The sequence below is a fragment of the Malania oleifera genome, chromosome 1 (assembly GCF_029873635.1).
Source record: "Malania oleifera isolate guangnan ecotype guangnan chromosome 1, ASM2987363v1, whole genome shotgun sequence".
Lineage (NCBI taxonomy): Eukaryota > Viridiplantae > Streptophyta > Magnoliopsida > Santalales > Ximeniaceae > Malania > Malania oleifera.
The window spans coordinates 109232489-109304577 of NC_080417.1; the positions used below are offsets into that span (position 1 = coordinate 109232489).

Sequence of the window (72089 nt, forward strand, 5' to 3'; positions counted from 1 at the left end):
CCGTATTTCACGAAAAATGAATAGCTTCTGTAAGCAGAATTCAATTCAATACTTCTTGTTATTATGTACATCCCAATCTTACATTATATAATATAATCAACTATTCTAAACAAGGAAATAATCCCTCTACAGAATAATATATAATCTTCTACATTTACCCACTTTCCTAATTTAATCATTATTCACAAAGATATTTGGGATTTTAACACTCGCCCTCAAGTTGGATCTTAGATGTTAGTCATCTCCAACTTGCTAATGAGATCATCAAAGTTAATAGGTGAAATTAAAACTTTATTTCTACGTACATGCATCTTTGACTCCAACTACTCCCTAAAATACATCACTAAAATCTCCTTACACCTACTACTTGAGTCCAAAACTCAAACAACCATAAGTTCTGTACATCCACTTTTCTTGACCCAATTAGACGCCTTATACAATAGGCCAATTCTGACTTAATTGACATCCAAAACTTAAACAAAAGTTTTCAAATATTTTCCCAGTACAATTGATTGATCTGCAGAATGACTCTTAACTAAGACTTTATTATCGACTTCCAATTCAACTTCAAAACTAGTGTATCCTAGACTTCTAAAGATTTGCCCCTAATGAAATCACCCTAAATAAATAACCAAATATATTGTTAACATTAGGAAGTTAATAATAATTTCTTGATAACAAACTGCATTATTTTCCACTATCAGAAAGAATTCAACCTCAAACTTTAAAACGCAAATGATAAATAATGAAGACCACAACTATTTTTCTTCTTCAACTAACTCAACATGTTATGAGTTGAGTCCCAAATGTAGTGGTTTAACAATTTCACTAGCAACCTCCTCAACTACCTTTTCTTACTGGTCGGCCTCTTTTGAATGAATCCAAAAGGAAGGCTTCTCTTCAAATTAACATTGTTTCAGCCTATAGAACAATACTCATTCAGAACCATCAAAATTTCTACTTTGCCTCCCATCCTTCACTAAATTTAAACAACTGGATAGGACCTCCTTCCAACCTCAAAATATTCGTTTTGTGAATTGAGGCAGAACTACACTCATCTTCTCCAAACCCACCATTGCCTGCTACTCTTGCAAGAACATTTACTATTCATTTGTATACCCAATTCTATAAGTTTATCATTCTAATTTTCTTTTGTTCCCATCTAAGTCTTTATCTCGCTAACTTTTTTTTAATGAGTCTTTTTATTTAATTTTCAAAAGCAAAGGCAAACATTCCCAAATCCATCTAATCACCAAATAAGGGAATCTAACAACCCCCCCCCCCCCCCAACACAAACCCCATTAGCTGCAAATCTAGGACTCCTCCTCTAAGCAAACAAAACATCATATCCAAACTTTTCCACTTGCAAATAAAAAGGTTCTCTTTCAATCTGACACTATTATTAACCAAAAATTTTGGGTAAAAGATACTAATTTTTCACGAGATTTCAAAAATAATGTGAATTTTTTCTTAGGCTTCAAAAGTGAAACAAACTTCCCATAACATTTGATTTTTAGAACACTAACATCCGTTAAAAGGTTTGTTTATTTGAAAAATATAAGGGGAGGTTTGTATTCTTTTAAAAAACCTCAAAAAATATTTGTGATATTCTTGAAATCTCAAGAAAGTTCCCTGAAATTCCTCCTAAACAAATCACAAGTAATATGTGTTGACACGTAAAAACTAGTTTGAACAAATCCTTTCAAGATAGACCTAAAGCCCAAAGTATGAAAACAAAAATATACATAGTCACAGTTGAAAAATATGTGCATGATTAGCAACCATCTTTTGCACATGCACAATATGGTGGCATACGACTCACTATAGACTCATTATTGAACAAAGACTAAGAGGGAATGGGACAAATTACATTGCCTAAATTTCCTTACTGATAATAATGGGACAAATTACATTGCTTAAATTTCCACACTGATTATAATGGTTCATTAGATGACCAAGAGACACGACAAATTGTCCTATGTAAGGCTACTCCCACTGAGTTTTAGAATAAGAATTGGAAAGCAAAAGAGATCTGGAAAATTGAAGTATAAGTTAACTCATTACAGATTGCCCAAACTTGTCTTCCATGTTGATGCATTAAATAATGCATGGCTGGGTGTTGTGTTTGTTGTTGGCCAAGCATAGCAAATCAATTTGCATTGCCGTTGGTCTTTGGGTCAACTCTGATGCTACCCTTGCCCCTACTTATTTTTCCAAGAGGAGAAAATGACACGCTTCTTACTTTCCTAGAAACCAATTTGCACTCAAAGCTGTAGTTTCCACTGGACATTTGAACACCGGGCGCTTGCTTCTACTACTTGTGAACTCACATGGCTCAAAACTCTTTTAAATGATCTCGGTGTACCGCATTCTCAGCCTATGCTCTTATATTGTGACAACCAAGCGGCTCTTCACATTACCCAAAATCCTGTTTTCCACGAACATACAAAACATATAGAAATCGATTGTCATATTGTTCATGAAAAGTTACGGACTGACCTCTTCTTCACTAAGCATATTCCTACCCAAAGTCAGCTTGCTGATATCTTTACCAAAACTTTAGGGCGTGAACATTTCCTAAACTTATCACGCAAGTTAGGCATTACAGATCTCCATGCTCGAACTTAAGGGGGAGTATTAGAGATACATATACACTTTCCATTTTTCATTTATTGTGTATTTATTATAGAGCAAATATTTAGGAATAATTTGGGATCCTTGACTCATGTATAAATATATCCTTATATTGTTGAATAATAAACATAAAAAAATCCCCTTTATTCAATTTTAACAAATTTCTATTTTTAATTTTTTTTGCAATTCAATCAAAAGTTTAATTCTAGGCTTGTGAGCATCAGCTGAAAACAAGAGACCAATGGAGGATAGTGCATGAGAGTTGGGTTGAGCTACAATCTCAGAATTCAATTTTTGTAGTTTATATCACGGACTGCAACTTATTCTCTTTGATGATTAATTTGCATTCTAGATCAAATTGTAGAAACACTAGCTTCTAATTCCAATTATAAAAGTTTGGGAAGCTTTTAAAGCTTTTCAATTTCTTTAGAATCTATTCGTAAAGCTTTCAATCTCTAAACGCACATCTGTATATCTAGTTTCTGATTTTGATTCTAGAAAGAATATTATGGAGGAGTAGAACTAGGATTTGAAAAATATTTTATAATAACCTTCAATTCCAATTTCCAAGCATCCCTCACCATCCCAAAAAAAGAAAATAAAAAAGAAAAAAAAGAACCAAAATGGTTAATTAGCTGGATTGTTTCAGATATTGTGTTTGAAGCTTTGTGGTGTAGTTGTAAGTGGTGCTGCCAGTTTGAACATGCTTAATATGTGGTGCTTTGTGTTGGGAATAAAGAACAAATTCCCGAAACCTATGAGAAACAAAATAGAAGAAAAAATAACGCCAAAGAAAAATCAATCACACGCACAAGATAGTATTTACGTGGTTTGGCAATTTTGCCTACGTCCACGGAGTTGCAGGGATTTTAATATTATCAGGAAGAAAACACAGAGAGTGCAGCGATACAATGCTCTCCCTCTCTCTCTCTCTCGTAAGTACAACCACGTCAACCCTAATGTAGACACCCCAATTTTAACCAGCCCTTTCCGATGAGACCTCATGTCAAAAGCTTCCCACGCTGGCTATAGACCTCACACATTCTTGTAGGTCCCACACTGGTTGTGGATCTCACACATCCTTGTAGGTCCCACATTGCTTGTGGACCCCAGACATCCTTGTAGGTCCCACACTACTCGTGGACCCCACACATCCTTGTAGGGCCCACACTGCTTGTGGACCCCACACATCCTTATAGGTCACACATTGCTTGTGGATCCCACACATCTTTGTAGGTCCTACATTGGTTATGGACCCTGCACATCCTTGTAGGTCCCACACTACTTGTGGACCCCACACATCCGTGTAGGTCCCACACTGCTTATGGACCCCACACATCTTTGTAGGTCCCACATGGCTTGTGGGCCCCACATATATTGTGGGCCCCACATCTCCTGGTACTCTAGCTCGGATTCCTACATCCGATGCACATTACTCCCTGGTTCGCTAGCTCGGATTCTTACATCCGATGCACGTTACCCCATCTGGTACACTAGTTCGGATTCCTACATCCGATGCACGTTACCCTCTTTGGTACGCTAGTTCGGATTCTTACATCCGATGCACATTACCCCCTCTGGTACGCTAGCTCGGATTTCTACATCCGATGCACGTTACCCCTTCTGGTACGCTAACTCGGATCCCTACGTTCGATGCACGTTACCTCTTTTGGCATGCTTGCACCTGCTGGCTCGGGTTCCTATAACCCCAAATGGCTTGTGGGCCCCCCACATATCTTCATTGGGCCCCACATGTTTGGTGGGCCCCACCTCTCTTGGTACGCTAGCTCGGATTCCTACATCCGATGCACGTTACCCTCTGGTACGCTAGCTTGGATTCTTACGTCCGATGCACGTTACCCCCTCTGGTACGCTAGCTCGGATTCCTACATCCGATGCACGTTACCTCTTTTGGCGCGCTTGCACCTGCTAGCTCGGGTTCCTATAACCCTTAAATGGCTCGTGGACCCCACGTGGCTTGTGGGCCCCACATATTTTCATTGGGCCCCACATGTTTGGTGGGCCCCACCTCTCTTGGAACGCTAGCTCGGATTCCTACATCTGATGCACGTTACCCCCTTTGGTACGCTAGCTCGGATCCACATATCCGATACCTTGCTAGCTCGGGTTCCTGTAACCGTCAAACGGCTTGTGGACCCCACATGGTGCGTGGGCCCCACACATTTCCGATGGGCTTTGCACAGCTTCTAGAACCCTCATATTATTATTATTATTATTATTATTATTATTATTATTATTATTATTATTATTATTTATTTATTTTAATATGTCAAATGCAAGCATACTTTGTCCCCCCATCATCATTCACCACATGTCATGTTTTTTTCCCTTTCTCATTCTTCCCATACTATATTCTCTTCATAATTCTTCATCCCATACTTTGTTCCCTCCATCATCACTCACCATATGTCATGTTTCTTCCCTTTATCATTCTTCCCATACTATATTCCATTCATAATTCTTCATCCCATACTTTGTTACCTCCATCATCACTCACCATATGTCATGTTTCTTCCCTTTATCATTCTTCCCATACTATATTCCCTTCATAATTCTTCATCCCATACTTTGTTCCCTCCATCATCACTCACCATATGTCATGTTTCTTCCCTTTATCATTCGTCCCATACTATATTCCCTTCATAATTCTTCATCCCATACTTTGTTCCCTCCATCATCACTCACCACATGTCATGTTTCTTCCTTTTATCATTCTTCCCATGCTAATTTCCCTTCATCATTCTTCCCCCCATACTTGGTTCCCCCCATCATGACTCCCCTATGTCTTCTTTCCTATGCTTGCCCCAAGCTAAGCCTATAAATAGTCCTCTCATTCCGAGCACAAGGGGAGGAGAGCTCTTAGTGGGGGTAAGGAGAAGATTTCAAATATTGAAGTTTTCTATCATGAGTTTGTGAAGCTAATTTTTTTTGAGTAAACATCAAGAGGTCGACTGATCCCGTTTCCTATTGGTGCTAAGTCACCCCATTTGAAGAAGGCACCCCGTAGTGCGTCAAATCAAAGCTCAAGAACAACACGTTTTAGAGCGGCCCTAGTAGACTTATCAACAGGAAAAGAAGACCGGAGCAGAGGAAAACAAAAGAAGATCAAGCGATCAATTGATCCCTTTTCCTATCGGTGCCGGGTCACTCCATGTGAAGAAGGTACTCCCTAGTGCCTCGAGTTGGAGCTCAAGAACAACCCTCAGGAAGGCGCTGTAGACTAACCCTTGCGGATTCACAGATAGGAGAAGAAGACCGGAGGAGAAGAAGACGATAGGTAAGACCAATGAACTTTCCCTTCCTATGTTACATCTCCGCCCCCATTTTCCCGAACCAACCTTTGCTGGTTTATTTGATTCTATTTCATTTCTTATTTTATTTTAAATGGCTTCTTTTTAACTCATAAAAAAAAATTTCATAAAAGACACAAAAATTCAAAAAAAATTGTCAAAGAAAATTCAAAATTTTTTGAGGCTTTGAAACTTATTTACATTTGAAAATTTTTGAAGAAAATCCAAGAAAGTTTCCAACATGTTTGGCAAAGGTTAGATCTATTTCCCTACATTCAAGATTTTCAAAAATACATTCTAAAGTCATATCTTTAAAACTATGACTTTCATGATTGTTGTCTAAAATTCTGTTGTATTCGGAAGAACATTGGAAAACCCTGAAAAATCAACGGTCTCGACCAAGACCTTAAACTGGTTTTTCCCCCAAACTGGTCAACGTTTGACCGGCTCACCATTCCCGAACTGGTTCACCCCGGTTTTCTCCATTTCGCTTGTATATTATTGTTGTATCCATAAAATTCACAAAAATCACGAAATTTTCAAAAATTCCAAAAATATTTTCACATTTTGATTTCAATTGATTTCATTTGTATTATTTTGAAATTTTGGGAAGAATCACAAAAATCATTTTCACACTTAGGAAAAATCACAAAAATATCTTTTTAGGCACAAGAAAAAATCATTCCAATCCTGAACAAATTTCAAAAACCTCCCGAAATAGTATTTTTGATACTTAAAAAAAAACAAAAACCTATAGATTTCAAAATCCTCGGGAGCGTATTTTGTATCATATTTTCGATTTTCCTTCCTGATGATTGCGACCAAGAGCATTGGCTCTTTGGGGTATTGGATTGCCCCGGTTCTGAGGGAATACCTATATAGTATTTTTTTTTTTTTTTTTGACTTTTGAAAGGGAGTAATCTTTAAAGGCTTATTACATTTATTTCGAGAAAACTCTTTATTAATCTGGTACCGTTCATAAGAACGGGCATGTAGGGGGTGCTAATACCTTCCCCTTGCGTAACCATACTAACGAGCCCGACTTTGGTGATGCAGACCGATTCTACCCCTAACGGGGTAGCAATCAAGTGTTCTAACCACACTTCAAAAGGTTAGTGGCGACTCCACCACACATCGTTTTCCACGAAAATTCACATTTTCAAAATACACATTCATTTTTCCTAGTTCGCAAGCCGAACCCATTTTTAACCAGAGATTGGTTCTCTGGGCCGGGTTCGGGACGTCGCGACAGCTTGGCGACTCCGTTGGGGAAATTGAGAGTTGAGCCAGTGATTAATTAAGAATTATCCCGATCTCAAATCTAAATAAGCCTTTTTGATTACTCCCTTTCATTTTTGTACATATTTGGTTGCATATACGTGAATAATTGTGAATGCCTTGCTTGCTTCGATTCGTGAATAAGCATGTGTTTGGTTCTGTTTGTTTTCGCTAAGCATGTGATTAGCAGTACCTTGGATAAGCATGATGTTTTGTTTCCCTTGCTATTTTGTTAAGCATGTGTTCTGAATAATGGATGGATGTGGGGTAGGGGGTGTAGGTAGAAATGGTTAAACTCACACACTCTCACAGCTCTACACCCGGGCTTTCCCAGTTAGGATTAGAAAGGAGTGTAATAGTGCCAGTTCCCATGTGGCATGGCCTATGGGGACCCGCGAACCACTCTGTTCAGTGCGAGTTTTTTCCAGACCTCTGTGAGGGAGGATAAATTTTCGATCTGGGGACCTTTTTCGATAGGGGTTAGAACTTAACCACACATGATTGTCCATAATCTCTAGCCTAGGTTAGAGCCTCAGAGGACCCTATGTACATACCTTCCTCGGGGTCGGGACAGAACCCACATCCTTCTCCACATGTTGTAATCCATGTCTGTTGTATATATGAAATGCCTTGTGTTTTGTACATCCTGCCTCCATGTTAAACATCCATATCACTTGGCCAATGTTTCAAAAAAAGCCTAATTCACTTAAAAGTCAAACTTTATCTCTTAAAGCACCCTACCCAGGGGAAAATGGATCATCCTTGAGATCATTGAGTTTTTTTTCCAGAACCTTGGCCAAATGATTAATTAGGTTACATTCCATGCATACATGCATACATGTTCTTCTCCAAGGGGCCGATAATCACTCTCTGACTTCCCGATAGGCAAAGTTAAATCTAGAATCCCAACATTGAGCCCACTACTACGCACCCTTACAACACCCGCAGAAAAGCAAAATCTATGGCAGAACAGTTGGAAAGCCATGTTCTGGGGATCGAGCAGGGGCAGGAAGAGCTGAGCAATCAGCTAAAGAAGATATTGGACCTACTATTGAACAAAGGGAAGACAGTCCAAGATCAGGATCATGAAGAAGGAAATTACCCTATCCACCGCCCGGTTTTATGCCAATTCATGGGCAATCTACTGGTCTGCCCCCATTCACCTCGGAGAAACCGCCGCATGACACACCACCTTTTATCCCGACAGTGACAAGAATGGGGATGCCCTCATCAGCAATTGTGGGTGTAGGGACAAGCAAGACCGCGACGGAATACCTTTGTGACGAGTTGGAAGAGCGGCTAAGGGCCATAGAGGGGACTCGAACCGCCAGTATCACTAGACCCTCAGATTACTACCTCGTGCCTAATGTAGTCCTTCCTCCAAAGTTTAAGATGCCAGACTTCGAGAAGTTTGACAGGACCACATGCCCTCAGACCCACCTTCGAATGTATTGTCAGTCGATGGCCGCCTATACCGATAATGAAAAGTTGATGATGCATTGCTTCCGAAGTAGTCTTACCGGGACAGCGGCTAGATGGTATGTCTAGCAGAATAAGGCCCAGATCCGTACGTGAGGTGACTTGGCCAATGCCTTCAAAGCTCAATATCATCATATCTTGGAAATGGCTTCGGACAGGATCTCTCTTCCTGAAATGGAGAAGAAGCCAACAGAAACTTTCAGGGAGTATGCACACCATTGGAGAGACGCAGCCACTCAAGTGGACCCTCCGGTCAGCGACCGTGAGGTAATATCGATGTTCGTAGGGACTTTAAAAGATCCCTACCGTTCATATCTGGTAGGGTCCACCCCTCATAACTTCATGGACATTGTGGCGGCAGGGGCCAGAGTGGAAGCCGACGTCAAAGCTAGACGGATAAAGACTGGCACTATCGATAACGGCCCAAGTAAGAAGTGGGTCAAGGGTAAAAAGGAAGAAGAGACCCAAATGATACAGGGGTCTATCAGGAGCCTAAGGCAAAGAAGATGAAGTCAACAACCTAGGAGAAATTTCTACATGGAACCAGAAGTGAACCAAACACTACATATGGGCCCGAGGCCCCAGTTTGCAACCCCCCGACTAAGACCAGCACCAACAAACAATCAAGTTCGAGAAAGGGATGCACCGAGGAATGCTAGAAGGATTGACCCAATCCCAATGCCCTATGCCGACTTGTTTCCTCAACTGTGTGAGAGAGGAATGGTGATGACCATACCAGCCATTCCCGTCACCGATCCCCCACCACGATGGTTTGATCCCAATGCCCACTGTGCATACCACGCAAACTCTCCGGGCCACTCCATTGACCAGTGCTGGGCTTTCAAATATAAAGTTCAGTCATTGAAGGATGCGGGGTGGCTGGCCTTTGATGACAAGCCGACAGGCATTCAGGGAAACCCTTTACCCAATCATGAGGGAGACCAAATTGGTATGGTCGGGGTAGAACTCAGAAAGCCACAAAAAGCCAACCAAGATCGTTTGGCTTTGGATGCTGAAATCCCCTACAGAGTGGATTCGTCATCTCCAACCAGGAGTACAGCTTCAGAACTTGAGTTCTTTTGATTTACCAGATATCATCATGTAATGATCTTTTTTCAGGATTCGTTTAGTTATGTTTTTCTTTTATATTCCCCCGGCCACCTAAAAATCGGGGAAGCTCCTTAATGAAAATGAATCATGCATTCCTTGTCATTTATGTGCATTTTGGAAATCAACTGTCAAAATTTGTTTGTTAATTTCATACAGGAATAAAGAAAATAACAACACCAGAATCCCTCGCCGAGTAATTGACATTAACTTTGAAAATCTAATCCATGAAACCGAAGTTGAAGATCAAGAAATAAAGTTGTCCCTTGAAATGGAAAGAATGTTAAAGTCCGATGAAAAACCAACCTTGACCAACAGCGATCCCACCGTCGTGATTAATCTTGGAACCGAGGAAGAACCCAAGCAGATGAAAATCGGGGCACTACTAAAGGGAGAAGAAAAGAACCAGTTAAATTTGATCAAGGAGAAAAGGATGGCTGCCATGGCCCATCGACAATTGTACTAAAGAAGGATGATAAGAGCGTTTAACCGAAAAGTGCGGCCCCGACAGTTTCAGGAGGGGAACCTAGTACTGAAAAAGATTTTATCGATTTATACGAACCCTCGTGGCAAGTGGACACCAAACTATGAAGGGCCTTACGTGGTAAAGAAGGCATTCTCAGGAGGCGCCCAACTGTTAGCAAATATGGATGGAACCAACCTATTGCACCTCATTAACTCTGATGCTGTAAAGAAATATTATGCTTGATGGTTGTATACATCTCCAAAAGAAATTAATGAAAGGATCATTTCACGTGTTCCCTCTTTGCTCATTGTTTCGATTAAATGACAGATGGCCATTTTTGGACCACCAGTTCCCTTAAAGAACCCAATATTTTTAATCACTTGATGAACCTTTTTGAGCTTTAAAATCGAAACCATCTTCTTCAAAAAAGTCATTTCCCAAAATTTAAATCGGGTTGGGATTTTCAAAGGTCAAACAAATCATGCGAGGGAATAATGCAGTGCCAAAATAATGGCAGGCCATTTTTCTGCTACTTAAAAGTTAGAGAAAGAAAACACCCCTTGATACCCCCTATTGTGCCTAAAAATGTTTAATCTTTCGTTTAAACCCGCCCAAGGATCACACCGCACACTGGGGCAGTTTTGAAAAGACCGTTCTCAAACGAAGCCTAAATAAATAAATGGAGGCACGATTCCCCGTCAAAAAAAAAAAGGAAAATGAAAAAAAAAAAAAAACAAGGGGAAAATCAAAGCACAAGAAGGGCAGGAGATATGCGTCGTTTGTGATCTTTGGCCAATTCACCCTTTGGCAAAATTCATAAGTTCGAGCCTCATGCACCCTTTCTTCTTTAACCAATACCCACAACCTACATTATAACCTAAATGAAAAGACCTGACCAGATTGGCATATGTTGTTGCCTCAAATGATTTGTCAGACTTAATATTGAGTCTGAACTACGTAATGACCTGATCCTGAAAAGGTACGTAGGCAGCTTGTTCAAAAGGACGAGTTCGGTCAAACTCTTGCAAAAATGTCTCACCCCAAACTGGGGCAGGATTTGTTACCATGGGATGGGTTTTTGAGCCTTGGTTTCCTTATTCTTCTGAAAACCTAAATCCCCAAGCCTACGTTTCATCTCGAGTCTTAAAGACCATCCAGAGATCGAAATGTGAAGCAAAGCACCAAAATAAACCTTGAGCAAACAATGGACCTAAAGGAACTATTCAACCTTACAGTACCAAAAGGGCCAGTCTCCTTCTAGTTGAAACTGGGGCAGTTTTCGTAAGAACAAGAGATTTTAGTTTTCACAAATTAATGTCGATACCTTTTAAAACAAGGGATGCTATTGTAAAACTTATCTTTTTCCTGAATAAATTTTGAATGTAACAGAACAACTATTTCACACAGATTGACGTTTTGATTCAGCACATTAATGACATAAATGCATGATTATTCTCATTATTAGGGATCCCCCGTTTATTGAGGTCAAAAATCAGGAACCAAATACTCCAGGAGGGTGTTCAGGCACCAATGGGGAGCCTGAAGCATGTCAAACATCGGTAATGAAGGAATGTTGGGTCAGATTCGGCGTACTCCTTCGAGTTTTGGGAATCTCTGGAAGCGTTAGTGATTAATTGCCAGGTTAGATCTTGAACAATCCCTGAGTTTGGAAGATCATGAAAAGTACTGACAGCCAAACATTGGGGCAGATTTTGAGTATCTTTTGGAATCTGAAGTACCGATAGCCAGACGCTGGGGCAGAAATTGAGCCTCTTTGGATTTTAAGGAAAGTGTTGACAGAACAAATGTTGAGTATCTTCGGGAAAGTACCGACAGTCAAACACTGGGGCAGATTTTGAGTGCCTGTAGAAATTTGAAAATGGTCAGAGTCGTGACGAGAAAAGCACTGGGCCAGATTTCAAAACCCTTTTGGAATCCAAAACGCGGTAAAGACTAATAGCGTATGGATGAAACCAGGGCAGTTGTTAAGTTCCATTTAAGGCGAAGTCGGGTACCATCGTGCCATACTAGAACTTAAAAGTGTGGCCAAGATCCGGGATCGAGAAGAAGGGCCATGCATCCTCATACATTTCATGCATGCACTTCATGCATCCTCATGCATTTAGTGAAAGGCATTCCCATTTTAGGAAGCAACATACAGACATATCATGTAACAGGCATCATGTATATATAACAACATGCCCCTGCATTCAAGCATCGCAATTTAGTGACACGTATACATATAGCAGTAAAGCACCATTCATTCATACTTGCCTGATTGAATAAATTTTTGATTAATTCTGTTGCATCCATAGCCAACCAGCGTAGGGGTTTGGTCATTGTACCCCCGTGACCCAAATTTTTACATCCATAAAAAGCCATTCAGAGGATATTACAACCCGTTTCAGTGTACCAGCAACACTATTGTCCTCAGTAATAAAAAAAAATAAAAAAATAAAAAAAAATAAAAAAAAATAAATAAAATAAAAAAGGGAAAGAGAAAACACTCGAATTTTATTAATTGCCCTCACTTATGGCGGAGGAATACCGTGGTTACAGTCATGATCCTAGGAGATTACAACCAAAACTCTCCCAAAACCAAAAAAAAAAAAAAAATATTGATCTTTTCTAGGTTACGTACAGACGGATTTTCATTTCAGGCTGAAGAACGAGAAGTCGGACCTTTTCCATGCGCCATGATTTTGAGCCGTTTTTCCTCCCGCTGAATGTCCTCCCGGCTTTTCTCTAACTCAGCTATTCTAGGCCTAAGGTCGTCGGAGTAAACTGCTACCATTTTTCTCAAATCATCGACCTCCCGTTTTAACATATTATTTTCTTGCCTTAACTCCCTCGTTTTCTGCTGTTCCTCTTGGTATTTCGTCCGTAAGATGTAAGTTTCATTCCCGAGGAGGGTCATAGTTTCATTCTGTCTCTGTAGACGACAGGCTAGGTGAGATGTCGAGGACATTGCCTGGGCACTGTGATAAAGTGCCTGGTTGGCTATGCCGGGATCAGACATCGAGGCCAGTACTGTCTCATTCCTCAGCATTTCTTTTTGGAATTGAGGAGAGAGTTGGAAAGAGCCGAGAGCACTAGAACAGAATGGCACCTCTGGTGCCACATTCAAATTAGGAACCCGCTTGGAAGATGAAGCCTCAGCCATGAGAAACGTTTAAGAGTGTTGAGAGATTTGAAAATAGTTAAGGTGCGGTTTCTCGTAACAGAGGATGGCCAAAGATAGGTTACAGTCACGCGTGGAGTTTGCCTGTGGTGTTTAAGTGTGAGAGGAAGTCCGTTTAAATAGAATAAAAAGGATTGCCATGCTAAGTGTGTGTCTGACAGAAGGACGAGAGAGGCGACGTGCATCGAGAAGCCCCCAAAGTTTGTGAGCGAGGTAAGCTGTGGGAGTTGTGTATCCCCCTCAGTGGAGGATTATGTTCACAAGGCGGCGGAAAAATTCCCGAGGCAGATTTTGAGAGACGTGGAGCAGTCATAATATCTAAACCCGTGGAAAAAGAAAAAGAAAAAAGAGAAAAAGGGGGGGCGCATTTATTCTTGGGGCTTGTTTTTAAAAATAACAAAAAAAAAAGAAAAAAAAAAAAGAACCCGAAGCTGGTTTGTTTTGCACAAAGCCCAACTATTTAAATAAACTTGGGTTTTATTTTTGAAAAGGAAAAGTGGGCCAGTATGTTTTAAATGACCTGGGCTCTGTTTCTTTCAGAATTGGGCCGGCCCAGTTTTAAAACTCAATCCAAACCCAACCATTTTAATAGACATGGACTTTTATTTTAAAAAAGTGGGCCGACCTCTTTTAAAAATGACTTGGGCCCTATTTCTTTCTGAATTGGTTAGGCTCGGTTTTAAAACTCAATCCAAACCCAATCGTTTTAATAGACACGGGCTTTTGTTTTTTAAAAAAGTGGGCCGACCTCTTTTAAAAATGACTTGGGCCCTATTTCTTTCTGAATTCGTTCGGCCCAGTTTTAAAACTCAATCCAAGCCCAACCGTTTTAATAGACACGGGCTTTTGTTTTTTTTAAAAAAAAGTGGGCCGATCTCTTTTAAAAATGACTTGGGCCCTATTTCTTTCTGAATTGGTTCGGCCTGGTTTTGAAACTCAATCCAAGCCCAACCATTTAAATAAACACGGGGTTTATTTATTTATTTATTTATTTTTAAAAAGTGGGCCGGTCTATTTTAAATGACCTGAGTTTTGTTTCTTTCTGAATTGGGCCGGCCCATTTTAAAAATCAAAGCTCATTTTTCAAAAGCAAACTCAGGCCCAATTCCGTCCCAAAGACCACACGTGACCTGAACACGTGATAGAGCCCATGTGGCTGGCCCGTGATGCCCCAAATTCACTCAACTCACTCAACTCGAAGATGAGTTGACTCATCCTCGACCTCACCACCCCAACTGAAACCCTAATGAAACCCTAAACCTAACTTCCAAACCAGAAATACCTCAAGCCTTAAATTTCCACACAAATCAGTAATCAAACATACACAACATTGAAAAAAAAAATATATATATATATATATATATATATATAAAGGGAAGAAAGAAAGAACTTATCTCCTTTGGGAGTTTGAAAGAACTCCCCTTGCATCTGTGCGGATCTTCCCTACCAGGGCACTCCCGGTGATCATCATTTGTCTGGGCTTCACCAGATTTCTCTAGATCTGACCGCGAGAACAGAATAGGAGGCCAATCGGAGCTGGATCACCTCTAAAGGTGTTTGGGATCTTAAGTTTGCCAAGATCTAAGGTCTCTGAAGAACGGTATATAGAGAGAGAGCTTGGAGATAGGCAAGAGTAGGAAAGAAATCACAGAGGGGCTAGGGTTTTAAGTTTGCAGCAAATAAGAGTAGAGCACAGAGATTGAAAGAGGCAAATAGAGAGGGTGAAAGAAGAGAGAAGAGAGAAGAGAGAAAAGGGGGCGTTCGAGAGAATGAAACGCAGGGAAATGAAAAGAACAAAAAAAATTAGGTTTAAATATCTAAAGTCCTGGAGCCACAGGATTCAACCACGTGGCAATCCGCCGTCCGTTCGATCAAAAATTATGCGTGGCCACCCTGATCACCGCACGATCTGTGTTTTCCAAGGACAGTCAGGATTGTGCCACGCCTTGATCCGGGTCACATTTGACCAGCCAATCAGTCACCAACACTTGGTTCATTTTCCCCCACACACAAAAAGTCTACGTGGCCACCCTGATCACCGCACGTTCTGTGTTTTCCAAGGACGGTCAGGATTGTGCCACGCCTTGATCCGGGTCACATTTGACCAGCCCCTCAATCACTGACACGTGGCACCCCTCCTCAACCGCACGATCTGTGTTTTCCAAGGACGGCCTAGATTGAGCCACATCATTGATCCACACCCATATACACCAGCCATTTAGTCACTGACACGTGGCACCTCTCCTTAACCGCATGATCTGTGTTTTCCAAGGACGGTCAGGATTGTGCCACGCCTTGATCCGGGTAACATTTGACCAGCCCCTCAGTCACTGACACGTGGCACCCCTCCTCAACCCTTCGATCTATGTTTTCCCAGGATGGACTAGATCATGCCAGGTCTTCGGTCCGGGTCACCCTCCATCTTCCCTTTTTCTGATCGGCACATAACCTTACTCAGAAGACGACACGTGATTAGTTATATGGCCTGGCTAAAATAGGTGTCTTTTATCTTTATAGGCTTGTTGCTATAAATATCATAGGAGAGTTCCTACTGTTACCCCAAAGCAACAAGACCTATAAAGAGGGGCAGCTGTAGACACCCCAATTTTAACCAGGCCTTTCCGAGGAGACCTCATGTCAAAACCTTCCCACGCTGGCTGTGGACCTCACACATTCTTGAAGGTCCTACACTGGTTGTGGATCTCACACATCCTTGTACGTCCCACACTGCTTGTGGACCCCACACATCCTTGTAGGTCCCACACTGCTCGTGGGCCCCACACATCCTTGTAGGGCCCACACTACTTGTGGACCCCACACATCCTTATAGGTCCCATATTGCTTGTGGATCCCACACATCCTTGTAGGTCCCACACTACTTATGGACCCCACACATCCTTGTAGGTCCCACACTACTTATGGACCCCACACATCTTTGTAGGTCCCACATGGCTTGTGGGCCCCATATGTGTTGTGGGCCCCACATCTCCTAGTACGCTAGTTCGGATTCCTACATCCGATGCACGTTACCCCATTTGGTACGCTAGCTCAGATTCCTACATCCGATGCACGTTACCCCATCTGGTACGCTAGCTCGGATTCCTACATCTGATGCACGTTACCCCTTGGTTCGCTAGCTCGGATTCCTACATCTGATGCACGCTACCCCATCTGGTACGCTAGCTCGGATTCCTACATCCGATGCACGTTACCCCATCTGGTACGCTAGCTCGGATTCCTACATCCGATGCACGTTACCCCTTGGTACGCTAGCTCGGATTCCTACATCCGATGCACGTTACCCTCTTTGGTACGCTAGTTCGGATTCTTACATTCGATGCACGTTACCCCCTCTGGTACGCTAGCTCGGATTTCTACATCCGATGCATGTTACCCCCTCTGGTACGCTAACTCGGATCCCTACGTCTGATGCACGTTACCTCTTTTGGCATGCTTGCACCTACTGGCTCGGGTTCCTATAACCCCAAATGGCTTGTGGGCCCCCCACATATCTTCATTGGGCCCCACATGTTTGGTGGGCCCCACCTCTCTTGGAACGCTAGTTCAGATTCCTACATCCGATGCACGTTACCCCATCTGGTACGCTAGCTCGGATTCCTACATCCGATGCACGTTACCCCATCTCGTACGCTAGCTCGGATTCCTACATCCGATGCATGTTACCCCCTGGTACGCTAGCTCGGATTCTTACATCCGATGCACTTTACCCTCTTTGGTACGCTAGTTCGGATTCTTACATCCGATGCACGTTACCCCCTCTGGTACGCTAGTTCGGATTTCTACATCCGATGCACGTTACCCCCTCTGGTACGCTAACTCGGATCCCTACGTCCGATGCACGTTACCTCTTTTGGCATGCTTGCACCTGCTGGCTCGGGTTCCTATAACCCCAAATGGCTTGTGGGCCCCCCACATAACTTCATTGGGCCCCACATGTTTTATGGGCCCCACCTCTCTTGGTACGCTAGCTCGGATTCCTACATCCAATGCACGTTACCCTCTGGTACGCTAGCTCAGATTCTTACGTCCGATGCACGTTACCCCCTCTGGTACGCTAACTCGGATTCCTACATCTGATGCCTGTTACCTCTTTTGGCGCACTTGCACCTACTAGCTCGGGTTCCTATAACCCTTAAATGGCTCGTGGACCCCACGTGGCTTGTGGGCCCCACATATCTTCATTGGGCCCCACATGTTTGGTGGGCCCCACCTCTCTTGGAACGCCAGCTCAAGTTCCTACATCTGATGCATGTTACCCCCTTTGGTACGCTAGCTCGGATCCACATATCCGATACCTTGCTAGCTCGGGTTCCTGTAACCGTCAAACGACTTGTGGACCCCACATGTTGCGTGGGCCCCACACATTTCTGATGGGCTCCGCACAGCTTCTAGAACCCTCATATTATTATTATTATTATTATTATTATTATTATTATTATTATTATTATTTATTTTAATTGTCAAATGCAAGCATACTTTGTCCCCCCATCATCATTCACCACATGTCATGTTTTTTTCCCTTTATCATTCTTCCCATACTATATTCTCTTCATAATTCTTCATCCCATACTTTGTTCCTTCCATCATCACTCACCATATGTCATGTTTCTTCCTTTTATCATTCTTCCCATACTATATTCCCTTCATAATTCTTCATACCATACTTTATTCGCTCCATCATCACTCACCATATGTCATGTTTTGTCCCTTTATCATTCTTCCCATACTATATTCCCTTCATAATTCTTCATCCCATACTTTGTTCCCTCCATCATCACTCACCATATGCCATGTTTCTTCCCTTTATCATTCTTCCCATACTATATTCCCTTCATAATTTTTCATCCCATACTTTGTTCCCTCAATCATCACTCACCATATGTCATGTTTCTTCCCTTTATCATTCTTCCCATACTATATTCCCTTCATAATTCTTCATCCCATACTTTGTTCCCTCCATCATCACTCACCACATGTCATGTTTCTTCCTTTTATCATTCTTCCCATGCTAATTTCCCTTCATCATTCTTCCCCCCATACTTGGTTCCCCCCATCATGACTCCCCTATGTCTTCTTTCCTATGCTTGCCCCAAGCTAAGCCTATAAATAGTCCTTTCATTCCAAGCACAAGGGGAGGAGAGCTCTTAGTGAGGGTAAGGAGAAGATTTCAAATATTGAAGTTTTCTATCATGAGTTTGTGAAGCTAATTTTTTTTGAGTAAAGATCAAGAGGTCGACTGATCCTGTTTCCTATCAATGCTAAGTCACCCCATTTGAAGAAGGCACCCTGTAGTGCCTCAAATCAGAGCTCAAGAACAACACGTTGTAGAGCGGCCCTAGTAGACTTATCAATAGGAAAAGAAGACCGGAGCAGAGGAAAACAAAAGAAGATCAAGCGATCGATTGATCCCTTTTCCTACCGGTGCCCAGTCACTCCATTTGAACAAGGTACTCCCTAGTGCCTCGAGTCGGAGCTCAAGAACAACCCTTAGGAAGGCGCTGTAGACTAACCCTTGCAGATTCACAGATAGGAGTAGAAGACCGGAGGAGAAGAAGACGATAGGTAAGACCAATGAACTTTCCCTTCCTATGTTACATCTCCCCCCCCCCTTTTCCCGAACTGACCTCTGCTAGTTTATTTGATTCTATTTCATTTCTTATTTTATTTTAAATGCCTTCTTTTTAACTCATAAAAATAAAAAAAATAAAAAAATTTCATAAAAGACACAAAAATTCAAAAAAAATTGTCAAAGAAAATTCAAAAATTTTTGAGGCTTTAAAACTTATTTACATTTGAAAATTTTTGAAGAAAATCCAAGAAAGTTTCCAACATGTTTGGCAAAGGTTAGATCTGTTTCCCTACATTCAAGATTTTCAAAAATACATTCTAAAGTCATATCTTTAAAACTATGACTTTCATGATTGCTGTCTAAAATTCTGTTGTATTCGGAAGAATATTGGAAAACCCCGAAAAATCAACGGTCTCGACCAAGACCTTAAACTAGTTTTTCCCCCAAACTGGTCAACGTTTGACCGGCTCACCATTCCCGAACTGGTTCACCCCGGTTTTCTCCATTTCGCTTGTATATTATTGTTGTATCCATAAAATTCACAAAAATCACGAAATTTTCAAAAATTCCAAAAATATTTTCACATTTTGATTTCAATTGATTTCATTTGTATTATTTTGAAATTTTGGGAAGAATCACAAAAATCATTTTTAGACTTAGGAAAAATCACAAAAATATCTTTTTAGACACAAGAAAAAATCATTCCAATCCCGAACAAATTTCAAAAACCTCCCGAAATAGTATTTTTGATACTTAAAAAAAAAAAAAAAACCTATAGATTTCAAAATCCCCAGGAGCGTATTTTGTATCATATTTTCGATTTTCCTTCCCGATGATTGCGACCAAGAGCATTGGCTCTTTGGGGTATTGGATTGCCCCGGTTCTGAGGGAATACCTATATAGTATTTTCATTTTTTTTTTTTTGACTTTTGAAAGGGAGTAATCTTTAAAGGCTTATTACATTTATTTCGGGAAAACTCTTTATTAATCTGGTACCGTTCGTAAGAACGGGCGTGTAGGGGGTGCTAATGCCTTCCCCTTGCGTAACCATACTCCCAAGCTCGACTTTGGTGACGCAGACCGATTCTACCCCTAACGGGGTAGCAATCAAGTGTTCTAACCACACTTCAAAAGGTTAGTGGCGACTCCACCACACATCGTTTTCCACGAAAATTCACATTTTCAAAATACACATTCATTTTTCCCAGTTCCCAAGCGGAACCCATTTTTAACCAGAGATTGGTTCTCTGGGCCGGGTCCGGGACGTCGCGACACCTAATCTCCTTACGGCCCAAGCCTTCGCTCCATGGACTAAGCCTTAGGGTAGAAATCTCTAATTAAATAGAGGTCGGGTCGTCATCCAACTTAAAACACAATTAGGCTCCACAAAAGCCCAACACTTTGCAGGTGCATAATGGAGTAGTTCACATGGAGCAATGCTAATTTGTGTTTTAAAAGGGGAAATGTAATGAGAGTTGAGGCTTCGTTGCACATGTGCAGAACATTTCAACACCAATAATGCACGCACCAACTCACATAAAAAGGTAAAAACAAACCAAAACAATTTTCAGTCATGACAGTAAATACCACTGCATGCCCCAGGAAATATCAAGAAAGAAACAAAATAATTTTACAGTATGATAGTCAAAATAGCTGCTACGAATTATTACTATAGATATTACTTTTCCTTCCCCGCAATGCAAGTAGCTTCTACTAGGATCCGTAGAAAGAGCAAACAGAATGATACAAATCCACATAATCCAGAGTACACATCTATACATACAGATTTCAAAGAACCTTTTGAGCATAGTCATCTCAATCCTCTCCAAAACTAGTTGTAACCAATACATTCAACCACAAGAACCAAGAAACAACCTTAGTCTAGCAAATAAAAAAGAATTAAAAAAAAAAAGAAGATTTAAGTTCAATCATGATTTTTAACAATTCATAGGCTTTCCACCTAAAATACTTTTAGCAGTGTTTAAGTGTGTTGAAATAGCTTCAACAATAGAAAATACTAATCATGTAATGCGCGAATACGAACTCCCATAATATATGATCAATTACCAGATAACTTAATTTTTTAATTCTTGATGGGCAGATCACATATTTCTCTTTACGAAGTCAAATACACTTAAATGAGTAGAGGGTACTAGCATTGAATTAGTTATTTACTACTTCTGAGATTTCTCTACTTCCAAATAGTTGATTGGTGAATCTTAATGTAGTTATTTTTAGGGATGAAATTGATGGACCATATTCTTTCTAACTTTAAATGCAATATACTATTGACATTACCATGTTTTATTGTAATTTATGGATTCCTTCATAAGACAACTTTCCCTAAGATAAGTGGACTCCCATGGTTTCATACACTTTCCTTCCATTCAAGGAGGAGTGTTTGAAACCCACAAGTGAGGGGAAGATTGTTGAGAATTCCACTTGTCAAGTTTGTCCCACATTAGAAAAATAGAATGGAAGATGGGTGCTTATATCATGGTTGAAACCAACACCCAATACGTCCACTATTCCTCCATACACCATTAGCGCAATGTAATCATAAAAAATTGAGATTTGAAGCCTGATATATAAACATTGATTGTCCAAATGATGCCTAATTTGCAAGTCTGGTGATACTCCATATAATGCAGAATTTTGTTTTATACCATTCACTTCTATAGTGGAGCAAAGTTAAATGTTAAGTTTTGCAAAATATCAATATATAATTACTACAAGAAATTAGCCTCCTTTCAATGTCGACCAACACAAGCAAGGGGATAAGGAATTTCTAAGGAAGGCTTTTCAAGAGCATGAGAAGGAATAGTTGCCAAGACATCAACTGAGATTCATGAATAGCATGATGCAACCAAGTAGGTTGAAAGGATTTTTTAGATGACATTCAACACCACGTGGTGAGCACATTTTGACATGCTAAAGACAACATCACAAACATGAGCATTGCAAAAGAGTACCAGAAAAGTAGCAGGAAATTGATGGATGTGCAGGAGTGATATTTCCTCATTCTTCTAGTTCTTATTCCCATTGTCACCAGTTTCAATAGTTCATGAATGCCTGTAAAGGACTTAGCATTCCCTTATTCCTTCTTGACAAATTAGCTAATTTAGTTTGTGCAAATTGGTGTTTTTAATGAGTATTGTTTTTTTATTTTAGAACTATAAAGGAGGGTTTGGTAGGTGATTATTAATTCTCTTCAAAAACAATGTTGTCATTGATCTTTCAATATATATATATTAGAAGAAATTGTTCTCATGTAATTAGCATTATGTGTCTTTTTCCAGTCTATCTATTTTCACTATTCACACCCACTTACATTAGGCAAATGTCAACATACAACCATAGACTATGATTTTGTTACGTTTCGGTTTTATCTATTTGTAACTTGTTTTGCTGGAACCAAGCTATTCTTTCATCATAAGTGAGGGGTTTTCTAATAAAGAAATGAGGTGCCGCCCTCTTTTACAAAAAAAAAATTGGTAGACTATGATTTTGGTCGCAAAGATTTTTCTTTAATTCCTAAGTTGCTAGGGATAATCAAGGTTTTCTATTTTTTGTGCTGAAAGCTCTATTCTTTCTTTGTGTAATTCTAGTTCTCAATTCTATTTAATGAGGACAATGGCCAATAATATGCATGTCTACACAAAGTAAATATTCCATTTGTACTTGGCCTAAAACTTTATCTTGCAAAATAAAACAAGAAAATGCATTTATGAGTGTGTGGAGAGAGTTGTTGGGCAAAAGTAGCATAGTCACTAAAGATGATATACTCATTTATGAATCAGCTACATGTGTAAATAGGTATACTTCCTAAAAATGGGATTGATAATACAATTTTTTTTATATTCAACTTGAAGTCCAACTATGTACAACAATAATATGAACATTGTTGATTTTAACTCCTTATTGACTACTACAATTTGCACATACTAAACAAATTTCTTAGTTCCATAATTGCGACAATGAAATTTCATGGCATGGTTTGGTTAATGGCTTCCACTAACCAAGAAATTCCTCAGAGATAGTCTTCATTATTGGCCTAGACTTTGGTTTGGCATGTGCACAAGCAAAAGCAAGTTTTGTAACAAGAACAAGCTCACTTGCAACTAGTTGATTGGTTGGAGGTGAAAGGCGTGAGTCTTTCACATCATTGAGCATTATTTCTTTAGTAGATGGAGATGACAATGAATAAAGCAACTCTCCCGGAGGCCAACCTATTATTATTTCTAGTGCCACCACCCCAAAGCTGTAAACATCACACTTTTTTGTAACAACCATGGAGTGGGCAAGTTATGCATAAAAATATAAGATGTTAAAACAAGGCCCTTCCTATCAATTAATTACATGTACCATGTTCAATCTAACCATCCACATTATGTTATATTATCATAATCACGATACCTTCAAACAACAAAATTCTACACATATTGCGACACAACTAATAACAATGATGATATGTTAAGACCGACTAGTCACTAAAACAATAGGTGAACCAATTAATAATATGAGGAAAAGAAGTGAAAGTTCAAAAGAAGAAGAATATACAATCCACCTAGCGCAATATATCCATAAGTGCCTGTAACTATTGTTCGATTAGATGAATCGGGGTATAATAGCCTAGCAATACCAAAGTCTGAGACTAAAGCCTCAAATTGAAAGTTCCAAAGAAGGTTGTTGCTTGATATGTCTTGATGAACAATCGGTGGGATGCAATCATGGTGCATATAAGATAGAGCATGTGTTGTTGCCTTAACAATGTTAACGCATGTTGACTTGATTGGTCACACTTGGTTTTGATCATAACAAGTACTCTTGGTACTACTGATTGTACTAAGGCTTGCATGCAGGTTCACTGTGCACGCGTATTCGGACTGAAAGACATACCATGATCGCGTGCAGTGTTTGTGCCAAAGAATGAAGAATTTTGTGTTGTATTTGTATTTATTATTTTATTTCTTCATTCTGGATGTAATATTGTTATGGATTGTACACTCAACGACTTGTAATAATTTGCATCATGCATGATAGGTAGGTATGCTCAAATCGACTCAAGTTGGACTTTAGGCATCTGCACATATCTTACTAAGACCTTAGGGATAACCCTTTGGTCGATCGACGCCGAATTTTTTCAGTAGGATAGAAAGTCCTTAGGTCCTAAAAAAAAAAGGCACAAAAAGTCCCCAACATCACTTATTATATCAGGAGAATCAATTCAAGCAAAAATGGACTTAACTTGAAATGGTTGAGTAAGTTCAAGCAACCGAACCCAAGCCATGTAAAACGGCTTGGGCGACCGAACAAGTCAATATGTTGACTTCATGTTTTGGGCACCCGAACCTTTTTTGAGTGTATCTCCCTCACACACTCGAACCTGTGTTAGGTTCCTTTTCAACTACTCAGGCGCCCGAACGATCATGTTCAAAATAGGCTCTGGAGACCAAATTGGCTGGTTCGATTAACTGAACTTGGAACCGGGCACCCGAACCTACGAATACTTGGCTACTGACTTTAATTTAGCCACCCGAGCATAATTTCAGGCACCCGAACCCTTTTAAAATGATTTTGTGACTGAGCCTATTCGGGTACCCGAACCTCAAGCCGGGCACCCGAACCTCGCGGGTTAAAATTTATTGATTTTTAAATAGGGTAAAGTAGGTTAATTTTCATAATGGCTTTTAAAACAAATTTAATTATCCCCATTAAGTGTCCAACGATCAAAAATTTCTCCTTGCCTATAAATACTTGTTCATTTGTCATAATTAGCTAGGATTAGCAAACTTGATTAGGGCAAAATTCTCGCAACATCCAAAACCCTATATTAGCCAATACTACTTCCAAACACTCAAATACTCCACTCTCTTTGATCTTTTTAAGTATTGTGAGTATCTCTAAGGCTATTTTGCTTAATCTTACTAGTTAGAACTCTCACTTGCATGATTGCTTGATTGATTTTTTTCAGAGTTTAACATTAAAGTTCTTCCACTGATTTCGTTTGATAAATCATGTGTGGGAAGACTTTGAGGGTTGTGGTTCTTACATTGTCATTGCAATATACGTAAGCCTATATTTTTGTGTGCAAAATCCTTTTCAAATGCTAGTTTTCAAACACTTCATTATGCTTTCTATATTGAAATATCTTGTTGAGTTTGTTTGAATCAACTTGCTTAGCATATTTGAAACCCTGATATGATCTTGCGTTATTCACATACTGTGTTTCAAATCTTGCTTTGATATACACTCTAGATTTGGACTGATAATCTATACTTGATTGAGTGTGTAGCACACATTAGAGCATTGAGCATATTTACATATCATACGTGCTTACATTATTGCTTGAGTTGTATTGGTGCACATACTTGCTTATGTAAGAAGCGTATTTTCATGTACAAATTTATATCATTTGTTGTATTCCATGTGTGGGCCTAAATAGGGAGACTTGCCCTATGGAATAGTCCTGGACTGGCTTAGGCCCGGTTAGGAAAGTTAGGTGCGCCATCTTGGTAAGACATGTTGGTTGAAGTCAGCCCTTAAATTAACCTAGTTGCAATTGGTGCCGCTCCACCCGTTAAGTGAGCATTAGTGGAATGCTTGTGCTAATGTGGCCAAGGCGGGGATGTAGGCAATTTGGCCGAACCTCGATAACATATTGTGTGTATTATTTACTTTTTCACGTTTTACTTTTATTGCACATGTTTATTTATTGATCGCATAGACTGGCCCTAGGTTGTGTAATACTGCTGTTGAACTGATTGACCTAGGTGATAATTTTTAAATTCCAAATTCACCCTCCTCTTAGGGTTGCACCAAAGCTAAAAATTGGTATCAGAGCCTCGTAAATTAGACTTAGACGTCATTTAGTAATGATGGCTCGTGTTAGTGCATCCCCTTCATGTAAGGGAAGATTGGTCACACACCCACCAGCATTTTGTGGTGACAACTATGCGATATGGAAATTCAAAATGACTGAGTATGTGAAATCCTTAAATTGGAAATTTTGGAAAGTCATTTATCAGGGTGATTATGTGCTTATGAAATCTATTGGGTGTACTGATGTTTCTAAATCTGAGTGTGAATTGAATGATCATGATAGGAACTTAGTGTAGGTAAATTTTGATGCCATGAATACCTTACTGCATGCTTTAGATTCTAATGTTTTATGTGAGGTTATGGCGTGTAGTAATGTTAAGCAGATCTGGGATGAACTTGAGAGGAGATATGAAGCTTCCATGCAAAAGGAAGTCATCTCTCCCTGTGACTCAAGCTCCACTGATCTTGAGGGAGGTAACCAATGTTTTGTTGCTTTAACTAATAATGAGGTTATCTCAATTCCTTCTGCTTTAGTAGACAAATCTGAAAATGATTCATATGTTAAATTGAATGATATGTTTGATTGTGAATCAGATGATAGTAGTGATAATGAGAGCATGCTTACTTATAAAGAACTACAAATTGAATATGTTAGAATTCATAAGTCACTTGTTAAAGCTAACAAAAGATATGCTGCTTTGAAGAATATGTATGAGGCATATGAGAAAGAATGTGAATCAAAAATTATTGTTGAAAGGGAAAATGATTTTAAAATCAAAGAGTTAGTAAACAAGAATGAAAAATTAGAAAAAGAATTGAATGCAGTAAGATCTCAAACTTCAAATGATAATAATAAAGATCTTCTTATTGCAGAACTTGAACAGAAAACAAATAACATGACTAAAGAGCTTATTAAATTGCAAAGTGTTTGCAAAGACTTGAAAAATTCAAAAATGCAAGATCTAGAAAAGAAAATAGAAGACCTGTCTAAGATCATCCATACATTCACTAGAGGTAAAGAAAATTTTGACAAACTTTTAGGTTCACAAAAGATAACCTTAGATAAGGAAGGTATAGGTTTTAATGGAATTGAAAATATGAAAAGGAAGAACCTATATATGGAATACTTTGTAAAAGAATCGAAACATTATGCTACTACCTCCTCCAGTCCATACACTCACACCACATGTGTCTTGTGTAAAAAGAAGGGGCACATAAAATTTGATTGCCCATTTAAAAGAAAAAGTGTGAAACCCAAACGAGTATGAAAAGTCAAAGAATCACCAAATCCTCACCCATCGAGAATAAAATATAGAAAAATGGTATGGGTTCTAAAAAAACAAACCCCTTGAAATTCAAGGAAGAATTTGCTCAAATAAGAATTATGTGATCACATAATTCTTCCTTAGCAATCAGGATTAGCCATAGGGGGTATTGTTGACTAAAGGCTTAGGAAGTGGTTCAGGCTAAAAATGCAAAATCTTAGTATATGTCCACTATTTAAAATTTTATATACTACGTATTTTGAAAAATCAAGTCAATCTGCAAATCCAAGTATATAACCAATGTGAGCTTAATGCATATACAAAATATGAAACTATTGGATGTTTGAATAAAAATCAACTTCAAATGGAAAAGGCAATTATGCCTGGCATATTATTCTCAAATGCTTAAGTCATACTTGAATATACATATCTAAAGCTAAGCATACCTTTTGTTCATTGCACTATCTCATGCTATATATCATTTAATCCTAAACCCATCATTGAACTTAAAAGCGTAAATCAAACTCAAGTCATCACTCTAGGACATATTAACTAGCACGAATACTTTTTGAAAAATGTCCTACTTTTGAATACTCTCTTGAACTTAAATAAAATGTTTAATCTTTAAAAGTATTCATTATTTACTTCTCACACAAAGCTCTCAAACTTTAAGTCAAACCCATTAGAACTTTATATACTTAGAGATGAGTTGAATGGCCAATAAAATTGCCTAGGTCTCAGTCTAGATGAATGTATAAAATTTAAGTAGACCTATGCACATGCAGTTTAAATCGAAAGTCATTCCAACTTGGTGCCTCTCACACGCATTAAAATTCATATCAATAAAGGCAATATAGGCTCAGAACTCTCGAAGAAATAATCATTGTGAGTTTTTGATCCGTTAAGCCTAAGAACTCAAAGCAAAGCTAGAATTATTGAAAATATTATAACTCTTGGTTATTGAACTTGAAGATGAAAGAAAAGGCATAAAATGAGTTGAGTGCATAACTCAGGGGGAGCATATATTCTTTCATTGTTATATAAATTAAAATGCTTTCATATTTTTATTTCATGCCTAAATGTCCATATGAGTACTGCATTGAATTCCTAACTATCCATGGTTATTCACTGTTCATTGTATCTAGTTGGATGGTTTACGTTTTATATGGACAATTGATTATACTACCTGATTGTGTGCTTAGTTTATAAAGCTTCCTGCATGGCAGATACAGTGATATAATTTGCATGCTAGTTGTGGATATTAAGTTGTTGCTTATTTTATATAATTTATCTGTTGAAAATAATCCACTATCAGGTACAGGTTTTATGGTAAATTGTCATATATATAGACTATAACGACCCGAAAAATAATGATAGTTAAAAATTGAAAAAAGAGGAAAATGGAAACATGAACAGAAGGAGGTCGTAGACTTCGTCGACGAATACAGGGTTTTGTCGATGAAGGTCTTTAGGATCTCGTCAACGAGTTCCTGTTTCATTGATAAGAAAATACCGAGAGTGATTTTGGGGCAGCCTGATTTTTGTCAACGAGGGAGCAAGTTTTGTTGACGAAATCACTGAAAGATTCGTTGACGAGATGACGTGTCTCGTCGACAAAGGCCACAGTATAAATAGGGGAAAACCCAAATTTTTATCCTTTTCCAGCGCTCCTCTCTCTCTCTTCTCTCTCTCTACATCCCTCTCTCACTTCTCTCTTTGTTTCCGGGCTTGTTTCTCGCCGGATCGAAGATCTGAGGCTACCACGACGCTTCTAGTGAAGTTCTTTGCAATGTTGGAGCTGATCGTTGATGAAACAAAATTGGATTTCGTCCCAATCTCAAGGTAAGGCATTTTATTCAGTATTTTCCTTTCCCTCAATTATAAGAAATGTTGTAGGTAAGAAAATACTGATATTTTATTCTGGGGGATTGTGTTTTCAGGATGTTGAGTTAGAAACCCTGCAGGTATTGAGCCAAAATTTTATAGGGGCTTTTCAAAGTTAAGGTAAAGGAAATATGCTATGCTAGGTATTTTTTAAAAATTATACAGTTTATTTAATTATAAAAATTATGTATTAAAGTATGGTGTGGCTTGTGAATATGAATATAGTACGAAGATATGTTTACGGATTTCAGTACCATGATTTTATGAATTTCAGTATCATGTTTTTATGAATTTCAGTACCATGATTATACGAATTCTAATACCATGATTATACGAATCTCAGCACCATGATTATACGAATTTCAGTATTATAATTATGCAGTTTTAGTGTTATGATTATACAGTTCTCAGTATTATGACGTATGAATTATAGTTACGATTATGTAGCACCATGGTTATTACGATTATTTCAGAATCATGGTAAATCAGATAGTTGTATATAGAAATATATTATATAGTATCAGACCTTGTTGGACTATGTAGTTACAGAGTACGGTACCGTTGCTACAGATATTATGTTATGTTATGAGTACAACCACCTATTTAGATAATACGTGGTAGTAGGTCGATCACCTAGGCCCTTGACGTAGACAGGCTCCCCATTAGATATGGGTTGAGGTGGGCAGATCAGACCGATGGAGTATAGTGATTTATTTCTGGTTGGCTAGCTAGGGAAATCACGCCTAGGAGCCACAAAACTCTGTCATGAGGGGTTAAATCATGACACACAGTTATCTACAGAGAAAGTTTTCAGTTACTATTATGTATGTACAGATTTATAGAAATAGGGAACATACTTATGTATAATAGAATTATTTTGAATAGTAACTTACAATACTGTTATGTTAAGCAACATGGAAAGGGGGTGAATTTTTATTACTTATACTGTATTTATCATATCCAATTATACATGTTTATATAGAAACATATTTTCATGGTATTGTACTCATTTGCCACACACTAGTAATAACATATTTCATCTTACTAAGCGTTGGCTCATCCTAGTGTTGAATCATTTTTCAAGTGATCTAGGTAGGTGAGTAGACCAGGCTCATAGATAGAGGGGCTTCAGCAGTGCCTTGTCAGTGAAGTGAGTATTGTGGAGGATTTTTGTATGTCCCAGCATAGTTGGGGATATTTTGGAAAACAAATATATGTGTATGTTTTGGGAAACATGTTAGTACTCTAGTATTGTGTGGTATTGTATATAATTATGTATGGATATGTTTATTTGATTTCTACTTCTCGCTGCTTAGGTTAATGATTGGGTTTACCCCCAGTATGGTATCAGAGCATGTAGATTATCATAGTATATTAAAAAAAAAAAAAAACATGGAAATTAAGCAAGTCGTTACACAGACAACATGTTGCCGAATTTTTCTGTAGACATTTGCCCAAAAGGTTAAAATGACCTTTAAAATTGAAAACTTTGTGTGCATATGAAATTTGATCTTGGATTTTGAATATTTACGCTTAGCTCATTTACTTTAAAATTTTGAATTCTCTGGAGCTGGTTGTGCGTACATATTTAAAATGCTTTGAAATTGGCAAGTTATTATGGATAGATCATATTTTCAAACAAAATGCTGCCAAAATTTTTCAAATTTATTGCACATAACTCTATATCGTTTCTAAGTGCTAAACTTCTTAAAACTTGAGTTGTGCTTTTAAAATAATATATGAATTATGCTCAAGTTGATGTGTAAAGAAAATGTATATTCTTAGGGGGAGTCACTTAACCTTAAAATTATTCGGCTATGAGAAAATAAAAATGTATTTTGCATTCAATTTTAGTATCTATAGTTATAGTAGATATAACTATAGATACTAAAAGTGTGATTAAATAGAAAGTTCAGAAACAATTGTATTTTAGGCTACATAGGTGTGAGTTATATTGTGTTTTATTTTGCATTTTATCTCAGTTTCAGTTGATTAAAGGTATATTGTTCATGTAAACTTAGTTGCCACACACTGGTAATAGCATATTTCATCTTACTGAAAGTTGTCTCATCCTAGTAATTTAAACATTTCAGGTGATCCAATTAGACGAGCAAATCAAGCTCGGAGATAAAGGAGGCCCTGTATTGCCCTATCCATGGGGTAAGTGAATGTTGGGAGATGCATTTTTCTATAAATTGTGGAAGATCTAGTAGAGAGAACTGGAGAGATATGTGTGTGTATATATATGTTTTGGGAAAATACTGAATTCTGATATTGTAATTATGGCTACATGATTTTATGTTTTGCGCTGCATAGGTGTGTTATCTTATAAACAGGGATTCCTCGATTCCTACTTTGGTACGAAGATGTTATAATAGATATTGCAGGGGTATCAGAGTAATATAGTTTTACAGCTTTAAAAAAAAATGGTATGAATTTTTAGGTCGTTACAGTTAGGTATCAGAGCCTAGGTTGTTAGGTTCTAAAGACTTTAGTGTATAGCAGAAAATAATACTAGAATATAGGAATGGAATTTTGAGATGGATAGAAATTGGGATAGAACAAAATTTCAATGAGTTAATGTTAGGAAATTAAGATGAGAATTTAGGTTTCTATTCTGCGGTCTAGAAGCAGGGACTTCAGGGTGGTTTTTGAATTTTTCTTGGGGTGATGATTTCAGGAAAACCATAGTAAACTATCGTCAGTTTCTATTTCCATATGGTAGGACTAGACCTTAAATTAGTGATAGGTGGTATAAGGATATCTTAGTTAAATTAATGTAAAAATAGCATTATGAGGTTCAAATTCTCAAGAATAATTTAGTATCATTGCAGGATAGACCCTGGAGGTAGTAGTGCTCACGCTAGCGGCGATGATGGTGCAGGGCTTTCTAGCATGGGCGGCGGGGATTCAGATGCTGTTTTGCACTACGTAGTTCAGTAGGTTATGGCTAAGATTACGTGGAACTCCAGGGAGCAGGGAGGTCCATCTACAGCCAAGGGGTGTATGATAAAGAACTTTACCAAGATGAACACTCCAATATTTTCAAGAGGAGCTAATCCTGTAGTTGCTGAGAACTAGATGTAGGAGATCGAGAAGGTACTAACGATGCTCCACTGCACTGATGAGCAAAGGGTCCTTTGTGCCATGAACAAGTTGATAGGCGAGGTAGAGAGATGGTGGACGGCAACAAAATTATTGGAGGAGCAGAGACCCATACTAATGGCTATGACCTGGAGCTAGTTTAGGGAGGAATTTTTTTGACAGATATTTTCCTGCCCCCGAAAGAGGGGATAAGGTAGTAGAATTTATGAATTTGACTCAAGGAAATCACACAGTTTAGAAGTATGTGGCAAAGTTTATAGAGCTAACACATTTTGCTCCTTACATTGTGCCAGATGAGGCTAAAAAGGCAAGAATGTTTGAAAGGGGCTTGAAGCAAGAAATCTTTATACAGGTGGCAAATCTAAAGGTTCAGAACTTCTCTAAACTTGTAGACAGAGCCATAATAGTAGAGGAGAGCAATCATATGGATGTGGGAGCACCGAGCCAGAGGAAGAGGCCCATGCCTCCAAGATTTCAGGCGGGTTCCAACCGGGGCCCATGGAAAAGAGATCGATTTAGCGGAGGTGAGAGGCAGATAATGGGACACCATGGTTTTTAGGGTGAGCAGACTTATCCCATTTGCCCTAGGTGTAACCGGACACATATGGGAGAATGCCGGTTGGGAGAGAATGTCTGCTATCGTTGTTCGAGATCAGGTCATATGGCTTGATCTTGTCAGGGACCGCCGACCCATGTACCAGCTCTCAAACCATTTTGAGGAGGTTATTAGGCGCCCCGAGGAGGCCAGCAAAGGAACAAAGCTCTGGAGAGGGTTTATGCATTGACGTCGGGAGATGCCGAGACTGCCTGAGACGTTGTGACAGATATTCTTATCGCTTTACCATATAAAGCTATTGTTTTGTCTGACTCAGGTGCCACCTATTCTTTTATGTCGTCGGGATATGTTAAATTATCTGGGGTGGAGGCATTGTAGTTAGATGTGGAGTTTGCAGTAGCTACGCCGACTAGATCAGTAGTGAGGTGTGCGATGGTAATTCAAAACTATCCAGTGGGCATTCAGAAGAAAGTACTACTTGTCGATCTCGTAGTATTAGACATGCAGGGGTTCGATGTGATATTGGGTATGGACTGGCTAGCTGCCAACTACGCGAGCATTGATTTCCATAAAAAAGAGTTGATTTTTAGATCCCAAGGTGAGTAGGAATTTAGATTCGTGGGATCACATGTGCGTGCTTCGCCACAGTTAGTGTCGGCTATTTAGGTAAGGAGGCTGCTTCGGGGTGGTTGTCAGGGGTATGTAACTTCTATAACGGGGACACCAAAGGAAGAATTGAAAGAAGATGATATTCTAGTTATTAGAGAATTTCCCTATGTTTTTCCATAGGAATTACCTAGTTTACCACCAGATCAAGAAATTGAATTTTCCGTGGATTTACTACTAGGGTCAGCACCAATATCTAAAGCACCCTACTAGATGGCTCCAGCCAAACTGAAATAATTGAAAAGTCAATTGTAGGAGTTGTTGGATAAAGGGTTTATTAGGCCTAGCGTGTCGCCTTGGGGAGCACCAGTACTATTTATAAAGAAGAAATATGGGACTTTACTCCAAGATTGACCTTCGATCGGGATATCATCAGGTGAAACTTAAAGCAGGGGATGTTTTGAAGACAACTTTCAGAACCAGATATGGGCACTATGAATTCCTGGTAATGCTGTTCGAATTGACTAATGCACTGGCAGCGTTTATGGACCTAATGAATCGAATGTTCCATAGGTACTTAGACCGGTTTGTTATGGTATTTATTGATGATATACTGGTCTCCTCGAAGAGTTTTGAGGAGCACGAGGACCATTTGAGGTTGGTATTGCAAATATTGAGGGAAAAGAAACTATACGCTAAATTCAAGAAATGTGAATTCTAGCTGAGGCAGGTCACTTTTCTCGGGCATATGATCTATAGGGATGGCATATTAGTAGATTCGAGCAAGATAAAAGCAGTGATGAATTGGGTGAGACTGGTGAATGTTCAGGAGATTAGAAGCTTCCTAGGTCTGGCAAGGTACTACCTGCGTTTTGTGGATGGTTTTTCCAAATTATCAAGTCTATTGACACAACTCATGAGGAAAAATGTGAAGTTTGAATGAACTGATGAGTGTGAATAGAGCTTCTAGGAGTTGAAGCAGTAGCTGATCACTACACCCGTATTGCTATTCTATTGCGAGAGGATGGATTTCTTATATACAGTGATGCGCCCCAGAAGGAACTCGGGTGTGTGTTGATGCAACACATAAGGGTTATTGCTTATGCTTCTTGGCATTTTAAGGAGTATGAAAAGAACTACTTGGTACATGATTTAGAATTAGCTGCAGTGGTATATGCTCTAAAGATCTGGAGGCATTATCTTTATGGTGGGAGATGTGAGATCTTCACTGATCATTAAAAGTTTCAAGTATTTCCTCACCCAAAAAGAATTGAATATGAGGTAGAGAAGATTGTTGGAGCTCATTAAAGATTATGATTGCACTATCAGTTACCACCCAGGGAAAAAAAATGTGGTGGCTGATACTTTGAGCCGAAAATCAGTTGAAATAGCATTGACAGTAGAGGAGATTCAACATCTGATTTAGATGGATCTCGAGAGGCTCAGTGTGGAGCTAGTAGAGGATGATCACCAGACATTTATTGCCAACCTAGTGTTATAGCCTACCTTGCAGGAGAGGATTAAGGCTGCTTAGAGGAATGATGCATAATTGGTATAGTTGATAGCTAAAGATCAGGACGGATAGGTGGAGGAGTTCATTATTTCAGATGATGGAGCTACGAGGTTCCGTACCAGGCTATGCATACCTGCAGATGCTGAGATTGTGAGGGTGGAGGCACTAAAATATATCAGGACCTTTGGGAATCCTTCTAATGGAGCGGTATGAAGAGGAAAATAGCTGAGTTCGTGGAGCATTGTTTAACGTGCCAGCAAGTAAAGGCTGAACACTGAAGACCGGCGAGATAGTTGTAGCCACTTCACATCCTTGAGTTGAATTGGGATCATATATCCATGAATTTCATTACAGGGTTACCACCGGTGTTGCGTGGACAGAATGCTATTTGGTGGTCATTGATCGATTAACAAAGACCGTTCATTTTCTCTCAATTAAAGTCAACTACTTTATAAACAAATTGAATAAGTTATGCATTCAGGAGATAGTTCAACCCCATGGTGTTCCAGTATCCGTAGTTTCAAACCAAGACCCACGTTTCACGTCACGATTTTGGAGGAGCTTGCAGGAAGCTTTGGGGTCTCAATTATCTTTCAGCATGACATTTCATCCTCAAACTGATGCGCAGAAGGAGAGGATAATCCTAATACTTGAGGATATGCTACGGGCATGTGTCCTGGATTTCGGTGGTAGTTGGACCCAGTTTATGTCGTTGGTCGAGTTCGCGTATAATAACAGCTACTAGGCTAGCATCGGGATGGTGCCTTATAAGGCATTATATGGTAGGAGGTGCTGTTCTTCACTATACATGGATGAAATGGGTGAAAGGCAAGTTTTGGGACCAGAATTAGTGTAACGGGCATATGATAAAGTCTGACTTATTAGAGACAAGATCAGTGCAGCTCAACGTCGGCAGAAAATTTATGCAAATACTCACCGTCATAAGTTGGAATTCAATATGGGAGATCAAGTATTTCTGAGAGTAGCATCGTTGAGAGGAACTATGAGGTTTGCGAAGAAGGGTAAACTAAGCCCTTGGTTTATTGGCATATTCGAGATATTTAAAGAGTGGGTTCAGTCGCCTACAAGCTAGCTTTACCATCAGCTCTATCTGGGATTTATGACGCATTCTATGTTTCCATGCTGAGGAAATACATCCCATATCCTTCCCACGTAATCAGCTAGGAGGAGATAGAGCTTAAGGATACTTTAGTATATGAGGAAACACCAATGCAGATTCTAGATAGAAAAGTACAGGAGTTGCGCACCCAGAAAATTCAGTTAGGGAAAATACTATAGAGGAATCATGTAGTAGAGGAGGCTTCATGGGAGATTGAGGAGGAAATACGATAGAGGTGCCAACATCTGTTTAGTGGGGATCAGTATTAGTCAAGAAAAAAGGAAGGTAATAGTTCAGATAAAGTCAATACTATTTAATAAAATTGATATCGATTATACAGTGTAGAGTAATTAATATATAAGTTGTATTATAGATTAAGATAGGTAGTATTTTCGATTTGGGAGATTTTATTTTATGTGTATACTTGTAATCTCTCGGAACCATAAATGTAACCACTATATTCCTCTGCCATAAGTGAGGGTAATTACTAAAGTAAGTAGTAAATTTTCCTCAGAGGATGGTGTATATATAGTACAGATAGAAAATATCGAGGACAAAATTTTTATAAGGAGGAGAGAATGTAAAGACCCTAAAGATTTAAATTTTGAAATTAAAGAAGGAAAATAAATTTTAAAGGAAAATTCACAGGGCTTCGTCGACAAGTGCCCTGGGCTCATCAAAAAACTGCCTTCTGTGACTCGTTGACGTGGACACGTGTCTCATCAACAAAGAGACACCTAGAGGGGAAAATTTCAGACCTTTGGTTCGTTGATGAACTCACTACCTTTGTTGAAGAACTTCCTTTATACATTCGTTGACGAGTCCACGTGCCTCGTCGAAGAGCATCACTAGCCATCTATAAATACACAAAAAGTCAAAATTTGGCGAGAAAAAATAGTTTCTCTTCTCTCTCTCTCTCTCTTTAGAATTCAGTTTCTCCACCTTCTCTCTACAATTTTGACCCTGATTTTCCCCATTTCAATGATCAGAAGTTATCACGATGATCCCGGGAAGATTCTCTATAACTTAGCCAGAGCATAATTTTGCTTTGAGAAGTTTAGGCACCATCCCAAAATCAGGGTAAGTGGGTTATTTTAGGGTTTATATTGTTAGTAGGCCTTTCTGAACACATATTTTGTGTTAGATGAAAATATACCGAAGTCGAGTTGATTAAACTAGGGTGTTGTGATTTCAAGGTTTGGGTTTCCATACACGAGAGGCAAGGGTTGAGGATCCCAATAGGTATTTTCTCAGGAACTCAGGTAACATTGATAAATAATTACTAGTTTATAATTTTATGGATAAAAGAGATATGTGAGCTTGGGGAAAAGGCGAGAGAAGTTGTTAGTCTGAGTTGGGTTGATTGACTTAGGAAATGTTCATTACTTCAGGGTTTTGGAGTTTGGTACGTTGTAAGGCATAAGAATAAAGTTGGAGTCAGGCATCCTAGTTAATGAGGTAAGGAAAATATGCTATGCTAGATAAATTAGAAATTTTACCAGTAAATTATAGTATTTGATTATGAGTTTCAGAGTTTGATTTTTGAGCAAATCAGAGCATAAAAATTATACAGTTTTACAGATTTTAGTACCTAGTTTTTACTTATTTAATTGTGTGGCATGAGTAAGTACCAGTTCGGTATAGAATTTACAGAATCATGATTTACAGTATACACACAAACAGATGTTTTATAGCATTTACAGAATACCATGATATACAAATTATAGAACCATAACATTCAGATATTATATTTTATTCAGATATTATAGTTTATTCAGATCAGTTATTACAATGTCATGGTTAATTCATAACTAGTGGTATTTTAACAGTTAGTATCTGCTCTACAACATAATTATAACAATTGGTAACAGGCCCACATATTTTCACTATCTTACACCCTGTGGGAATGCATATTTGCTTTGGCAACCAAAAATGATTATGATAGATTCAAGTTTATAATCTTTTTGCAAGGATGAGTGAAAGTCAAATGAAAAATTAATCTTCATCCTTACATAATCATCCATTAGGGGAGTATAGAACATTAAGACTGTTAGTGTGTTGCATGATATTATTACTCCTTTGATGCACATACTGTTTGAGTTGATAGGTTGAAATGCACTATATTTTGTTGATTGAAACTCCAAACAAGTCACTTAGGTACAAGGTTATCTTGGGAATGCTTCATTTTCAAATGGCATGCTGCTAATTTTTCTTTTATCCTCCCAATATATCCTTTGTATATAAATGATGTCTTGTGCCTTCATGTTTTATCCCTTTGCCTTTTTTGTTGTTACCAAAAGGGGGAGAAGAAGCAAAAGTGTGGGTAACATTTAATCAATTTTAATTACCCATTGTTTGAACTTAAATTATCTTTATGCACAAAGTCAGAAGGAGCCTTTCTTGGTTGTACCAACTTTTGAAAAAGTATTTGTCATCATAAAAAAGGGGGAGATTGTTGACCTGATTGGTCACACCCAATTTTGATCATAACAAATACTCTTGGTGTTGATGGTTGTACTAAAGTTTGCATGCAGGTTCACTATGCACGCATATTCTGACTGAAAGACATACCATGATGACGTGCAGTGTTCGTGCCAAGAATTAAGAATTTTGTGTTGTATTTGTATTTATTATTTCATTTCTTCATTCTAGATGTAATATTGTTATGGACTGTACACTCTATGGCTTGTAATAATTTGCATCATGCATGATAGGTAGGTATGCTCAAATCGACCCTAGTTGGACTTTAGGTACCTACACAGATCTTATAGAGACCTTAGGGGTCACCCTTCGATCGACCGACGTTGGATTTTTCCGATAGGATAGGAAGTCCTTAGGTCCCTAAAAATATGCACAAAAAGTCCCCAACATCACTTATTATATCAGGGGAATCAATTCAGGCAAAATAGACCTAAATTGAAAAGGTTGAGTGGGTTCGGGCGACCGAACCCAAGTTATGCAAAACGGCTCGGGCAGTCAAACAAGTCAACATGTTGACTTCATGTTTCGAGCACCCAAACCTTTTTGGAGTGTATTTCCCTCGGACACCCAAACTTGTGTCAGGTTCCTTTTCAACTACTTGGGCGCCTGAACGATCACGTTCAAAATGGGCTCGGGCAACCAAATTGGCTGGTTTTGTTAACCGAACTTGGAGCCAGGCACCAGAACCTACGAACATTTGGCTATTGACTTTGATTCTACCACCCTGAGCATAATTTCGGGCACCCGAACCCTTTTAAAATGATTTTGTGACTAAGTATGTTCAGGCACTCGAACCTCAGGCCAGGCACATGAACCTCTCGAGTTAAAATATTTTTTACTGATTTTTAAATGGGGTAAACTAGGTTAATTTTTTTAATGGCTTTTAAAACAAATTTAATTATCCCCATTGAGTCCCCAACGGTCAAAAATTTCTCCTTACCTATAAATACCTATTCATTTGCCATAATTAGCAAGAATTAGCAAACTTGATTAGGGCAAAATTTTCTCAACATCCAAAACCCTATATTAGTTAATACTACTTCCAAACACTTAAATACTCCACTCTCTTTGTTCTTTTTAAGTGTTGTATCTTTAAGGCTATTGTGCTTAATCTTACTAACTAGAACTCTCACTTGCATTATTACTTGATTGATTTTTTTGAGATTTAGCATTAAAATTCCTCCCCTGATTTCATTTGATAAATCGTGTGTGGAAAGACTTTGAGGTTTGTGGTTCTTGCATTGTCATTGCAAGATACCTAAGCCTATATTTTTGTGTGCAAAATCCTTTTCAAAAGTTAGTTTTCAAACACTTCAATGAGTTTTGTATATTGAAATATCTTATTGAGTTTGTTTGAATCAACTTGCTTAGCATATTTAAAACCTTGATATGATCTTGCGTTATTTATATATTGTGTTTCGAATCTTGTTTTGATATACACTCTAGGTCTGGACTGATAATCTATACTTGAATGAGTGTGTAGCACACATTAGAGCACTGAGCATATTTACATATCATATGTGTTTGGATTATTGCTTGAGTTGTACTAGTGCACATACTTGTGTCATGCCCCGAAGCCTAAAATGGGACACAGAGGTGAAAATGTAACCTAACCTGTTCCTGTATCATACAAATAATCACAGATACAGTACATTGGATGAGGGTCCGACCCCATGGGGTTCCCAGGCACCATAAACACATCCAATCACAAACATATACGCAGCGAAAAAAGTTATTCTACATCAACATATGTAGTACCATACCAGAGTCTATACACGAGTCAAACACAGCTCTATCCAAATGTACAAACTGGGTGCCCAAATACAACACAAAATGACAACCCAACAAAACTACAGTCCTAGCACTTACCCAAGCGCTAACTGAATACACCGGCCACTACGCTCCCTACACCAGGACCCTAGTTCCGGTTACTCGAAGGACTTGTAAAAATGTACGTACAGTAAGGGTGAGACACCTCTCAGTAAGGAAGAACACAGGTTATATCGGTGTGTGACATTTGAGAGTTATCATGATGCAACATACACGCAGTTAAATGCAAATCCAGTACTAATTTACACAGTGCGTTCATGCACATATACGACGGCTATTTATACGCAGCCCCGTCACAATACGCACACATGATCAGTAACTCGGTGTCAACACACCCATCGGCTCGAAGCCGGTCCGGCATTCCGGCGTTGGCCCGTAGCCAACCCACGAAGCACGACACCACCGGCACATGGCTAGTCCTTGACTCCCACGGCATCGTACCGGCGCTAACTGGTGGATCCACACCCTTCGGCCTGATCTTCCGGAAAAGGCTCACGCCCTCGAATATAGAGTCGGTCACTCTTTCCTACATGACAGGCGATAAACACATGCCCTCGGATATAAATTCGATCACTCTCAGTCCCTGGAATCATTGGAATCGCGGTCCCATTAGCAATTCCGCATATCACACACACATGCATGCTCATATAATCAAACAAACCACACTTATTTGGTAATCTAAATCATGGTTTTCCAAACAAATATAGTTTAAACAAAGTCAAGGCACGACTATCCCAATATCACAGTATAAATCACACATATACTCCGTTTTCAACAAAACCCGAGATTCAGCCCGTCGCCCCCTTTTTTCCAAAACTGCAATAATGAAAAACCCATAGTTTTCCCTGTTAGATCTCCCCAAATGAGTAGCCAAAACACACACAGGACCGTGGACCACAGTTCCACCGAGTCCGATTTCAAAAATAACCAATATAACACAGTTTCCCCTTACCTTAACCCCGTATAACAAAACCTGAACTCCAAGGCTCCTAAACAGCGAACTGAGTTCCAAAACCTACAAATCACAGTACAAAATATACTCACAAGACCATCCTCTACAAAACTACTAGATCAGAAATGAAAACCGAGCCTTACCTCGATTTTTCGCCAAAACCTGAAAACCTCTGAAACGAGATTCCGATCCATAGAAGTTGTAAAGAATCCTTCCACGATCCTCGTGGTAACTTCCGTTTCCCGATTCTAGCAACGCTTGGCGAAGAAATCTAGAGAGAGAGAGAGAGAGTAGGGAGAGTTTAGAGAGAGAGAGAGATAAACTTGAAGTAACTTAATGAAGAAGTAAAGGAAATTTCCTTTTAAAGTCCTTAACCCGACCCAATTTCATCGACGAAATTGAACCTTCATCAACGAATCTTTCACTAATTTCGTCGACGAATCAGTGGCCTCGTCGATGAAGTCTAATATTTCCAATTTCCCAGACCTCTCGGCTTCTCCTCGTCGACGAAAAGCCTTCTACCTTCGTCGACAAATTATGGCTTCGTCGACGAAGTCCGCAAAATTCCATTTCTCACGGTTCAGGTTCTTACAATCTCCCCTCCTTATAAAAATTTTGTCCTTGAAATTTGCCATCTCTCATTCATAAAGTCATATATATAATCGATATCGAGTTGTCACATATCTACCACTCTAGAGAAAATTGGCGACAACTACAACGCAATCCCATCATATACATACACATACATACCCTCATTTATGGAGGAGGAATATCGTGGTTACATATACAACAGTCTCAGGAGTTCACAATACACATACACTCCCAACGACTAACCATATATCCCAACCCACAATAGGATCATGTACAAGTGCTCAAAACAACGGTGGATACTTCTTGTGTATTTCCGTTTCTAGTTCCCAAGAAGCTTCCTCAACCTCGTGGTTTCGCCACAATACCTTCACTAACGATATCTCTTTGGTACGAAGCTTCTGAATTTTATGGTCCAAAACCTGAACAGGTATCTCCTTATACGCTAAAGTATCCCTAATTTCCAACTCATCATAGTTGATAACATGCAAAGGATCTAACATGTACCTCCTAAACATGGAGACGTGAAACACATCATGGACCCTTGAAAGTGTTGGAGGTAATGCAACTCTGTAGGCTAATGGATCCACTCACTCAAGTACCTCGAATGGTCTGATATACCTCGGGCTTAGCTTACCCTTCCTCCCAAATCTCATCACCCCTTTCATCGAAGCGATACGCAGAAATACCTTACTGCCCACCTCAAACTCTAACTTACGGCGGCGAACATCTGCGTAACTCTTTTGCCGACTCTGGGTTGATCTAATCCTCTCCCGGATCAAACTCACCTTCTCAGATGCCTACTGCACAAGTTCAGCTCCTAACACCTGACGTTCACCAACCTCATCCCAACACAAAGGAGATCGACACCTCTGACCATACAAAGCCTCGAACAGTGCCATCCCGATACTAGATTGGAAGCTGTTGTTATAAGTGAACTCCACAAGTGGCATAAATTGTATCCAGCTACCACCGAAGTCTAACACACAAGCTCGTAACATATTTTCCAATATTTGTATCGTCCTCTCTAACTGTCCATCAGTTTGGGGGTGGAACGATGTACTAAAAGTAAGTTTAGTCCCAATGCCTCTTGCAAACTCGTCTAGAATCGAGAAGTAAACCTCAGATCTCGATCTGACACAATAGACACTGGTACCCTGTACATTCTCATAATTTTATGCACATACAAATCTACTAGCCCACTCAAAGGATAGCTAACTTTCATCAGTATGAAATGCGCAGATTTCATCAATCTATCCATGATCACCCAAATAGCATTCTGCCTGTGAAGCGCTGGTGGTAATTTGGTTACAAAATCCATGGAAATATGCTCCCATTTCCACACTAGAATCGACAAAGGCTGCAATGGCCCTGCCGGCCTCTGATGTTCAGCTTTCATCTGTTGGCACGTCAGACATTACTCCACGAACTAAGCAATCTGCCTCTTCATACCAGACCACCAGAAAGTCTCGCGCAAGTCCCGATACATCTTCGTACTACCAGGATGTATCGTATACATAGAACGATGCTCCTCCTCTAGAATCATCCTCCTGATCTCATCATCGTTTGGAACACACAGTCTGGTCCCAAACCTCATCACACCTCCCTCGGAGATGTTAAACTCTGCAGCCAGTCCCTGCTGTACCTTTTCCCTAACCTCTGCCAACTCTGCATCACTAGCCTGCGCGACTTTTATATGCTTAAACAAGGTAGGTTGGACCACCAAACTAGCAAGATAAGCCTGATGATCACCAACCACCAACTTTATACCTAAGCTCTCCAAATCTCGTCTGATGTGACACTGAGTTATAATCGCAGATACAGCCGTAGGCCCTGACTTCCGACTCAACGCATCAGCCACCACATTAGCCTTCCCTAGGTGATAACTGATCGTGCAATCATAGTCTTTAATCAACTCTAGCCAATGCCTCTACCTCATGTTCAACTCCTTCTGCGTAAAGAAATACCTAAGCCTCTTATGGTCAGTGAAGATCTCAAACTGCACCCCGTACAGATAATGCCGCTAGATTTTCAGTGCATATACCACAGCAGCCAATTCCAGATCATGTGTAAGGTAGTTCTTCTCATATTCCTTCAATTTTCGAGAAGCGTAGTTACTACCTTACCCTGCTGCATAAGCACACATCACAGATCTTTCAAAGACACGTCGCTATAAATCACAAATCCACCATCCCCTGAAAGAATGGTCAACACTGGAGTAATAACCAGCCGGTGCTTCAACTTTTGAAAGCACTGCTCGCATTCACTGGTCCACTCAAACTGTACTCCCTTCCTGGTTAATCGTGTTAGAGGTCTAGACAAGTTAGAGAAACCCTCTACGAACCGACGATAGTAACCCACCAGTCCTAGAAAACTTCGAACCTTCTACACATTCTTTAGCCTTACCCAGTCGACCACAACTTCAATCTTACTAGGATCAACTGATATACCATTCCCAGTAACCACATGGTCTAAGAATGCAATCTGACTCAACCAGAATTCACATTTCTTCAATTTAGCATACAATTTCTTCTCCCGCAAAATCTGTAATACTAAACTCGAAAGTTCCTCGTGCTCTTCTGTACTCCTCGAGTATGCCAGAATATCGTCAATGAACACCGCCACGAATCGGTCCAGGTACTCATGGAAAACCCTATTCATCATATCCATGAACACCATCGGAGCATTCGTCAACCCAAAAGGCATAACTAAAAACTCGTAGTGGTCATATCTAGTTCGGAAAGCTGTCTATGCTACATCCTCCGCTCTAACCCTCACCTAATGATACCTTGACCGCAAGTCAATCTTCAAAAAGACTGGCGTACCCTGCAACTGGTCAAAGAGATCATCTATACGAGGTAAAGGATAGCGATTCTTCACAATTACCTTGTTAATCTCACGGTAAATAATGCACATTCGCATCGACCTGTCCTTCTTCTTCACAAACAATACTGGAGCTTCCCAGGGCGAAACACAAGGTCGAATGAATCCCCTGTCCATTAGTTCCTGTAACTGCTCCTTCAACTCCCGAAGTTCTATTAGAACCATCCGATATGGAGCTTTAGAGATCGGTGCCTTACCAAGCAGCAACTTTATCACAAACTCCACCTCAAGGTATGGAGGTAAACTGGGTAAATCATCTGGAAACACATTCGAGAGCTCACTGACTACCAAAATGTCCTCGAGTCTCAACTTATCCCATGGTGGTGCCTTCATACAAGCTAGGTACCCTTGATATCCGTCCAAGAGTAACTTCCTCGCCCGTAGTGCCGACAAAATCTATGGCGCTGAACGCACACACGATCCCACGAATTCGTACCCCTGCTCCCCAGGAGGTCTGAAAACTAACACCTTTCTACGACAGTCGATCACGGCGTAACTAGAGAACAACCAATCCATCCCCAGAATAACATCGAACCCCGACATGTCATATACTACAAGATTCGCTGGTAGCAGCTTCTCCTAAATTTTCACTGTGTAGTCTACCAACATCTTCCTATAGAAAGATATACTCCCAGATGGCGTAGTAACAGATAACACCTCATTCATGTCTCGGGTCTCAACCCACACCGTCCCACAAAATTCACAGACACAAAGGAATGGGTCACACCCGAATCAAACAAAATAGAAGCTTTATTCAAAAGCAATAATGAGGTACCTGTCACCACGTTACCTGCATGCTCAGCATCCACTGGAGTAAGAGAGTATACTCTGGCCGAAACTGTATTCGCCTGAGCGGTTCCCTGAGGCATCAGATTGCTCCCTCAGTCCCCACTAACTACAGGCACGTCTCGCCTCGGTGCTCAACAATCACGAGACTTGTGGCCTGGCTGGCCACAATTGTAACAACTACCCTCAAATGGCTGACACTCACCCTCATGCCGCGTGTGACATCTGATACGACGACCACCTATTTGGCTCCCCTGAGAGTTCTGGCGCTCGGTATTCTGACGATAATCCAAGCCCTTGCTCCTCTTCTTCCACGATCCCTGATGAGATCCTATCTGAGAACCAAAAGGTACTGTCCTCTTCCTCGATTCCTGATTCGCCATCCTTTCGAACACCAGTCTCAATCATCGTGGCTTTATCCACCAACACTAAGAACTCGCGGATTTGAAGCATACCCACCAGTCTACAGATATCCTTCCTCAAACCTTTCTCGAACCTTTGAGTATTCTCATACTCACTCGAGATCATGCATGGTGCAAAGCGGGACAGCTCTACGTACCGTGCCACGTATCCCTGCATCGTCATACTCCCCTGAGTCAACGCAGAAAACTCATCTGCCTTCGCATCGCGTACTGAAGTCAGGAAGTATATGTCAAAGAATACCTCCTTGAAACGGCTCCACGTCATCTCCTTTAGACCAGCTATTTACCTCTCCAGCAAATTCACTACAGTCCACCATCGACCCGCCTCCCCAAATTGCTGGAATGTGGCATAAAGAACTCGCTGCCTATCCGTGCAGTGCAAGACCTCCAAGATCTTCTTAGTCTTTTCCACCCAATCCTCTGCTACCATTGGGTCAGGTCCTCTAGAGAACGTCGGAGGATGCATGCGTGTGAACCTCTCAATGGTGCACCCCACAGCAGTAGGAGAGTGCTCACATCTCCTCACACTCCACCTGATCTCCCGCAATACCTGCCTCGTCAAACCTCGAGGTATAGAAAGAGACCCATCACTCACAGTCTCCTCGGAGCCACTTCTCAGGTTATTATCCTTGGGCTCCATTCTATAACACAGTAGGAATCTACCAATATCCCTACAACAGATACAGTTAACACAATGATCTACATTAATCGTGTTAACTACTCCCTACCAGGTCTAGGTCTATCCTATCACACCGACACAAAAGTCATTAATGATCTGCCCTAATTTTACTGGAATTGTCATTCCAGGAAAAAAAATGGAATACCGTCGACAATTCCTGGTCTAGTAACCGAATAACTCTCAACCAACTCTACCTATATCCATATCCTATACTTTGGTATGTACTCATAACTAAGCCTAACCAAGTCTATAAGATCTATTAACTTGGTTAGCTCTGATACCAAGCTGTCACGCCCCAAACCCCAAAATGGGACCCAAAGGTGAAAATGTAACCTAACCTGTCCCTGTATCATACAAATCATCACAGATACAGTACACTAGATAAGGGTCTGACCCTGTGGGGTTCCCAGACACCCTAAACATATCCAATCACAAACATATACGCAACGGAAAAAGTCATTCTATATCAACATATGCAGTACATACCAGAGTCTATACACGAGCAAAACACAGCTCTATCCAAACGTACAAACTGGGTCCCCAAATACAACACAAAATGGCAACCCAACAAAACTATAGTCCTAGAACTTACCCAAGCGCTAACGCAGTACACCGGCCACTACGCTCCCTACACCAGGGCGCTAGTTCCGGTCACTTGAAGGACCTATAAAAATGTACGTACAGTAGAGGTGAGACACCTCTCGGTAAGGAAAAAACATAGGTTATATCAGTGTGTGGCATTTGAGTGTTATCATGATGCAACATACACGCAGGTAAATGCAAATACAGTACTAATTTACACAGTGCGTTCACGCACATATACGGCGGCCATTTATACGCAGCCCCGTCAGAATACGCACACATGATCAATAACCCGGTGTTGTCACACCCATTGGCCCGAAGCTGGTCCGACATTCCGGCGTTGGCCTATAGCCAACCCGCGAAGCACGGCTCTACCGGCACATGGCTAGTCCTCGACTTCCATGGCATCGTATCGGCGCTAACTTGTGGATCTACACCCTTCGGCCTAATCTGCCGGAAAAGGCTCACGCCCTTAGATATAGAGCTAGTCACTTTTGCCTACATGGCAGGCGATAAACACACGCCCTCAGATATAGAGCCAGTCACTCTCAGTCCCTGGAATCATTGGAATCGTGGTCCCATCAACAATTTCGCATATCACACACACATGCATGCTCATATAACCAAAAAAACCACACTCATTTGGTAATCTAAATCATGGCTTTCCAAAAAAATACAGTTTAAACAAAGTCAAGGCACAACTATCCCAATATCACAGTTTGAATTACACATATACTCGATTTTCAACAAAACCCTGGATTCAGCCCGTCGCCCCCTTTTTTCCAAAACTGCAATAATGAAAAACTCATAGTTTTCCCTATTAGATCCCCCCAAATGAGTAGTCAAAACACACACAGGACCGTGGACTACAGTTCCACCAAGTCCGATTTCGAAAATAACCAATATAACACAATTTCCCCTTACCTTAACCCCATATAACAAAACCCGAACTCCAAGGATCCTAAACAGTGAACTGAGTTCCAAAACCTACAAATCACAGTACAGAATATACTCACAAGACCATCTTCTACAAACTACCAGATCATAAATGAAAATCAAGCCTTACCTCGATTTTTTGCCAAAACCAGAAAACCTCCAAAACGAGATTCCGATCCACAGAAGTTGTAGAGAATCCTTCCACGATCCTCGTGGTAACTTCCATTTCCCGATTCTATAAATGATTGGCGAAGAAATCTAGAGAGAGAGAGAGAGAGAGAGTAAGGAGAGTTTAGAGAGAGAGAAAGAGATAAACTTGAAGTAACTTAATGAAGAAGTAAAGGAAATTTCCTTTTATAGTCCATGACCCGGCCTAATTTCATCGACGAAATGGAACCTTCGTCGACGAATCTTTCATTGATTTCGTCGACGAATCGATGGCCTCGTTGACGAAGTCTGATATTTCCAATTTCTCATACCTCTCGGCTTCTCCTCGTCGACGAAACTCTGAATTTCATTCATGAAAAGCCTTCTACCTTTGTCGATAAATTATGGCTTCGTTGACGAAGTCTGCAAATTTCCATTTCTCGCGGTTCAAGTTCTTACAACTTGCTTGTGTAAAAAGCGTATTTTTTTGTACAAATTTTATATCATTTATTGTATTCCATGCGTGGGCCTAAATAAGGAGACTAGCCCTATGGAATAGTCCCAGACTAACTTAGACCTGGTTAAGAAAGTTAGGTGCGTCATCTTGGTAAGGCATGTTGGTTGAGGTCAACTTCTTGAATTGACCTAATTGTAATTGGTGCCACTCTACTCGTTAAGTGAGCAGTAGTGGAATCCTTGTGCTAGTGTGGCCAAAGGGGGGACGTAGGAAATTTGGCCAAACCTCAATAACATATTGCATGTATTGTTTACTTTTTGGTACTTTACTTTTATTGCACATGTATGTTTATTTATTGATCGCATAGACTGACCCTAGGTTGTGTAATACTGCTGTTGAACTGATTGACCTAAGTGATAATATTTAAATTCCTAATTCACCCCTCCCCTCTTCGGGTTGCTCCAAAGCTAACAACACATTTAATCCAATCTAGCTTCGCTGCTTCATCATCATCCCTCAAGGAACAAAATAAGCTCCCGCTTTCCATGTACTCATAAATTAAAAACATGCATTGTTTATGTAGACAAAATCCATGAAGCTTCACAATTGTTCGATGTCAAATATGAGCTAATATGAGAACCTCATTCCTAAAACTATTATCAAAAGCAGGCTCCTCAGCTTCCAAATGGTGAAGTTTCTTTAAAGCAAACACTTTCCCACTAGGCAATTGTGCTTTATAAACACTATTGTAACCTCCTGTCTCGATGCAGTTTCTGGTGTCGAAGTCCTATGTTGCTTCAATAATATCTTCATATGCAATCCTACCATCATAATTCCATATCGAAAATTTGTCTCCATTCTTAATGATGCTTGCTTCATTTTTAGTATTCTTTCCCTTTCGATGAGATGCGAAAACAGATCCAAAAGCAACAAGAGATAGGAATATGCCGATGGGAATAAAAATGGACTTCTGGTGTCTTCCTATTTTCCTCCTTGTTTTATACATGAAGCCAATGTATGTAGGGGATGGAAGGCAATGAGGGAAAGGTGTCGAATTACCACACAAATTCTTGTAGCCAATTAGTTGCATGGGTTCATAATTAAACCAAAAGTCATCCATTGGTCCATTGAGGGCATTATACGATAAGTCAATGAAAAATGAATCACAAAGATAAGACGGAAGGGTTATAGAGATCTTATTATAGGAGAGATTCAATAAGACATAAGGTTTCAAATTTTTGGGTTCCAAAGGTAACCCTCCACTAATTATGTTATGACCAAGGTTAATAGTAGATAATTGTTGAAGTTCCTTCATCCACAGTGGAATAGTTCCACTTAAAAAGTTTCTACTCAATAGCAGCTTTTCTAATTTGGAGCAATTTTTCAAATCAATTGGGACGTACTCGCTGAGGTTGTTTTGTGAGAAGTCTAGAAAACCAAGACTCCAAAGTCCCCCTATTTTGCAGCCCATGAGAATAAGGAGAGAGGTTTAGCAAAGGATGAGGATGCATGGTTGTGCGACTGTAAATATATGTGCGCAGTGAGTCCTTAAATAATGCATGGTTGGGTGTTGTGTTTGTGGCACGCGAGGCTAGCGCGTGGTTATTCTCAGGTTACCGTTCGGGAAAAAGACAAAGGAGACCCTGCTCTGTACACAAGAGCCCATCTGCAACAGTGAATGCATGGCTTAAACTGCCCAGAAGAGCAGACCTCGGCTGAGCAAAGATGGGGCGAAGGAGAGTCAATTATGGAGGCCAAAAATCTAGCCTGCTGAAGGAAGCATCGCGGAGCCCATTAATAATGACATCGTGATTTCCATGTGAATAGAAAATACCTCACAGCAAGTAACCGCAGTGCAGCAGGCAGCACCAAATATTATTATATTATATTATACTATAAGAATATTATTAATGTCCAAATAAACATTATGACGTTTGTAATAATAAATTTTTTTTTAGATTGTTGCGACGTCCCAGAGCGCGGGTGCCCCAAGGTCAGAAAAATAAAAGTTCTTATGTTTAAATTTTTAGGAAAAACAGCAATGAAGTCACTACTATACTTTTAGTGTGGTTAGAACATTTGATTACTACCCTATTAAGGATATAATTGGTTTGCATTACCAAAGCCAGCATCAAGAGTTCGGTTACACGAGAAAAAGATACAAGCACCCCCTACGCGCCCGTTCTTACGAACGGTACCTAATTAATTATAAAATTATCAAACCAATTAAATTTAAGAACTCTTTAAAATTACTCACTTTTAGGGAACTTTTTAAATACACATGTAAAGCAACAAATTACATAAAATATATATAATATATGTTCCCTCATAACTGAACTAGGGTACGTGAAATTCGAAAGCTCATACCCTTTTTTGAAATCATAGGCATAAAAATTAAGAAAATATTTTAGAAAAATAACTCCCAGATCGGTTTCAAAATTTTATAGGATTTTCTTAATTATTTTACAATATTTTCAAAATTTTTAGGAGGTTTCAATATAGGTTAATAGGATAATAAGTTAAGATATTAAACTACCACAATACATATAATAATAATAATAACGCATATCTACTAAAATATTACAAATATCAAAATAAGTAATAAAATACCATAATATAATATATATTAAAATACTAAAGATACTATAAAAGGTAATATCATATATATTATAAAAAAATACCTTTATATATAAACATAATAAAATACTGAAATACTAATACTAAATATGTTAAAATACTAATATGAGTATACATACATTAAACATAACACCAACAATAAAGAAAATCCTAAATAATTAAAAATGGACACACATCAACAATAAAAACCCTAGCACAATACAATAAAGACAACAAAAACTTAAACTTAAATATTAAGACAACTTCACTTAAATATTAAGATAACTTCTAGCCACAAAAAAAATTCTAAAATAATAATAATGATCATTCAAACATGAATATTCACGATATATATATATATATATATATATATATATATCCTACGACAATATTAGATATCAAAATTTAAACTTTAAACATTAAAACAAATTCTTATAATAAAAATTCTACAATAATAATAAAAAAATGAACATGAATATTAACTATAAGAACAAATATTATAAAATGAAAATAAAAATCCTCAAACAATATTATATGTCAAAAAATTTAAACTTTAAATATTAAAACAAATTCTTACAATAAAAAAAAAATTCTACAACAATAATACAAAAAAAAATATGCACATGAATATTGATGGAACAATCATTACAACCTAAAAAAAACTTACTATAATAATCATAAAAAAAAAAAACCAAATTACATGTGCTGTGCTGGCACAGTGTGAGTGGGTGTGTGTTCACTGTGTGTATGGTGTGTGAGTGAGTGCATGCGTGTGTGGGTATATGGGTATGGTGGCCGGGTGATGTTGGATGTGCTGCGTGGCTGTGTGTCTCCTCTGTTGCTTACCCCACCACCACCCCCCCCCCCCCCCCCCCCCCCCCCCCCCCTCTCTTTTCGTCCCCCCTTGCTGCCCCTGTGCTTGGAGTCAGGGTCGGCTTTTGACAATATGGAGCTCTAGGTGAATAATTTATTCAATGATCCTTAATATTTTGTTTAATTTTTATTTTTATTTTTATTTAAAATTAATTTTTCTAACTTTTTGAGATGCAAAATTACTAATTAAAGTTTTGTATTCAAGATTTTCAAGTATTAGCTAGTTGTTGGTTATTTAATTTTTGGCCAAATAACTTACAATAAAAACAAAATACTTTACCTAAATCTTTAGAATATATAAGCCATATTGTATCATGTTTCTCTCTATTTGATAATTTTCGAATATAATATATATTTGAAAAATGTCTTGAATTTTCATTTTTTAGAAAAATTAAATCATTATCCCTAATAGAACATTTTTCAACTAGTAAATTTCGTAATTTGGTATCTATATTTTCCCAATATTTTGGATCATAAATATTATCATCATTATTTATTTATTTTTTCTTCTATATTGTTAAAATGTCTTTCAAAAGAAATATCATTAGTGAACATTTCATGTATATCAATGTTATCTTTATCACTATTATTATTATTATTATTATTATTATTATTATTATATTCTAATTCCATCTCTGGAATTGATTGCTCATTTTTTGGAGGATTTTCATCTTGCTCATTTATATTTTACTTAGAACTAAAAATAAATTTATCAAGAGCTCTCTTTTGAGATAATACTAATTTTTCTATTTTTTTTTCTTCATTTTTCATATTTGGAGTCATATTTTCTCGTTGACATAATTAAATTTCAAAATTAACACTAACTATAAATTGACAAATTATGTAAATAAATAAAAATAAATTTAATAAATCTATAGAAATAGTAGATTAAAACAATATAATCTGATTATTATTATTATTGCAAATCGATCGGCGAATAAAACTTTAGAGATATCGGATTCTTACCGAATACAACGCTATAATCTCAAAGCTTCCAAAATCTACGAAAAAATAGAAAAAAAAAAATTCAGAGTGAAAATAATAGAAAAATAATATACAAACATTGAAATAAAAATTAGAGTTAATGAAAATTACATAGAATCGGAGGTCCGAAAATGATGAACACAATAGTTGGAGTAAAAATCATAGAGAGAGGGATGGGAGTAATAGATAATTTGAAATACAAGAAAATTGTTACTTGGGAAATATAAGACTTGAAAAAAAAGAATTAAATTATATTTATTTTATATTTTAAAATATAGTTTTATTATTTATTAATTAATTATAAAGTCAATTATGGGAATAGAGCGTAATAAATAATATTAATATTATTTAATTAAAAAAAATTTGAAACTCAAAAAAAATATTATTATATTAAAAAAAAATTAAGAGACCCAATTTGAGGCCCTAGGCCTCAATTGCCTAAAGGCAGGGCCGCCCCTGCGCGTAGGACAACAGGCGTACTTCTTTAACGACGCGCCAGCCGCTGCAACCTCTAATCTTTTTCGGGATGCAAAGCCTGTCAGCCTTACATTTGGTAGCAACTACCCATCTCTTCGAGCAACTGCAGGTGTAAGCAATATAGATCAGATCTCCATGGGGATTGCAGAACTGGAGGGTTCCATAAGCACATTGGCCCATAAGTCTGGCATAGGTGACCAAGCTAATGTTGCTCGTTCCGTCATAATCTGCATTGTGTTAACTTCAGAGGCTGCGTGGCTCAGATATGTGGAAGGACTGGTGATCAGAAGCATCACGCAGCACGAAAGCTTTGTTCGGAATGGTGCCATGGTCAGCCTCATACGCCACTGGAAGGACATTTCTAAACAAATTCAACAGTCCAACCAAGGTGCCTTTACTACGCCACTTGCGTTACAGAGACGAGACTATTCGCAGTTCACCGTGAGCAGTGTGGCTCCCATTATCTCTAGTATTGGGATCATGATGTTCGTTTGCAATAATCCTGGCCCTCCTAGGTCTTCTGATAATCAGCTTCTAAGAGATATGCCTGTCAATGCACCAGAACAAAACCATAGAAGTTCTTATTGTGTACATCCAGAGCCCAATGTGCCAGGGTAAGCTCTTGACAATATGGGGCCTAGGCGAATAATTTATTCAATCATCCTTAATATTTTGTTTAATTTTTATTTTTATTTAAAATTAATTTTTCTAACTTTTTGAGATGCAAAATTACTAATTAAAGTTTTGTATTCAAGATTTTCAAGTATTAGCTAATTGTTGGTTATTTAATTTTTGGTCAAATAACTTATAACAAAAACAAAATACTTTATCTAAATCTTTAAAATATATAAGCCATTTTTTATCATGTTTCTCTCCATTTGATGATTTTCGAATAAAATATATATTTGAAAAATGTTTTGAATTTTCATTTTTTGAAAAAATTAAATCATTATCCCTAATAGGACATTTTTCAACTAGTAAATTTCGTAATTTGGTATCTATATTTTCCCAATATTTTGGATCATAAATATTATCATCATTATTTATTTATTTTTCTTCTATATTGTTAAAATGTCTTTCAAAAGAAATATCATTAGTGAACATTTCATGTATATCAATGTTATCTTTATCACTATTATTATTATTATTATTATTATTATTATTATTATATTCTAATTCCATCTCTGGAATTGATTGCTTGTTTTTTGGAGGATTTTCATCTTGCTCATTTATATTTTGCTTAGAACTAAAAATAAATTTATCAAGAGCTCTCTTTTGAGATGATACTAATTTTTCTATTTTTTTTTTCTTCGTTTTTCATATCTGGAGTCATATTTTCTCGTTGACATAATTAAATTTTAAAATTAACACTAACTATAAATTGACAAATTATGTAAACAAATAAAAATAAATATAATAAATCTATAGAAATAGTAGATTAAAATAATATAACCTGATTATTATTATTATTGCAAATCGATCGGCGAGTAAGACTTTAGAGATATCGGATTCTTACCGAATACAACGCTATAATCTCAAAACTTCCAAAATCTAAGAAAAAATAGAAAAAAAAAAATTCAGAGTAAAAATAATAGAAAAATAATATACAAACATTGAAATAAAAATTAGAGTTGATGAAATTTACATAGAATCGGAGGCTCGAAGATGATGAACAAAATAGTTTGAGCAAAAATCATAGAGAAACCAAGAGATGAGAGTATGTGAGTGTGAGAGATGAAAAAAAATTTTTAGATAGACTAAGAGAGAGAGATGGGAGTAATAGATAATTTGAAATACAATAAAATTGTTAGTTGGGAAATATAAGACTTGAAAAAAAAGAATTAAATTATATTTATTTTATATTTTAAAATATAGTTTTATTATTTATTAATTAATTGGAAAGTCAATTATGGGAATAGAGCATAATAAATAATATTAATATTATTTAATTAAAAAAAAATTTGGAACTCAATAATAATATTATTATATTAAAAAAAATTGAGGGGCCCCAAAAATTTGAGGGCCCTAGGCGCCTGCCTCAATTGCCTAAAGGCAGGGCCGCCCTTGCTTGGAGTGTTGTGAGGTGCTGGAGATCCGAGAGAGAGATTGGATGAGCCCTCCCTCCGATTTATGGTTGTGAAGGAGCTGTCGCGGCAGCCCGATGGTCTGGTGTGGCTATGGGAGACTGGGTGTTGGGGTGTGTTCACAGAGGGAGTCATGGGACAAGAACGACCGGGAAGCTGCGACTCGCCTGGTACGACGCGGTGCTGGAATGACGACGGAGATGGTGCAGGTTTGCCGGAGTCAGTGGAGATTCGTTAGAGAATGGCTGTGGAAGGAGATTCGCTGGTTGTCTGGGGGAGTGAGTGTGTTGTGAAGAAGGTGCGGCTGGCTGTAGATGGTGTTGTGTGTGCGTGAGTGTGTAAGTGAGAATAAACTAGTTTTTTTCCCCTTTTCTTTATTCTTCCAAAAATAAGAAAAACCCCCAGTAAAAATACAACAACAACAACAACAAAATCAAACCTTAGTCCCATTAAGTGGGATAAGCTATATGAATTATTTTCCGCCAATTTATGCGATCATGGATCATTTCTTTTGATAGATTCAAGGATATTAAATCTTTAATCACTATCTCCTTCCAACTTATTTTAGGTCCACCCCTACCCCTTCTACTACCCCTCACAATAACTAAGTCACTATTCCTCACAGGTGCACTATAAGACCTACGTTTCAAGTGTCCATACCATCTAAGTCGTCCCTCCCTTATCTTATCTTCTATATGAGCTACACCTAACTTATCACGAATATGTTCATTCCTTAATTTATCTTTCAATGTTACACCACTCATCCATCTAAGCATTCTCATCTTGACAATTTTTACTTTTTTGATATTATGTTTCTTCGTTGCCCAACATTCCGATCCATATAGCATAACTGGTCTTATAGCTGTCTTATAAAACTTGCCTTTCAATTTTAAGGGTATTCTACGATCACATAGCACACTTGAAGCACTTCTCCATTTTATCCAACCTGCTTTAACTCTATGCATTACATCATCTTCAATTTCTCCTTCAACTTGCATAAAAGAACCAAGGTATCGAAATCTACAAGTACTATTTATTTCTTCATCATAAAATTTAACTTTGTCTCTAATATTCCTCTTATCATTACTAAAATTACATTTCATATATTCTGTTTTATTTCTACTTATCCTAAAGTCTCTAGATTCCAAAGTTTCTCTCCATAATTCTAACTCAGCCTCTACCCCATCCTTAGTTTCGTAAAAATGTGAACTTAAATTCTCGAGAATAGGAGAGCCTAGACTCAAAAATAAAATAGATTCAATTATTTTTTTAAAAAATAACCGCAACCCAAAAATAAATAAACGAGACTCAAAAAATAAAATAATCAAGACTTCAAATAAAACCAGACTCCAATTTAAAAATATCTGGCACTTAATAAAATTACTAGGACTTAATTTTAGAATACTCGACCCCTAAAATAAATAACCGAGACTCAACTTAAAAATAACTGGGAATTAATTTCAACATGCTCAGGACTCCAAGACTAAATTTTGAAAAAAAGGATTTGTTTTGAAATAGTCGGGACTCTATTTAAAAATAACTTAATCTTGAAAAAGACTCATTAAAATAATCGGGACTCAAATTTTAAATAAAACAGGACTCAATTTTAAATTAAAAAGACTCAATTTTGAAGATTTGAGACTCAATCAGACTTTTCAAAAAGGGTCCTCCCATTCCCGAGATACAAAGTCATATTTTTATTACGCAGGGTCTTCTCAGAAAGGTTTGGTTAAATTTGGGGTGTCTACATGGGCAAGGGAAATTAAATTTCAAATTTTGAATTTAAATTTAAAATTTATGTTTCCAAACGTTACATCTATATAGTGTTTAGGAGTATAGATTCCGAGATTTAAATTTGAATTTATACAAGCTTTAAAAGAAATTAATATAATCTTAGATTATATTTTATGAGCATGCCTTTGAATGAAAACTAGAGAGAACTTTATTGAAAACACATAAGCTTCTAGTTAGGATGGATAAAATGAAAGCTATATTGAAGAATGAGAATAAGAAAGTGGCAAAGAAATTAAGTGGATTAAAAGGTATCATGCTATTCTAGAGAAGAAGAAAATTAATAAAATATTGAGGATCATTTGCATCGAGGAACAAATAAAAAAATGACAAACGCTTAGGAGTCAAAAGAAATAAATTCTACAAAAGGGGTCTATCTCTAAAATCCCACAGTCATAAAAAATATAATGCCTCTTCTAAACAAAATAGAACAAATAAGCAAACACCTTCGTATGCTCGTAAAGCTTGCTTATTTAATGAAATAAAAGGACACATCGACTTTGCTTGTTTATGTAGGAGTGTCAGAGGTTTATATAAGGAAATGATGTGAATGATTATGGTGACTAATTCAAGAGGGAGGAAAAGCTCAAATTGAATCTGAATAATCACTCTTCCTTGGTTTATAGGATCAGTCATAGTGGGGTAGCAATGACCGATGGCATCAAAAGTGGTTAAGCTTAGAAATCCAACAAATAGAGCTCACCTTAATTGAAAAGCCAATTGTTATTCCTCTAAGGCAAGAATTAGGTCAAAATATGGTGAAAATTGAAGAGTTGACTAAGTTCGATCAACCATACTTAAATGACCTGACACATTCGGTCGACAGTATGGTTGACTTTGACCCTTCAATCGACCATCCATTTTGAACTGATGATTTTTGGTCGACTGAACCCACTTTGATCTACCCCCTAGTCAACCAAACTTGAAACTGAATGCATTTCAGTCGATCAACAATTTCAAAACAAAATCCTTTCGATCGACCAACCCTTGGAAACTGAAACATCACCTATAGTTTCGATTCACCACCCTTTGCTACGGTTGACTGAACATACATGGACTGTGAAGAATTTGAAGCCTTGGTTGACCAAACTTCCCCTTAGTCAACCAAACCTCGTGGGCCTATATATATTGGTCGTGTGAGAAATTCCTTTTCACCTCAAAATTGAGAGCTTTTCCTCTGTTTCTTCAGCCTTTCTCCCAATTCCTTGCTCCGGCCCTAATATTCTTCGACCATTCTCCATAGCCAGGTTAAATGAGGGTGTTGATGCCCATGAGATGGCCTACACTTAGGACAACTGGTTTATCTTATAGCAGGCAAGAATCAGATATATGAGGGAGTTCCGTCCCAAGTAGGTCATGCTAGGTAAGGTCCTTGATCTCACTTTTGTGGAGCATCATTTAAGTAATATTGTGGATATGTTTAGATATCAGGAAAGGGAGTCACTCATGACATATCAGCCCAGTGGGCACTATCCCACCTTTGTTAGACTATTTTATGTGAATCTGGGAAATGATGAGGATAGATGTTACTCCCGGGTTCTGGAAACCAACATCAAATATGATGATGAGTATCTGTCTGACGTCCTTGATATTAGGTGAAGAGATTTTGAGTGCCCTGATTCTATGAACTCCTAGAGAAATGAAAAGGAGTTTTCTATTAGGACGTTTGCAAACTTAGTTATGACTGACCCACTTGCAAACCTCAATCACCCTCCAGACTATAGGTTTTTCACCTTAGACGCTAAGGTAGTCCATCATCAGATTACATATAATATTCTGTATAAGGCAGGGTCTAGGGTGTATGTATCCTTTATTGATTGATTCATCATGTGGTGTCTATTTTCTAGAAAGAAACTTGACCTACCGAGTTTGATGATGAGATGGATGCTGGCTAAGACTGTTAGGCATAGGATTATCATGTCTTATGGCAGGATCTTAAGCAGGCTATTCCTGAGGATTGAACTAACCTGATAGAACCTTGCCATGCTAAAGAGAAGGAGAAACGCAATATATGTTCTCCCCAGTTGAGGTTGATGGGGTATAAGTTGGTTGGCAACATATGGCTGCCCACGGATGCTAGGAGACGAGCAAATCAGGAAAAGGCCCCACAAGAGAGGCCACCACTGCCTACACAACTGTCAAATGCTGACTTGATGGTAGCCATCACAGGGTTTGCTAATTCATTTGCTCGGTATAGAGATTCCCAGACTCAGATCACCCATACCATATAGAAATATATAAGGGGGCTGAGGGATAAAGCCACGTCATCCAATGCATAGTACACTACTCTTCGTGATGAGTTCAGATAGTTTTCTATCTCTTTAGAGCACAGATACAAGGAGCTAAAGAGGGTCATAGCTATTAATTTCAATGAGCTGAATGACTGTATTCATGAGCTGCACGATGATAGAGATGAGGAGGAGATGGATTTTGCCCTAGATGGAGGAGATGATGCTGATGATGGGGATGGGGCATAGACACAGAGAGAGCACCCTACAAAAACTAATTTTATTATTATTATTATTATTATTATTATTATTATTCTCTAGTCTTTAACTATAAACAACGTACATTGTTTTGCTTTACTTTCATTGACTACACTACACTCTCACCCACTATCCATTTTGATTTCTGTTGATAGTTGGGTCATTCACAGTTATTTACATTTATTGGTAGCTATTTCTTGAGAGGGAGCATTAGTTATTCATGACTAGCACTACAAAAAAAAAAAAAAAAAAAATTGGTTTTTAGTGACGAAACTATTAGTGACGGATAAATTTCGTCACTTAAAGTAGGTATTAGTGACGGTTTCGGCAACCGTCACTAATGCAACACTATTAGTGATGGATTTGAAACCGTCACTAATAGTTTCATCACTAAAACTTGAAAAATATAATAGGAAACCATTTTTCCTACAAAAATTATCTCGAAAAAATTTTAGCGACGATTTCTGTGGTATTAGTGATGAATTAAATCCATCACTAAAAGACATTTATTAGTGATGGTTATTTAACCATCACTACTATTATTTAAAAAAATAAAAAAAAAATTAGTTCAGAGTATTAGTGACAAATATAAAGATTGGTTACTATTAGCCCCTCATTAGTGATGGATTTGAGAACCGTCACTAATACTTCATTTATTTAAAAAAAATTAAAAAAGTTTAATTTAGAGTACGTAGTAGTAACGAATCTGAAGATTTGTCACTATTAACCCTTTATTAGTGACGTATTTGGGAACCGTCACTAATATTTCTTTTATTTTAAAAAATAGGAAAAAATGTAATTCAGAGTACTAGTGACGAACGTGAAGATTCGTCACTATTAGCCCCTTATTAGTGACGAATTTATATATTTGTCATTATTGGCCCTTATTAGTGATGGATTTTATAATCGTCACTAATACTTTCCTTATTTAAAAAAATATAAAAAAATTTTGTTTCAGACTATTAGTGACAAATTTGTATATTCATCACTATTGACCCCTTATTAGTGACGAATTTGAGAATCATCACTAATATGTCCCTTATTTTTTTTAAAAATAAAATTTTATTAAACACTATTAGTGACGATTTTTAAGATTCGTCACTAATAGATTTACACTGAAAAGCCGCACGCGGGTTCCCCAATCTAGCTTTCCCTCCAAGCCTCCTCATTTCCCTCCACTCTCAATCTCTCAATCTCTCCATCTCTTTTCGTCTCTTTGGTCTCTCTCTTTGTCTCTCCATCTCTTAATCTCTCCATCTGTCTTTGTCTCTCCGGTCTCTCTCAATCTCTCCATCTCTCTTTGTTTCTCTGGTGTCTCTCTCTCAGTCTGTCCATCTCTCTTCCTTGCCACAAGCGTTGATGCTCCGATCTATCCCCATCACCTTTGCCAAGGAAATCCACCGCCAAAGGCCTTCAAGATATATTATCATTCTCTCCGCTCTCTCTCTCTCTCTCTCTCTCTCTCTCTCTCTCTCTCTCTCTCTCTCTCTCTCTCTCACTCACTCACTCACTTTTAGTCTCTCCATATCTCTCAACCTCTCTGGTCTCTCTCTCTCAGTCTCGCCATCTTTTCATCGTAGCTGCTGAGGCTTCAAGTCTGTCCTCGTCACCTTTGCCAAGGAGATCAACCGCCGGAAGCCTTCCAGCCTTCAAGTAGGTATGTTTGACTTGAAGAATTTGATGTTATTTTTGTATATGTAAAAATTTCAGTTGGGAGTTGAAGCACATTGGAAAAATTGTCAAGTTTTGCAAGTAAATGCTATTTTGCTTCAATGCCTACAAAGATGTTAATTGCAATTTTTTTTTTTTTTTGCTTCTGTTTTTCCATTTCTTCATTTATTTTGACTTCTTAGAGGTTCTTTCTATGTTTGAATTTCAGGAGTTACAACTCTTTGCTAAGTTCCAGTGCCAAGTTTATTGAATTTTTGGCTTGATTGTTGAAATGAGATTTAAAAATTGTGTTGGACGAAAAAGAAGTTGAAATTGCAAAACTAATCTAGAAATAAATTCTTTTTATAATGCAGGTTTTTGCTTACAGATGTAAATAGTGTTTATTTTCCTTGAATTTGTTTTGTTCTTTTCTAGGTTTAATTTAATGATGTCTGAGCACTAGTATTATTGTATCCAGATTAACAATAATTAATGTTGCTGTGATATTATATCGAGATTAGCAATAATATATGATGCTATGATTTTGCATCATGATTCAAGACCAAGTAATAGAACATTAAAGCTCTTCCATGGAACCACCTTGGGTTGGTTGCGCTACTTTTATGTTTTCCCTAGCATTCATTTTCTTTTAGTCTTTGAGATTGCAGTGCCCCTTTTATTTGTTATTGGATTGTGTTTAACAGGTTATGCCACTTTACTCCTTTTTCCTTGGCCTATTTTTTTTTCTTTTTTCCTTTTTCCTTTTGTCTTGTGAGATTCCTCGACATTCTTTTACTTGTTATTGATTTGATTTTTGAAGTAGTGAATTTCATAGCCATCCTTTTACTCATAAGACTAAGAACCAAAAATATAACACACTGTTTTAAAATGAATTAACATTAGTAGGTAATTCATTTGCTACAAAATGCATAAGTTTAAAATGACTTTTTTTAAAAAGAGATGATAAGAATAAGTTTATTGAAATTGTTTTAAAAATGTTTAGTCTCCTTATGAAAAAGGAGCTGCTAGAAAGAAAAAGTTAGATTTGAGTATTTGATGAAAAAAGTTGTAAGGTGTTTAAAAGTATGTAATAACTAGAAAAAATATCATCTTTTAGGAAATAATTAATACATTGACCGTGTTATAGTGTTAGAAAAAGTAAGGACAACAATACAAAAAATAAATTGTTTGTGAAAAAATTAGCTTCTAGCTTTGCAATTTTTAATTTTGTAACTTCTAAAAAACTAAAAGTTGATTTTTAGAAACTAAACAAACTATACCAAAATTAGACCTACCTTTATCTTTTAAAAAGGACAAGACAAAAGAGGGGCATCAAACTCACCCTAAACAGCATAAATGTTTACCTTATTATTTATGAATTAATATATTATAATCATATACATATACATATATATATATATATATATATATATATTGAAATGAAGTGCTCACATGAACAAGTAACTAATAGTTTTACTTGATTTAGTAAATGAGTTTTAAAATTAAATTTATGTTGAACTTTTTTAATAAGTAGGTGTGAATATTTTCTCATAATTTTATTGTTAAGTATGCCTCTCTGAAAAAAATTTTGTTTTGAACTTAAATCGTAGGATTTCCTCTTTATTGGCTAATGCCTCCACGAAGGGAGCCTCGGGCAGCCTCAAAGCGGCAGAGGGTTTAGGACCCACCAAGGGGAAAGCCTTCTTCCAAGGGTCGAGATGTATTAAGTGAGTACGAAAGGATTTCGGATGAGATAAGAGCACCAAGAGTGACTCTTGAGGATGTGCAGTTGCCCCCGGCACGTTCTGCTGCGCCATCTAGTAAAAAGCAGTCCTTGAATGTTACCCTAGGGCTTACATAGGACATGCCCACTTATCCGGTGTTGTTTCGTACGATTAGGCCAACCATGCCGTATGATTACGATAATTCACCTCCGGCGGACATTCCTGACCATTTGCTGCCTCAGGCCCTCAGGCCATGCCCATATAGGGAACCACCACCCTCCTCTCTTACCCCTAAAATGCATCGTCTTCTTGAGGAAATGACATGGGACCAAGATGCCGCTAGAGCAGTAGCCTCATCTTGTTGCTCGTGCAATTCCGATTCTGATTCGGACTCTGATTAGGATAGACTAGATGCTTGGGATATTTTTATGTGCTTTCTCTTTTGCTTATGTACTATGCTCATGCACCCTTGTGCTTTTATTTTATTTTTTTTTTGTTATTTGTTTTTTATTACATTTTGTTTTACCATGCTTTTGAATGGTTGTACACGTGCTTCGATGTGTCTATCTACATTGTATTGCCTCTAAAATTAATGAAAATATATGGACCATTTGATTTCTACCTGTATTTTAGGAGATACTGGAACTGTATTGCTTCTGCTGTTAGGACTTGATTTATCTTTTCTGTAATTTCATAAATGCATAGACATTGAGGTTAGCTGATCAAATCTTGGTTTGAAAAATTAGCTTCTTTATAGAACCATGTGCTTTGAAAACATAAGTAACCATCTCTTCTGACAAAAAAATCACATTTTTCTTTATCTTCACTTGTCACCCCTTAAATTAGATTGATAATTATTGACAGTTAGTTATTGATTATTATCTTACAAGTCTCAACATCTTAAATTGCTCATTTTTTCTTAAACTGGAGTTACTTTTAGTTATTTCTAGAATTTGGCTTTTTTATTTCTACCTTTTATTGCATCTCCGTTCACCACTTGGTCATCCCATATCCACAAGTTGCATGCATGAAATTTGTCTATGTGCATGTACACATGTTTGCATACAATGAAACTTCAGGCATCCATCTGCCCCATTTAGTGATATGGATTTTATGGGTTTGTCTACTAAGGATGGTTAGATAAATTCTATTGAACTTCCATGGACGCTTCTGATTTTCCTAACCTCTGATTTATACCATTAGAGATGTTATTTGGGCTTTAGAGGTTTCTTTTTTGTAAGTGTGAACATTCTTCGATTTGTTTAAATTAGGAATGTGTACATTTCGCCATTGCATATCTGTTTAGACTTATAATTGAAAATCAAAAATACTTGGCTAAGAACAATAATCTTAAGTATACAGTGAAAGGTCAAGAACTTAATGTCATATGAAGTAAAATGCCAAATTAATTACTACCATTTCATGTATTCATTGAAGCTTAGACCCGTCCAAGAACGGTTACTATACATTCATACCTAATCGTACATGTGAGACAAATCAATTGTTATATTTCAATTGATTATTAGTCATACTATGTTGACTAATAATCACTTGAACATGTTAATTATGTGTTTCACTTGCGATTAGTAATGTCTGTATTTCAACCATTCTTAGATTGTCCAATGTAGACAATTCAGGAAGTTGTATATATTTACATTGTTGTCATCGTTCACACTTTGTCAATTGTCATTATATATTTTAAGCACGTCTCTACTTGTGTTCTCTAGGTGCATAGTGGGGTGTCGTGACAATTTGTTAGTGATGGAAAACTAGCAACATGTTCACCTCCCCCATCTCGTTTACTTGGAGAGACATAGGGAGATGCTGCCGAAATTTAAAATGACTGACGAAGGAATTTGAGCGATTGATCGCAATGTAAATGCAACATTCCTAAATGGGATAGGATCCGTACCCTTTAGAGTATGATGGTTGATTATAGGATTCACGATGCATGCATTATAAACATTATGAGAATGTAATGAACATCATTTACTTGAACATGTTATAGGGTAATTAATGAACATGGATAAGAGTTGGATGAACACTCGAGGTAGGTTTTTTCTAGAATACATGAAAAGGGTACGTGATTTCATAGAGTTTGCGCATCAACGTGCAAACAAAGCCAGTAGGAATAAGGTGTCCTTGTAAGAAATGCCAGAACATAACATTCAAACACATTGATTTGGTCCATTCATATTTATTAGACTTTGGAATTGTGAAAAGATACACAAATGGGTGTTCCATGGTGAATATTACGTAGTTCAGAGCAATGATGATAACGATGAAGATGAGGGGGCAAATATAGTAGGTGGTGATACCTGTTCAGAAGGGGTAATTGAAATGTTAGATGACTTGCAAAGGAGGATTGCAATGGACACGGGCAATGTGCCTGTGTCGCATACTGGTGATGAATCTACTTCAGCAAGTACCGAACCTTGTGATGTTCGTACGTTGAATCGACTCGGTAAATCATTTTCTAATCTCATGAGGGATTAGAGTTTTCTAATCTCAGCAAGTACCCTATGTCCAAATTGTTAAAAGTTTTCAAAATTAGAGTTTCTGATAAAGTTGCTTCACGCAAGGACAATACATGGGTTATCTCAGAGTGCATTCAACATGCATTTAAGCCTCATTAAGGCAGAACTGCCTAATGGTGAAACACTTCCCAAGTCTTTTTATAAGGCGAAGACATACATGCGTGAATTTGGTCTCAGTTACACTTTAATACATGCGCGTAGGTGTGATTGTGCACTCTTTTATGGTGAACATGAAAATGTGAATGAGTGCCCAGAATGGGGTGACTCGAGGTATACAAGTAATCAAAAGAAGGGTAAAAAGATCCCTAAAATTTTTTTGTGATATTGTCCATTAATCTCGCAGTTGCAACAATTGTATATGTGCAAAAAGATTGCTACAGATATGAGATGCCATTAAGAGAAACATCTTCAAGATGAAAACACCCTTAGTCATCTAGAGGATTCTGAAGCTTGGGCCGATTTTGATAAAATGCATCTATGGTTTGCGAGTGATCCTTGCAACATCAGACTTGGCATTGCTTCAGATGGGTTCAACTCTTTCGGTAACATGAACAACCTGTACAACGTGTGGCCAGTTATGATGATGCCATACAATATGCCGCCATAACGATGTATGAAATAACCTTTCATTTATATGTCTCTGCTCATTCCTGGACTGAGGGCACCTGGTAATGATATTGATGTTTACCTGCGTCCATCTATTGACGAGTTGAAAGAATTATGGGAAAAAGGAGTGGATACATTCGATGTGGAAATCGGGAGAACATTTCGGATGCATGCTGTAGTCTTGTGGACAATTAATGATTTTCCCGCTTACGGCAACCTATCAGGTTGAAGCACAAAAGGTTACTTAACATGCCTAGTATGTAATAAGGATGCTGGGTCCTTATCCTTGAAGCATGGCCGTAAGTTATGCTTTATGTGTCCTCATCGTTTTCTATGAACTAGACATCCTTGGAGGACTCGTGACATCAGAGGCTTCAATGGAAAACATGAACGAAGGTCGCAACCAAAGCGACTAAGTAGGGAAGAGATATTAAACCAGTTAAGGTTGATCAGAGATGTGAAATTTGGGAAACCACCGACTAATAGAAAAAGAAAACACGCTGAGTGGGAGTTCAATTGGACAAAGAGAAGCATCTTCTTCAAGTTGCTGTACTGGAAAGATCTTCTACTATGCCATAACTTGGATGTCATCCACATCGAAAAGAACATTTGTGAGAATGTCGTTGGTACATTGCTTGATATAAATGGGAAGACAAAGGACACCGCAAATGCTCACTAGGATATGCAAGATATGGGAATACGACTTGAGTTGCACTTGTTTCGTGATGGGGACAAAATTCTCATGCCATAAGCTTGTTACACATTTTCGAAGGATGAGAAGAATAAATTCTTCGAATGGTTGAAATCAGTGAAGTTCCCCGATGGAAATGCATCAAACATAGCTCAATGCCTAAACACGAAGGAAGGGAAAATGGTAGAAAATAAAATTCATGACTGTCACGTCCTTCTACAATGGGTTCTACCCGTTTTCCTTCATGGACACTTGACTGAAGATGTTTACTCGGTGCTGATTGAGCTGGGAATCTTTTTTCGATAGTTGTGCTCCAAAAAATTGAGCGTAAACACACTTGAATGGTTAGAGGATGACATCGTGATCATGCTATGCAACCTGGAGAAAATATTTCCTCCAGCATTCTTCGATGTGATGGTCCACCTAGCCGTCCATTTACCAAAAGAGGCCATAATTGGAGGACCGATTCAATATTGTTGGATGTATCCTATTGAGAGGTAAATTATAAAGTCCTTGTATAATGGTCATGTTATTTCCTTGTTTTTATTTTTTTTATTTATTGTGCCCACAAGTCTATAATGCTACGTAAAATGCAAAAGTTCTTGTCCACTTTGAAGGGGTACGTGTGCATAAGGCACGACCAGAAGGTTCAATCATCGAGGCATACATTGATAGTAAATGTCTTGCATTTTGTTCAATGTATCTACATGATATTGACACAATGTTCACTCGTAAGGAGTGAAATGCAGACATTCATACAATTAATGTTGAAGATGAAGAACCCAAGAGCTCTATATTTCGAGAAAATGTTCGGCCTCTCGGTGCACGAGTTTATGATTTCATTAATATGGACGACCTAAAAAAGGCTCATTTTTACGTCCTCAATAATTGTGATGAAATTATTCCATATTGTTGGAATTGGTGTGATCCCAAGAGGGGGGGGGGGTGAATTGGGATTTAAAAACTTTTTGGTTAATTTAAACAATTCACCGATTCACCACAGTACCATATCCCATTCAATATGTATACGTGTATGTAAAGCGAGTTTAACAATAAATGCAAACATACACGTGTGCAGTATCTTATTTAAATCAAATGTGTGCATGAGAATAATTTCAACATTAAATAAACATTTATACACATGCTGAAATTAAAGTGTAAGAATTTAAATAAGATAGAAAAAACGACACTAGATTTGTTATCGAGGTTCGGCCAAACCAGCTTACATCCCTGCCTTGGGCTTACCCCCAAGGATTCCATTATACCTGCTTACTTAACCGGGCGGAGCAAAAGCCTTTTACATCCTCTCCTTACGGGGTGAGGAAAACCCTAGCTCAATTGCTAGGCTGAGCCAAACTAGTCTCACTTACGGGGCTGAGACTCCCCAGTTCAATTCCGGGCTGAACCAAACTGGTCTCACTTGCGGGGCTGAGACTCCCTAGTTCAATTAACGAGCTGAACCCAACCGTTACAATAAAATCATTTTCTACATAAAATATGCTTCTAAAATACAAGCAGAGATGTACACACTAAACTTATAAAAACATACACCCCAATGATATGAAATAATGCTCAGGGGAGTAAGGGTGCTTAAATACATTTAAACCCTAATAAAAAGATTTTCTCCAAAAAGGTATTTCAATAATAATATAGGAAAACATAGGGTTTTTCTCTTTTAATGATTTTGCACAAATGCAATGTGTATTATGTTCTCCTACCAAGATTTAAGCAAGTTAGAAATATTTGGAGAATCTAGGAGTTAAGCTCAATAAAATGTTTGTGCAATAAATAACTTCTCCCAAAATATATTTATCAAGGAAATAATCCGAAAGAACACCTAAGCAATATTCTCAAAAATGTTTTTGAAATATTTGATGCCTAGTGAGAATATGTGCAAATGAAATGCCCTAAATAAAATACTCTCCTTAAAGAAGATTTTGAAATAAATACACAAAAGAGAGTTTGAGAGATTTGAATAAAAGATATTTGACCCCAAAAGAGTGATTTTAACAATAAAAAGCATTTTAGGGGAACATTAATTAACCAAGGATTAGAGAGAAATTTAGAGTTAATCAAAGTTACTAATTTGGAGTAATGAGGGGGTATTTATAGAGTTTCAATAAATATGATCGTTGGGGGACACGCTCGATATTTTGGAAAAGTTTAATTAAGTTTAATGACATTTTAAACACTTAAAAAATATTCCAACCTGAGTGCACCGGTCGACTAGGAAGGGTTTGGTCGATCGAAGTTCTTGAGGCTTGGTCGACTGGGCTAAAAATGAACTACAGGGTCGGTCGACTGAAAAGGGCAACTTTTCAAAATAGCGTGATTCGGTCGACCGGGACATTTTGAACTGAGAAGTTCGGTCGACCAAGTAATTGGGGCATCTCTCGATAACCCTTGGTCGACCAGAGTGTTGGAGTACATTTTGGGCTCGGTCGACCAGGTAGTCAAACTGTTGACTCAAAGGGAGTTCGGTCGACTGGGTGTAAATGAACTGTCAAGTTCGATCGACCGAGCCATGGTCAAAGTGTTGACCTGGATAGGGTTTGGTCAACCGGGGCCAAAATGAACTACCTAGTTCGGTTGACCGGATTGTGGTTAACTTGTTGACCCAGACCGGGTTCGGTCGACAGGGGCATTTGGTACATAGGATTTCGATCAACCGAAGGAGCACATTTTTTGCATTTCGATCTTGTTTAAACCACAGTCACCCTATTTCAAATGACCAAGTATGGGTATGCATGAGTGAGTGTCCTAAAGTCATTTCTAGGTCTTTTTTGAAGACACAAAAAAAATACGATGTCGGTCGACCGAAGTTTTTGTAAACTTCGTTTTAGCCCCGATTTTGACCCTAAAGCTATTCCAAAAACTTTGTATGATTTTGGTCTATTTAGAAAAAAAGCTTTTGGTGAGATGTGTTGGTCCCTAGGATCTATCTACGGTTGTTCTGAGCATTCAAACACATTATGCAGATGCATACGATATTATAGACCAAAGATAAAAAATAAATGCATATACAAATTAAAAACAAATGTCTTCGTTTTTTTGCTCTTCCGACTTCATGGAATGCTTTTGATCGTATAGTCTTTAAGTCCTGCAAGCTTCCATCGCTATTGCCTTATGTGTGTGTTAAGTTAATGGACCTATTCACATAATAAATACACACATAAGAAACATCTGGTTTGTCAGCATCAAAATAGGGATCAGACTCAAAAAGTCAACACATATATCGAGTACGTGGTTCCAATCTACTTACTTTGCATTGTATTTACACATGCATAATTATATACTTAGTTGACATTAACATGTACTACTGTTGCATATAGCGAATATAAAGCTAAACTCCTAGCTCAAAATGAACGGAATGTTTATGCAAGACATAAGAAAGAATTTATCAATTGGTTTGGGAGTCGTGCAAGTAATAAATACTGCTTGAGTGAGAAGCAATGTATGTTTTCACTATTAATGGTTTGTTCATCTACACTCCTGTTTATTTAATAGATAAAAGTCATGTATTACAATAAGAAACCAATGGCAAGTAAAGATTTGTACGCGTTTGCATGTGGCCCCAATTAACGAGTTAACCGCTACAGCGGTTTCATTGTCAACGGGTTAGGATTTCATACAAAGTCTCTCAAATTGCATAGAAGAACCCAAAATTGTGGGGTTGCGATGCTAAGCACAGAAGGAGATGAAGAAATTGACTACTTTGGTGTGCTCGATGACATTATAGAGGTTAGCTATGGAGCCAATAGACTCGTCCACTTGTTCAAGTGTACCTGGTGGGACATCAGCAATAAAAAACTGGGATAAACACTTATGCCTACTTTACCAGTGTCAATTTTCACAAGACCTAGTATCTAAATGACCCTTTCGTGCTTACGATGCAGGCATAACAAGTGTTTTACCTTAAAGACACAAATTGAAGGGTGAATGGCATGTGGCCCATAAGATTCCTCCCCGAAGTTTGTACGCTATTACATAAGTTGCAGATGGGGAGATGAGTGCCAGTGAGATAGCATTCCAAGAAGATGAGTCATCTGTTAGTGCAACAGCGCAATCTGCTTTAAATATTGTCGAAGAAGGTGCCGATCCTATACCATTGCATAGGGATAGTGCTACGACACATAGGGACTGCTGACATTACAATTAAACCTTTTGTAGATGTTCACTTCATTGACGATAAGGAAATTGATGGGGAAGATGAAACAGGGGTCGAGTACTGTAGTGAAGAGGAAGACACTTTAGAAAGTGAGGATGATACCGATACTGAGGACATATAAGGGGGGTAAGCATGTTATGTTTGTCACTATATATCAGAGATGTGTAAATAACTTAAAATATATGTATTATGCATCCATCTAATATTCATACTTCTTCTATTTACTTGTCTAATAATTTGCAAGTATGGCACCAGGAGGTCGACATTGGAGACTTCCTTTCAGGAACACTACTACAACGCATGAGGATGATCTGAAATCCTCGAGACCAGCGAAGCCCGTCGTTCCAGATGCAGCGGCATCATTGTCTAAGCCATCGGCACCTCGGCCAGACATGGGTACCACTTATGCAACTGATACACAAGGTGAGTTGCCGACCGTGATGAGTAGTGTTGGTATGGATATGATTAATTTATTTTCATTTCAACTATTGATGATAGTTATTCACGTGTATGATTATAATGTTGTTCTTAATTTAACTCTGCTTTCAGCATCTACGTCCATGGTCAGGTCAGGTCGTGGCGTAGCAAAGAACATGTCGCTAAAGAAGCACATGGAAAGGACAAAATAGTAGATTCTGATTAACATTCCTCCAGGATGCATCGTCCCGTTGAACAATTGGTGCACCACGTGGACGAGTGAGCTCAGCATTATATGTTGATAATATGCTCCAGTCACAGCCTT

General features: G+C 38.2%; 2 protein-coding genes and 1 pseudogene across 2 annotated transcripts; 2 read left to right on the forward strand and 1 right to left on the reverse strand.

Annotated features, from left to right (window-relative positions):
- The first annotated feature begins 8345 nt into the window (after nt 1-8345).
- LOC131148082 (uncharacterized) lies at nt 8346-9212 on the forward strand. Its single transcript, XM_058097819.1, has 2 exons — nt 8346-8761; nt 8861-9212. Exons 1-2 carry the CDS (start codon nt 8346-8348, stop codon nt 9210-9212), a joined length of 768 nt encoding a protein of 255 aa, XP_057953802.1.
- A 13848-nt stretch (nt 9213-23060) lies between these two features.
- On the reverse strand, nt 23061-50131 carry LOC131148090 (MDIS1-interacting receptor like kinase 2-like; annotated as a pseudogene).
- A 3614-nt stretch (nt 50132-53745) lies between these two features.
- LOC131148097 (agglutinin-like) lies at nt 53746-54228 on the forward strand. Its single transcript, XM_058097833.1, has one exon. It carries the CDS (start codon nt 53746-53748, stop codon nt 54226-54228), a length of 483 nt encoding a protein of 160 aa, XP_057953816.1.
- Nucleotides 54229-72089: the final 17861 nt, after the last annotated feature.

What these genes read in the sequence shown, in the direction of transcription:
- LOC131148082 (XM_058097819.1), top strand. Translation starts at nt 8,346, where the DNA reads ATGCCAATTCATGGGCAATCTACTGGTCTGCCCCCATTCACCTCGGAG. An exon ending in ACCGGGACAGCGGCTAGATG is followed by an intron (nt 8,762 to 8,860) that starts GTATGTCTAGCA and finishes GGCTTCGGACAG; the next exon opens with GATCTCTCTTCCTGAAATGG.
- LOC131148097 (XM_058097833.1), top strand. Translation starts at nt 53,746, where the DNA reads ATGGGGATTGCAGAACTGGAGGGTTCCATAAGCACATTGGCCCATAAG.